This window comes from Mytilus californianus, unplaced genomic scaffold (assembly GCF_021869535.1).
Source record: "Mytilus californianus isolate M0D057914Y unplaced genomic scaffold, xbMytCali1.0.p SCAF_11, whole genome shotgun sequence".
In the NCBI taxonomy this organism is placed as follows: Eukaryota; Metazoa; Mollusca; class Bivalvia; order Mytilida; family Mytilidae; genus Mytilus; species Mytilus californianus.
The window spans coordinates 36,374,324-36,446,412 of record NW_026262593.1 but is presented as its reverse complement, the minus strand read 5'-3'; the positions used below and the strand labels follow the sequence as shown (position 1 = coordinate 36,446,412).

Genomic DNA, 72,089 nt, shown 5'->3' with positions numbered 1-72,089 from the left:
AACCAATTAGAAATTTTGGTTATTATATAGGACCATGCAAATTAAAATGAAAGATAATTTTCTCTTTTTATTGTGAAATTAAATGTTAATTTTACATAACGGTGGCGAAACAGAAGTCATTTTTACAGAGGATGACCTTGAGGTCACTCCGATGTATTGCTATCGCCTAAATTTCCATTATGCAAATTAGTTTTGGGATTTCAACCGATCTATAAAAATTATAGATCCGCGGTCATTACAAGGGAAAAAAGTGCATTTTTATACCTGCGATTCCGTTCTCCGTTCGTACGATGTTTCATCAAAAAATGGAATCATTTCAGTTGTTGATTTAGTACTGAAAATTTGACTGAATTATCTCCTTATTAAATATGGTTTTATATGTTTAATAGGTGTTTAAGAAAGAGGTCAGGTGCTCATGTTCATTCATAAAATTATCGTTCATTCATGAATTTATCGTAAAATCAAAATCACTACACAGGTCACACAGGTTGTATACGTAGTGTCAAAAGATTACCTGTATAGTATCTAAAAATAGACAAACTTAACTGACTCACCTTACTGTAGTGTGTGATAACATTTTGTGAGGGAATTCGATGTTTGCTATACCACTGTTCATTTCAACGCACTTTATGACGATACCACTTTTATATCAATATGAATGAAATTTTTTGCAGTGTTTTAAGAAATAATTTTCCTTTAAAATCGCGTATCATTTGTGGCCTATTAAATGTTTTACAAGGACGAATTTTCTGTATAAAGTCAATAATTGTGTGAACTTTTGAAGCCCAAACTTTTTATAGCCTTAAATACGCTAATGAAAGATCCGAAAACTATACCCATACAGAACGCCATGTTTTTGAAATTGTAGCAAAACTTTTGGTTGACAAATTTTAATTCGTTATTGCATAAATATTAACTTGAAATATCTGTCATTTTCTCCCTACCCAGTTTACCTCTATTACTCATTATGATGTGGACTTGACATTGTTATTGAATCTTATGCAATTTGATTGGATTAAGTTATTATTAGATTACCTTCAAACTGTTCATGCTTTTTCGTACGAGTATATTGATAAATTAGAGCGTGCATGAATGTGTACAGAAAATTAAATGACCTGCAAACTGGACACTGGACCAGTCCATATTACGTTTTATCAATGAATAGATTTTTTTTTTATTTCCCAAATTACAGGGCCCATAAAGGGCATAAAATCAGATACAATTGATTTACATAATTGGTAACAACAACAATAATAGCGGCATATAAATAGATATTTAGTATATAAGCATTGGTCAGAATCAGATGAACGAAACTTAAGGTATGAAAGGTAACAATTGCCACTTTTTATCTTTTCACATAATTTTCCACATACACATTAGATAAATTATTTTTGATAGCCTATTGCGGAGAAAAAAGAGAAAGTTTACTGTATCAACGTTCTATTCCATTAAATACGCCATTTTTCGAAGATAAATGCAGAAAAACATTTATGAACGGCTACGCCAGGTAAAATTGTTGTTTATCCTGAAAAAAAATACAATTTTCAGTTTCATTAGAATATTATAATAATAATAAATCCCAAATTTATGTAGTCATTAGATAAAGTCCGTATATGTCCGATCTACCTATTTTTGGACATCAAAAGACAATACGATCGTTTTAAGGTCAATTTCGTCTACCTCACACAATCTTGTTAGGCACTATAATGAAATGGACCTGAAATTTATTTCACATGTTTCCTGAAAATTGATAAATATCAAAGCAACATAGAGCTGTTTGTTCTAGTTCGTATAATGACAATTTAATGTCATGTTTGTTTGTGATGACCCCCCTTTTCGGGATTGCATCAGAATTATAGTTATCTCGTATCGCATGAGGATGACACATGTCAACTGAGCAATTATGTTTGGGACTTAGTTTTAAGAAATGATGTCAAAGTAACATTATGAAAATATTTTTAGTAAGCTGAAATATATATTTATTTTTTACATGTTTATGTCTTGTAAGATATTTTATTTCTGTCCCGTTTTTCAACATTAGCGTCTGGAAAGTTGAAAAGTTTTAACTGAATGGTTAATTTAAATTAATTATGAAAATGGTTAAAATTAAATCAATAAAGGAAATTATTGCCCAGTTACAAACACTACCAGGGGATAATCCATAATGATTTTTTTTTCAGTTATATGTTTCAGCACATGTATAATTAACCCCAACTTTAGCCTGGTAAACTTGTTGTCTCCTTGTAAAATATAAAACATATTTAAAATGATTTCCTGCTAAAGTCTTATATTGATATAAAGTTAAAACCGTCTACGTCTTGCTTCTCACTAGTCAACACTCCTGTCCTGTCAGGTTTAATTCTTATATATATGGATGAAAAATAAAAGTCCACAAAACATTAACATGGCAGCAATTGCTTTTACAGCCTTTAAGACTTTGATTTTTTTTACAGAAGAGTGTCCACCATGCACTTGCATTACACTATAATAATAGTAGAATAGTATGATATACAAATAGATGAAAATTATATATACATGCAACCGTAATATTAATATAATATATAACAACAAACCAGTGTATTCTCTGGAACTATTATTATATTAGTATAATAGTCTAAGGTATACTGATTTGTATCACTACAATATAATAGTTATTACGGTGAGGTTGAATTTCCTGTCATTTATTCATCACCCAAGCACGAACTTGTATAAGAAAAAAAATCTCTGTAAATTAATATCAGTTTCAGGTATAGAGATGTGATCTGTTTCTGTGACATGTGCTTTTGACCATCCACAAGAACCTGCGGTCATCCGATGTTCAGTACTTCAGTACTTTGATTATTGATATATTATTGTCTAGTGAGTGGTGAAGGACACTTAATTTTTTATTCTACTCCATTGGAGATGTGCCTAAACTTGCAGAATCTATAATACAGATACAGATACAAATTAGCAATCTCGATCTGAATTACTATTGATTTTATGATTGGTCAATCTTTTTTCCAACATAAAGGGATACTTTATTTCAATTCTTAAAAAGAAAGGAAGATATCTTATTTAGTTAATAAGATATCTTATTTAGTTTAAAAGATATCTTATCAAGTTTATAAGATATCTTTATAAGAAACTATATAAAAGATATCCTATATAGTTTATAAGATATCTTATAAACTTAATAAGATATCTTTTAAACTAAATAAGATATCTTATTAACTAAATAAGATATCTTATATGTTAAATAAGATATCTTTATAACCAGTTTAATAAGATATCTTATCTAATTATCAAGATATCTCAATTCATTTATAAGATATCTTTTTTAATTATAAAGATATCTGATTTAACTTAATAAGATATCTTGAAAGTGAATAAATATAAAAACGGCTTGCCATAAAAAGAATGCATTTTTATAGATTCAGAATGGGTTTGTACAGTTGGACTGTGCGAGGGCTTTATAGCCAGTCAAGGTCGTTTAAAAAACCCTATAAGTTAGTTGAAAGACGGGTTAACGTAATACTAGTAACTAGCTAACATTGTAAGTTTAGTATAAAAAAAGATTAAAGACTTAGGACGACTAAAGTGCCCTTGGAAAGTTTGTTTGGAATAACAAAAAAAAAAAAAAAAAATTATAATAGGAGGGTATATTAGTCATGTTGTTCAGATCAAAAGTACTTATTTTTTGTACTACTAAACTTCCGGGAACCAGTTCACTCTAATAAATTATTTTGTAGTACAAGTCAGGATAAGATATAGTTTTGACATCAAATGACTTCCACTTTTTTTTAACTTGACAACATAGCTATAAATGCTTGAAATTGCAGAATTTGACATAGAAAGTAATGGGGCTATAAAAATTGAGAATGGAAATGGGGAATGTGTCAAAGAGACAACAACTCGACCATAGAGCAGACAACAGCCGAAGGCCACCAATGGGTCTTCAATGCAGCGAGAAATATGAATTAGTAGTTTTATTCCTTATCAGTGTTTATCATTTACCCAAAGGTTAGGACCAGGTGACCCTTAGAAGTTTTTTTTTTTCTTTTTCTTGCTGATTAATTTTTAAAATGTATAGGGGCCTATCTATATTTTAAAATGTGTAAGGGTTCCTTGGGATTGCTGTTGTCATTGTAATCGTCATTTCAACTTCCTAAACAACTAAATCCATTTATGAATAAAACATGGAAAAATAAAGACATGGGTGACCACGGTGAAATGTCTTGTCTGCATACGTATGCTTGGATTTATTTTGAAAGTGTCTGTACTATTACGGTTTTATTACAAGTATCACTTAAACTTAACAGTATTAAAGAAAATGAGGTCAAGGTCAGATAAACCATGCAAGACAGACATGTACACATATGGCAGAATTTGTTGCATCCATTACTGCGCATGTGCCAGTTATCACAGCTATATTTTAGTTATATTTATAAAGGAATGTATAGTACAAAATTTGTAGAATTGAAATTTAAACAATTTATATTGAAGTTTAACTTTTTGCCGTGATATATTTGAAAAATTTGAATTGATATTTTTCAAAATTAAATTAACTGAGATTTTACGGTCGGTCATTTTAAGTTAAAAATTAGTCCTGACATTTATGCAGAACCCATTAGTTATTTTTATACCCCACCAATGGGGCATTATGTTTTTCTGTCTGTGCGTCCGTTGGTCCGTTCGTGCGTCCGTCCGTCTGTCCCGCTTCAGGTTAAGTTTTTGGTCAAGGTAGATTTTGATAAAGTTAAAGTCCAATCAACTTGAAACTTAGTATACATGTTTCCTATGATATGATCTTTCTAATTTTAATGCCAAATTAGAGTTTTGACCCCAATTTCACGGTCCACTGAACACAAAAAATGATAGTGCGAGTGGGATATCCGTGTACTATGGACACATTCTTGTTGTTAGATTCATTTTTGCAGGATTTTATAATTTTTTTTAAACAATTTCTCAACGAAATATTTTGGCTGTCGTGATATCACAGGCATGTTCAGACTTTAAATATTTAGCATAATTGTTTTCATAAAATTGTCATTTGATTTAGTGTTGTCATTTTGTAGTTGAAAACATCAAATTTTTTCACCTAATATAACTGGATTTTCTTATCCAAAGATATAAAGGCACAGTGCATCCAACTATGTAAACCAATAGTTACTGTCGAGTCGTTTGCAATTATAAACATATCAAAGCAACCTTGGAAATATAATCTGTGTTTTGTTTTATAAATGATGCGAATTACTTTATTGACACATTTTTAAAATTGAATTCATTTAATTTTTTTGACTTTTAAGAAAACATTTACAATGAAACGAACACAACTATTCTGTATAACAAACATTAAGCATCATGAAGTCGAATAGAGAGAATGCCAGATCTCTAAACGTTGCCACAAAAATGTCATACTAATAAAATTTGAATTACTTGAAAATTCGGAAATATCCCAATGTGATCACTGTTACCTATGTTCTGCTAAGCTGCTTGTAAGAATTACACCGCACGGTGAAAATTAACACGACTGTCCTGAATCAAATATTGACATCTGGTATAAATCTAAAATCATAAATGATCTCCTGATATCTTAAAGACAAGAGTGCACACGCTGAAATGTCTCGCCTTCTTTACTAACCATTGATTTTATGTTGATAGTCCTAAATATAAAGCTTTACTACAAGTAACACATAAACTTAACATGATCCAAGAAAATGAGGTCAAGGTCAGATAAACCAAACGAGAAATACATGCACACCTTACAATCATTCAATTAACCAAACATAGTTGACCTATTGCTTATACTTTCTAAAAAACAGTCTTAACCAAGAAAACTTAACATAAACCAATGAACCATGAAAATGAGGTCAAGGTCAGATGAACCTTGCCAGACAGACATGTACACCTTACAATCAATTTATGCATTAAATATAGTTGACCTATTGCTTATAGTATCTAAGAAACAAACTTAACCATGAAAACCAATGAACCATGAAAATGAGGTCAAGGTCAGATGATACTTGCCAGACGGACATATACACCTTACAATCCTTCCATACAACAAATATAGTTGATTTATTCCTTATAGTTGAAGAAAAACAGACCAAAACACAAAAACTTAACACTGATAAATGAATCGTGAAAATGAGGTCAAGGTCAAATAAAACCTACGAGACTGACATGTACATCATAAAATATTTCCATACACCAAATATAGTTGACCTATTGCATATAGTATTAGAAAAAAAGACCAAACTCAAAAACTTAACTTTGACCACTGAACCATGAAAATAAGGTCAAGGTCAGATGACACCTACTAGTTGGACGTGTACACCTTACAATCATTCCATATACCAAATATAGTAGACCTACTGCTTATAGTATCTGATATATGGACTTGACCACGAAAACTTAACCTTGTTCACCGATCCATAAAATGAGGTCGAGGTCAAATGAAAATTGTCTGACGGGCATGAGGACCTTGCAAGGTAAGCACATACTTAATATAGTTATCCTATTACTCATAATAAGAAAGAAATTAACATTACAAAAAAAGTTGACTTTTTTTTTCAAGTAGTCACTGAACCATGAAAATGAGGTCAAGGACAATGGACATATGACAGACGGAAACTTCGTAAAATAAGGCATCTATATACAAAGTATGAAGCATCCAGGTCTTCTAGCTTCTAAAATATAAAGCTTTTAAGAAGTTAGCTTACGCCGCCGCCGCCGCCGCCGCCGGATCACTATCCCTATGTCGAGCTTTCTGCGACAAAAGTCGCAGGCTCGACAAAAACGAATTAAAATGGTAATTAACAATCGATTAGAAAACAGTGTGCATTGGAGACCTTAAATCTATATAATATTCATACTGGAAACATAAATGATAGCAACGAACAAGATTAAAAACACGCATGTGAGGGTAACTTAGATGTAATCCAAATATATGTAGTAGCTAAAAGTTTCATACAAGAAATTTTATTAATAAAATAACACTTATACTGTTTGATATATTAAAAGCTGTGTAGGACATAAAGTGAAGGATATAGAGTTATATCCCTATATTTCAGTAAGAGTTGTCTCGCTTAAATGACACAAATTCTGCCATATGACTTTACATTCATTCCATCCACCAAATATGGTGTTCATATTGCTTATAGTACCTTGAAAACAGACCAAACCACGTAAACTTAAACGTAAACATTGACCAATGAATCATGAAAATGAGACCAGGCAATATAAATTCTGCCAGATAGACATATATACCATACTATCATTCCAAACACCAAATATAGTTTACCTATTGCTTTATGTATCTGGTAATCTGACAAAACTATGCAAACATGAAAATTCACCAATGAACATGAAAATGGGGTCAAGGACAGATGAAATCCGCCATTCGGACATATACACCTAACAATCACTCCATACACAAAATATAGAGTCCCTATTGGTTATAATATCTGAAAAACGTTAGTTTTACATTTTCATTTTGGGGCCTTTTATTGCTGTCAATGCGGTATGGGTTTTGCTCATGGTTGAATGACGTACTCTGACTCATAGTTGTTAACTTCTATGTCATTCAGTGGTCTCTGGTGGAGAGTTGTCTCATTTGCAATCATACCACATCTAATTATTTTTATATTAAATGAATATGTAAGTTACCCTTTAGCTTAGAACAAAGCTTCTTTATGTAGAAACAAGATTTGAGTTGATAAATCAATAATAATAATAATAATAATAATAATAAATTCTTTATTTAAAGAGGGTAAACACAGTTAGTTACAATTACTAATCTTCCCTGAGGCCCTCATATACAATACATGTAAAAAATAACAATAAAAGAAAAAAAGCAAACATACAACATATTAACACAATCGTATAGTCATGATAGTTCAATATACATGTACCATAATTAGAACATATAAAACAGTTACAGATTGCATGTAGTGAATAGATATTATATACAAATCAAAATCATACATTCTAAAAAAAAGAGTAATAGTTGCAATCATTTCAAGACTGAATATTGGGACTGTCTCAAGTATTGTTTTATAATTTGTTTAAAAGAAAAAGTGTTTTGCACTTTACGCATTTCATATGGTAGTCCGTTCCATAAAACTGATCCAGAATAAGCAAAAGATTTTTTAAACAGTTCAGTTTTTGGCTTAGGAACTATCAAATTACCTTGAGTGACACCCCTTAAAGCATAAGGATTATTAACAGATATAAGTTGAAACTTTTGAAGTAGGTACTGTGGTGCTTCTTTCCGCATACATTTATGTAGCAGTAAATATTTGTGGTATTTGATTCTGTTTTCAACTGTCATCCATCCAAGTTCTTTAAATGAGGGGGCTGATGGGGATAAAGGGTCTGCATCAAGAATTAATCTTGCTGCTCTTTTTTGAAGTTTTAATATTCTTACCATCCCTTCATTTTTACATTCTCCCCAAACAATACAGCAGTAATCGATGAGCGGCAGAATATACCCATTATAGTATGCTTTCCTGGCATTAATATCTAAAAATTTCTTTAATTTAGAAAGAAGGTATATTCTTGATGAAATGCTAGCACAAATTTGATCAATTTGATTTGTCCAGCTAAGTGTGCTGTCAATTTTAACACCTAATAATTTTTCACATGATGAATTTTGTAGAGTTTCTGAATTTATTAGTAAATTTGGTTGAAAAGATTGAGTTGATAACTTCTGACTTGTTCCAGTAACCAAACATTTTGTTTTTTTGGTATTGATGAACATATTATTAATTTTGCACCATTCTTCAACTCTGCATAAATCTTCTTGTACATCATCATGTAAATTTTCTATGTTTTTCCCGGATTTATGGAGAGTAGTATCATCAGCATACAAGTCTGTTTTGCAATTTTTAATGCAAAGGGGAAGGTCATTTATAAATAAGACAAATAATAGAGGACCTAGTATAGATCCTTGGGGGACACCAAATTCTACATCTTTTTTATCAGAATTAACATTGCAAATGTTTACTTGCTGTGTTCTATTACTTAGGTATGACCTAAAAAAAAACCTACTGCAGACTCACTGAATCCGTAAATAGCAAGCTTTAAGCAAAGAATGTCATGATCTACAAGATCAAATGCTTTTTTGAAGTCCAACAGTATTGCTAAGTTTAAATTACCATCATTCATTTCTTGCAGCCATTTGTCAATGATATCAATAAGTGCAGTTTGACAAGAATGATGTGGCCTGAAACCTGATTGTGTAGGATGTAAAAGTTTAAATTTAGACAAGTACTTGTACATGTTATTTGAGACATGCCTTTCTAATACTTTTGATAGAGATGGAAGAACAGATATTGGTCTGTAATTTGTTGCTAAAACCTTGTCACCATCTTTGTAAACTGGTGTTACCTTAGCATTTTTCAGTAATGAAGGATATATACCAGTATCTATCATTCTGTTGAATATATATGCGAGAGGAGAGGCAATATATGGGGCACTTATTTTAAGGATTTTGGGTCCAATATTATCAGTTCCTGATGATTTATTTACATCAAGTTTGGTTAACTCATCAAATAGCTCATTTATCTTTATTGGTGGTATGGTAAATTTCTCATTGTTTTGTTGATTTAATTGATTATTAATGAATGTGCTAAGCTTATTGAAATCTGCCTTGTCAACAGATGTAATATCTCTTTGCTCTCTTAGTTTTTCAGCACAGGAAGTAAAAAAGTTATTAAAAGTATCTGCTATAGATTTTTTATTATTTGTTGTTGTATTGTTCTCATCTGTAGCTAACTCATGTGGGGATTTTTTTACCTTAGGGTTCAGGCTATGAAGGCATTTCAATAAAGATTTTGAGTCATTAGAGTCTTTTACCATGTTTTTATAATAATTCTTTTTTGAATTCTCTATTATTTGTTTAGTTTTATTTCTCCAAAATCTATATTCACTCCACAATCCAAGTGCATTATATTTATCCCTCATGTTCCTAGCATACATAATTTCACTATTATACCAATCAGGTTGCCTATCCTTTTTAACTCTCTTTTCAACAACAGGAGCATGTTTATCTAAAACTTTGTTCAACATATCATAAAATAATTGGAGACAGACAGAAGGATTGTCTTCAAATTCAATTTTATAAAAATGTGTACTTTGTAAGTCTAATAGAAATTCATTTTGGTCAAATTTTTTGAAATTCCTGTATGTGATTGTACTGTGTGTATTCTTTTTGTCTTTATTAACTTCTTGCCTTGTTAAACAAATAGGATAATGGTCACTAATTGCATATTTACAGACATGTGATTCCTGTACCTTATCTAGATTACTGACATAGATATGATCAATCAATGTACTAGTATCCTTTGTAACCCTTGTAGCATCTACAATCAATTGTTGAAGATTGAATGATTCTAAAACACTCAGCCATTTTTGAGGAGGTTTGCTTGGTGCTTTAAAGTTCATATTAAAATCACCCAATAATATTATATCTGAATTAATGGTCACTGCCATTCCTAGTTCTTTTTCAAAATCATCAATCCAGTCTATTGTTGACTTTGGCGGTCTGTACACAAAACATAGTAAAAATGATTTTTTATAATCTGGTTTTACTTCAAACCACATTGTTTCAATACCTCCTATTTCAATGTTGATTTGTCTTGAAAATTTTATTTTTTCAGAAAAATAAACAATCAAACCACCCCCACCCTGGGAAGTTCTGTCTTTTCTTTCAGATAAGAAACCAGGTATTTGTAATTCATTATCTGTAGTGTTTTAGTTAAAAATGTTTCACACATGCCCACTACATCAGGTGGGTTTTTTGAAAACATAAGTGTGTGTTTGATTTCATCATATTTACTTTCAATCCTATTAACATTATGAGAACAAATCCTGATACCTTTAGATTTACTAAAACCATATGTATCAAAAATATTATCACCAGGATCTATTTGCTTCCTTGTCAATGCATGGTTTTCCAATTTGATTAGATAATACATACAAATAGCTATTACTAAAGTAAATACATAGATATAAGATAATTTCACATCAATTAGACAATTGGCCTCAGGAAGTGGATACAATAAATCACATGCTATGATATCATTAGAATCATTATCAGACATAACACAGTTTGTATCCAGCTGCTTATCACCAAGTAATGTATCCTGTCCGCATGTTTGAGATAAAGTGTCAGCATTATTTGAAGTAATTAATGCATCATTAATAATATTAAGTTTTGCAATAGACACTTTCTTGGTTGTGTCAAATGAATAATTAGCATTCTCTTTTTCTTCAATGATAACATAATTAACACTCCCATTTTTGTTTCTTTTAGAAATTCCATACTCTTGTGAAATAGAAAATGTGGACTTACATATACAAGATAATAAATTGCATTCAGAGCATAATGTTGAAAGTGCATTAAATCTGTTTGAAACAGTGGTTAAATTGGCATTCTCTTCTTTGCCATTTTTTCATGCTAAACAAAATTTCAGTTTGTGGCCATACATATAACATTTATGACATTTGATTTTCATTTCAAATCTACACGAGGATGTTTTATGGTTAAGTTCACCACAGTTAGCACAGGCATAAGAATGATAATTTAGTATTCCAACTATATTATTAATTGTTTTAATGTATCTGGATGTTCCTCTGGAGTTAAAATGAATACCATCATGAGTATAGAAACCTTTATTCTGGTTGAAACTGTCACTCATATACATCTCATACTGTCGTATAAAAACCAACCCAAATTGTTGACACAGTTTTTCTAGGACTAAGTTTGCACTGTACACATTTACATCATTTCTTGGGGGGAGTCCTGAGACTATGATGTTACAATCCTTATTGCTACATGAACGAGCTGCCCAGATAAGACTTTCATAGTCCTCTTCCACTTCTTTTAGAGATTTTCCAGCACTTATATCATTTCCACCAACTTATCACTCGGTTTTGATTGTTCAAAATTTTGTGTTTTGGTAGATTTTAGGTGTTGAATTTGGTTTTCAGGCTGGTTGGTAGTTTGGCATGGTTCCTTATGAAGTTTCAATTTTGAGAGCCTAGGAGCTGGAATTGGTGCTGTTTGTGTTGACATATCACATGTGATGACAAATTTTGTTGTTTGACACTGATCAATAGATATAGCTAAACTTTCAGTTTGTATGGACACATCACTGCATTTATTCACCAAATTTGATTCTAGATCATTAATGATCTGAATTAAGTCCTCCCTGCTTTTCCCATCATATTTGGAACTATCAATCGATTTGGAAAGATCAGTTATTGAGTCTAATGAGAAGTTAAGGTTCTGAGCTTGATCATTATTCTCTTCGGACATTTGTGAGTTCTCTTGGGAAAATTCAATGGAACTGTTAAAAATTTCTTCTATAAATTCAACTGGTGTGGATGATCTTGGTTGGGATGAAATGATTTCGTTTTCAAGGGATTCACAGGTTGCCACAAAAGTGTCAATCCAAGTATAAACATTGCGACCATGAACATTAATTGTACCAGTACTTATATATAATGTCACTGTTACTGAGTTACTTACAGTTTTGTATATATTTCCATACTGAAAATAACTTTTTATAGAGTTAAGATCACTATCCAAGATTCTCTGTACATCTTGTAACATATGTTGTGCAACATGAATAGTTACACTATTCTTCTTTGGTGATATTTGTAAAAAGTCTGGCACATTTTCAGCTGATAAATCCAATGAAATACTTTCATTTTCTGAATTTTCTTCACTTGATTCATTATTTGCATTAAATAGTATAGTTGCATTGAAAGAATTAAACAATGATTTCACAGCAGTAAAACTGTTTAGTAAAGACATGATTACACATAACCCATTTATCAGGAGCACTCAGAAACACATCCTCTCTCTTCAGAGTCTTATCAGTCAAAATGGAGATCGAGCACTGCAGAATCATAGTATATGTTCAGAAATAAATAGATAATAGACAAGGGATATGTTGTGCTCAATGGTGGATTTAGGGGGGGGGGCGAAGGAGGGCGTACGCTCCACTTTGATATTTTCAAAATTTATCATTTTGTACCATAAAATCGTCCACTACATTTTTCGCCTCGCTCCGCTCGTCAGTGTTTCTTTCACTTTTTCGGAAATACGCCCCCTTTGAAAAATCCTGGATCCGCCCCTGTTGCTGACACACCACTGTTCCAGGTTAAATAGGGTTTGGTGCAACACATTTACAATGAGACGTTTTAACGCTAATACAACCGACCGCATACCAAATACCACTGGCTTATAATTGATGGTTCACCTTCAACTGACCTAATCACAAAATGTAACATGTATACTATGGCTAAGTTACAAAGTCAATGAACTATCGTTGAAGAGGTAGTTTCAAATAATCTACATGGAAATGAGATGTTCCAATGCTTTTACAAATGTTTTCCAAATATTGATCTACCAATGATTCCCCTTAAACTGACCTTATCGCAAGCTTTAACAAATTGGTAGCGTTGCAGCCGATCCCACCGAAAACAACATGCCTAAGTCTTCCCTTCTCTACTTTGTCAAGGCAAGACAAAAACTAAAATAAATCCGGAATTTTTTTTTCAGATTTGTGCCTTTTAAACAAGGGGGTATGTTTTCAACTGTTTACCTATCAAAATCGTAAATAAGCTGATAAAATCAATCTTGATATGTATGTATACTATATATCTTTGAAGTTTCTTCTACCTGATTTTTTGTATCAGCTGCAATGATATAAGAGGAGTTTACTCGTTGAAAATTAAATCACATTGTCCGTCTTGATAAAAGTTAAACCGGAAGTTTTTTGATTACCAAATAATTCGATGATATCAAAGCTCAAACCAATGAAAAAACTCTAAGCGGACACACCCTCAACTAAAAAATATGCTCACAAAATCATCTGACCACGACCAGGTTTACTCTGAATTACATAATTATTTATCTATTAAACGATCAGTATACTATAATTCCCGAACAAAGATAGGTTTACATTTTTTTCATCAAGACTATAATTAATAAGTGGTATCTCATTATTATCAGTTCACAATATAAAAGAACTGAATAATTTATGTAAATGTTTGTTCAAGATAGAAAATAAAAAATCCATTATACGTAGTTTTATCTTTATTTCTTATATGATTATTGCCATTCTACGCCATATGTGTATATTGTTTAATGATTGTTAATAATTTCACACCGATGCACTGAATATCAATTGAAATAATTGATTGATTGTTGGTTGCTTTACGTTCAGTAGCAAATATTTCATGAATTTTCAGGACAATCAATTGTAATATTGTATATTCTATAAGCTGTATTGCTTGAAATTATAATTATTAAAATACAAACTTGTACAGAAAAATGTACTTATACCAATGAATGATATCTGGTAATCTTACGATATAGAAATAAGGAGATGTGAGTAAATATAACTTCTGATTCATTTGTCAAGATCAATAAGATATGCTGAAACTAACCTATAAAAGGCTCCGACATGAAAAAATGTTAAAAAAAACCGAGATAACCAATGGCCTGATTTATGATATACATGTAGCAATAAACGAAAAGTAATAGGCTCCTTGTTTGGGACAGGTACATGTAAATGTGGCGGGGTAAAACAGTTTAGTGAGCGCTAGACCCCATTCATAACCGGGACAGAGGTGTATAACCACAACATAAGAACAAACCGCAAAAGTCAGTTGGAAAGAGCTTGACTCATCAATTATATTAACACGAAGCACAACTCTAACATATAGAAAAAAAACACAACGTACCGACCTGGCAGTACTCGCAGTTACTAGAAGCTATAGTTCCTAGCCAATTTTGACTAATAAATAAATCATGTTTTCCTAGAATCAAATGTCAATCGGATCACAAATGTTGACAACTGTTTACTAATATATATTCAGTTATGTTAAATTCATTGAAAACATAATCAATGTTAGTCAATATCAAGACAATCTTCAAAGATCTAAGTTAAATTGGTAACCTTTAAGAACGAGTTTTTTTCTATGGACAAGAAGTTTTAATGAACAATTTCTTAATTTACGAGCTCATATAAAAAAGTTAGGATGCAATATCTCATTTGAGAACAAATGTCTACAGGTACAGTTCGCCAATTTTTTTATCATTATTTTATCATTATGGTGATGCTTAAACTTAATATTTATTAGCAATATGTTTGCCGATTCGTCTTTTTTTTCTTTTTTTGTAGCAAGGGTGCTGTTTGTCTTCCCTTGATTATGGTTTTATATTTCACCTTAGTATGATCTTACTTTTAGGCACTGAGTGACAGTCTAATCATTTTTAGTACATTGTAGTGAACGTTTTTTTTTATAAATAAATTGTTTGCTTCTAACTTTCTTCAAAAAATGTTTCAGAAGGGAAATGGAATTTGTTTTTCGTTTCTGTTGAAAATTTGTAAGAAAATATAAACATCATTGATTGAAACACATGTCTTTTTTGGAAAAAAATATAGATTATGTATAGAAAATATTTTCAAAAGCGGTAATCAAACTGTTGTAATGTACAAATTCTATAAACATTGCTATTCAATCAATGAAGTAACCTTTTCTCATTTTAATGTACAAAAAAGAATTAATTATAACTTAGTCTAATAGTCTCTTAAATTATGAAACAGTGTATTGCTTTAATCTCTTGAATCTTAAGTTTTCGTGTCGTTTTCGAGTAATATCGGTCCTTTATTATCTTTTGGATTCAATATTCACCTATTGTTGTGACTACTATAACACAGCGTTAATGTAGTCTCAGACTATACATTTTCGTGGAAAAAAGCATAAATCACATACGTTCCTTATTGTTGTTAAAACATTAAGAAGATTTAGCTTTATCTGTGGTGTCCTTTTTAAAACTTCAGTTGATAAATATCATCATACAATTTAAGAATAGTGCTAGGATTCTTTTAATTACTCTTGAGAAAATAAAGGAACATAATCAATCATAGATCTTATCGTAGACACAACCTCAGATTTTTCTGGAATTTAGGTTTTTTTCGTCGGAGAGGAATTGATTCCGATTGGAGTACTTACTATGCAAATATGCTCACAAAACATAACTGATAAGTTGTCAATAAAAAAAATACACATCAAGGAATAACTGTATTATATTTTTATATTTGCTGACGTCAATCGTTAATTTTACTTTCGCAAATTGATTTTTTACCATTAGCGTTTCAATAAAAACATGTTTATTAGTTGCTAATAAACATGTATTTTAGGAAACACACATGTTTATTAGCAACTAAAGTTGTCCTCCTTTTGTCTTTGCTTGATAGTTGGCCTATGGGCACTCATTCAAATCTTCTTAAATATATATTATATACCTTTGCCTTCTTGAAATATTTGTTTATTTTTTCTTTCATGTTTAGACATGAAAAAAATATTTGTTGAGGGTGATAAACACAAATACAAAGATATCAATTTGAATCCGTACCTTACTTACACCGTCCTCGAAGACAAATGATTTGAAATAACTTTGAAGCCTCGTTTTAGCGCCTATAGAGATTTGTATTTATTTAGAAAAAGGTTTCGTGGTTTAAATGACAGAGCCCTGAAATATGACGTTGTTCTAAGGAGACTTTAGTATCTAATGCAATGAAGAAAGATCCAGTTCTTCAAACTTCATTTTAGAAAGTAAAATAAACCCAGCCCGTAGTTGTACAGGTTTTCCTCAAAAGTAAGTTTCCCAATTGAATTCTCAAAACTTATTGCCTTTAACAAGTGTAGCCTTACATGGGAGGATAACAAAATAATATTTCATTGGAGATTATCATTGATACAACTGTTCGGCCTTTGAGGATAGACTCTATAGAGACAATGCGTACTTATTGTCACGTGTTGTCCATTGTCTTCAATCTCCGGCGCAGAGATCATATCCGTTCCGTTCGATACTACGTAACATTACAGGGAAAATAGTACTATTACATTTTCCCAGCATAAGGTTGGCCTTTTGTGTACCCAAGGCAGGTGAAGGAAGTCAACTTATATGAGCGCTGTGGATGGATGTAAGGTACACTATATTTTTTTTATTTATCTATGAATAACTGCAGTGTGTATATTTACAATATAAATTTTGAAACCCATTGAAATATTTTCTAGAGAATTAATCGAAAAGACTTCCAAAATTTCATAAATTTGGTGTAAAATGACGGTGGGCATGGATAACATAAACAAGCTCTGTTGGAAGTTGGTCATGATACTATTTGGCTTCAATTTTTAAAACAGAATAATAAAGTACTAACACCACACATAACTGTTTTGTCCAGGTTTGTATTATAAAAAGTGGTAAATTTAGAAAATGTTAGTATTGTCGCCTATGGCAGAATAAATAGTACCGTTTTCTACACTCAATGTGTAGTATTGCGGATCATGTACGGAACGGATATGAACTCTGCGCCGGAGATTGCATTGTCTGCAGAAATACAGTAATCGTTTAAAATCGATATGAATGGTGCAAAGTTGTCTCATTGGCAATCATACCACATCTCCTTATTTTTATAATGAAAGTAATATTCATTTACAAAGTTTTAAATAACAATATCAGCATGAAACAATAACTTATTACCTTCATTTACGTAATCATCTAAAAAAAAAAAGAATACCTAAATTCCTGAAAAATCTGAAGTTGTGTCTACGATAAGATCTGTGATTGATTACGTTTCAAATCATTAACCTTCACCTGAAAATAATGACTAAAGTGTTTTATGTTTCACTCATGTTATAGCAGTTTTGCTTTCATCCAATTGACTGGAAAATATCTCCATCGATAAAAAATCCATACATAAATGACTTTACAAGTAGTGATATACGCAGTTAATTTCTGTGGGATTCCTTTTAGCTACGTTTAAGCGAAGGACCACTAGACACTTTGCTCATCATTAGGCCTTATATAGTATTCCTTGCAATGAAACCAATTAAACTCGAAGCAAAACATTGATATAACTATTCTTCATGTTTTGATTTTCGAAATTGTATCCGATAATACCACCAACAAACCAATATGGTAGCCGTTACAAATGAAGAAGAAGAAAAAAGTCGAAAAAAGGCAAAGTAGTAGTGTTTTTTTTTTTTGGATATCCTTAAATAATTTCAGGGGGAAAGAAGCAAAATAGTAGTTTAAATTGGCTACCCATATATAACTATTGGACATTTAGTATATATAAGATTGTTTGAAAATAAGATGTAGTTTTGTTTTGTTATATTTGACCTAAATTTGATCTAATCACGACCTTTTCATTAAATCAAATATTCATGGAACACATTTTCCGTTGCAATCTCCGGCACAGATATCATATTCGTTCCGTACGTGCTTTGCACGATATAATTTCCTGAGCCATAGAGATAATGGTAGGCCACAGACCACAATTAATTCCTCTATTAGTTCTTTATAACTTTTTGTCTCATTAAAAAAATTGCCCCGAATCTTTTTGTCTAATCTTTTGTGTGTGTAATGTATAGTACTAGTCCAAAAACATACCCAAAATTCAGAAAAATCGCTCCCCAAGATCTTACAAATTTAGCCATACACATCCATACCCCTATGGACAAGTCAAGAGATGTTCCGAAAACTGTAAATATTACCTTTTTGCACTTAGCCTAATCACTCTTTCCATATCAAAATCAGTTAAAATACAACATCCAAAAATTTATTTCACCTCTCTTCTTTCATTTCCATCCCATAAAAACTAAGAAATGAATGAGAAAGGCAAAGAAAAAAAATAAAGAAAAAATACACTTTAATTAAAGGGAACTATATTCGTGGACAACGAAAAGTAGGGTCATTAATTGTGGTCTTGGGCCTATTAGACCCTTATTCTTCAATAAAATGCCCCAAAAAATATCATGCATTAAGCTTATTCTATATCGAACCAGCATACCAAATTTCAAATCAATCCGACAAGTTTAATGGCAGTCCGGATAGTTTTAATAACACTACCCTAATGTTAATAATTCTAGGAATTTTCTGGCATGAAATTTTTAAAACATGTAACTTCTAGGAAAAGTTAAAGTTTCATAACTTTCTTGTTAAACATGATATCTTGAAAAAGTAAAATGTCTATAGTAGCTAAATGGTTAAATTTTTAGAATCTGAAAGAAAATTTATCAAAAATTATGTTTTTTCAATTGAAATAATTTTTTTACAAAAATTCTTGTACTTTTAGTTAAATTAACAACACTGAAAAGAAATAAAATTCCTTTAAAAATACTTCAATAGAAATCTCACTTTCAAAATTATCTTAAAAATTAGCTTATCTTATCTGTAATAAGTAAAATATAACTCAAACACTAATTAGACAAAATTCACAGGTATTTGGCCTGTTCACCTGAGGTACCAAAATGCATATGTATCATCAGGTCATATTACATCTAATGAAAATTTCAAACTAGTGTAATTTCTTTATTCCTTGAAATATCACCCTGAAATAAACTTTTTAGTGAAGCTTTCCTTTTTGTTTATTTTTATCATGAAAGAAATTTTAATGTTATAAAAGATTTCTGAAAGAAAAAAAATATTTAAAAGATATATCACATTTCAACAACAAAAGTTATTTAAAAAATTAATAAAACAATTCCCATATGCCTTTTTGTTAAATTGATTACTCAAATATTATAAAGTAACATATTTTCATAGATTTTGATCAAACAATCTTAATCTGGACCCCTGATAATAGAATAATTGGCTCAACTGGATACTGCTAAGAAAACACTGAATGTGGTCTCTGGAACACCCCACCACAGATTGCCTCAAAGGAAAAAATGTACATCAAAGCAGATATTGTACACCACTTGATTATAAATATAAGGATGTCCAAAGTTTATTCCATTAGTCCAAGTTGCGATATTACTGATACAGTTTAACTTTTCAAAATGTTCACTAAGGGTAGTACCCCATATTCCAAAGGCAAGAAAAGGTCAAAGAAAGACAACTCTAACTCACCAAGAAATCCTAGTTGGTTCCAAGCTGGCACAAATGTTATAAGTGGAGGCCTGACGTCGATACAAATGCCTGATTCAGCTAGTGCAAGTACTTCCTATGTGCGGCAAACTTTACAATCTCCTGACTGCAAAGAGGCGACTGGTCACATCTGTACTCTTCGACCACAAGCTAATGCTGACCTGGAAAGAGAAGAAAATAAAGCATTACATTCTGGTATGAGGTGGATAGACAGTCAACTGACACTCAGCTTGTACAACACTACTTATAATAAACACCAAGTGGACTCACCATCCTGTCCTAAGTTTAATGTTGACTATCATGAACAGAAAAAGTTGGGAACTTGCTGGCAGTATACCCTGAAATGCATAACCTGTGGTTTTATTGGAGACAAAATAAAGATGTACAAAGAAATAGCTAATGGCAAACCAGGACCCAACCCAGGACAACCAAATGTAGCCCTTGCATCTGCTTTGCAGGACTGCCCAATTGGAAATACAACAGTACAGCAACTACTTGCAGGAATGGACACACCACCACCATGTAGAAGCAGTATGCAACGCACATCCAGCAGAGTATCAGCTGAAATGGTCAAGCTGAACAAAACAGACATGGCACAGAAACTGGAACTAGTAAAAGAAGTGAACAGGAGGCGAGGTGTCCCAGAAAATGAAATTAACATAACTGTGGATGCTCGATACAACAGCAACACAATAGTTAGTAAAAAGAAGCCTGGTCAGAATGCGACTCAAGTTTTTGCACTGGGAATAGAAACAATGACCGATAGAAAGTTTATTGTAGCTGCTGTTGTACAGAATAAGATGTGTTGGGAAGGGGCTTGGCTTAGAGGGAAAGGCTTTCCAATAGAATGTCCTGACCATGAAGAATGTACAGCAAATTTATACAGAGCTGCTGCCCTGTCAGAGTACGAGCTGGGAAAAGAGATTGGAAACCAGCTAGGACTTCAAAAATGTCTGGTACGGTATGTGACCACAGATGGAGATGGACGTTCAGCTAAAGGTATTGAAGACGCCCTTACAGCGCTCGAACCAATGTGGAAAGTTGAAAGACTGGCAGATCATGTACATTTGGGACAGTCTCAATTCAGGGCCTCTTTGCGAGCTCAATACAGTCCAGGAATGTTCCATGGAAAAACAAAAGAGGAAAATAAACAACTGAGGACAGTGTTTAGCAAAGATATAAAGTGCAGATGTTCCATGATAGTAAAGAAACTGATGGAGAAATATGACAAAAACATTAATGAAATAAGCAAAGACTTACCAAAAGTGCTCGATGCAACTCTTCGCTGCTATGATGGTGACTGCACCCAGTGTCATGAATATTCCATTGTCTGTAAAGGTGATGCTGCAATTAACTGGTGGAGTCGTTCGTCTTACTTGTCCACATACCAGATCACTGCCCTGCAAATGGATAAAACAGACAAATTTTTACTTCAAGAAATCCTGAAAATGAAATTAACTACAGCAGCTATTGAAAGTATGAAACTTTATGACAATACCAACAAAAATGAAGGAGTTCATAGAGCACTGAGTGTTAATTTGCCCAAAAATGTAATATACTCCAAAAATATGGAAGGACGACTTGCTTCAGGAGTACATAGAAATAACAACATGCCGGGAACCTCGACACAACTTAAATGTACGAATCTAGGAGTAGACCTTTCAGAACGAAGTAAACTTCACCTGAAAAAATGGACACTGACTTTCAATACAACCAAGATTACATACTAAGACCAACAGTTCAAGCAAGGAGATTAAAGCAGAATGCAGAAAAGCTTGCAGAGCACGAGACATGGAGAGAAATGAACAAAAAGCATGACTATTACTGCAAAGGTCAACTAGATCCACAGCCTGCCTTACAGTTCCAGGACCATGACAGCTACTGCAAACCAAAGCTTCCAAGACCAGTTACTGACTGAGATGACAGATCAACCAGCAAACCAAATCATAAAAGGTCCACACAAATATTAAAAAAAGAATCTGAAGTTGTTGTACATTAGCTTTCAAATTTCTTTTCTTTTTTTCTCCCATTCATTCTGATAAAATTATATTTTAGCCTGCCCCAGAAAAAAAATATAAGTAAAATAAAAATAAAAAAGTACCCGATAATTATTTTACCCAAATTATTGTTATCCATTTTCAACTCCACCCTGCAGGGAGGGAGGGGATCTGGGTGGCCCAAGCAGGAACCGGTTGAAACGCATGACTGTCGGCTGTTGTTGAAACCATGAGGTTCCAACGACAGATGTTCGACAGTAATGCATTTCGAATTGTGGCACAGGTGCGAAACATCATCAGTTTTATCTATCAATTAAAATATTCTGATGATGCACCATGTAGGCAAGTCTGTGCACATGCATTTGTCTCCACCCTCTGGCATCTGGAAATTTACAATTAATAACTCCATATTTGCCATTAGGTGTACATAAACCTGTCCAAATGTGACACTGCCCATTATAGCCAGGTGCAGAGCTATCTATTAATTTTTGATTATATTTGTGATAAAAGGCATCCATTTTGAAGATGTGATTGTTTGTAAGACAATAGAGTAGTAACATATTCTAAAATATAAAAAGGGTCCAACATTATTGACAGAAAGGGCTGAAACTGGGGTCAAAGGGCTTTCAGTACATCAAAATGGCCAAAAATGGCCAAAAATGCCTAAAATTGCATATTATAACAGGTTTAAAGATTTATATTGAATAAAATTACAATAAACCATTACTATTTATCATTTGAAGTGACTTTCTGCCAATAAAGTTGGTCCTTTCTTTATTTTCAAGATTTTGGGTATCAGCCTCTTAGGCCACAGACCACAATTAATTCCTCTATTAGTTCTTTATAACTTTTTGTCTCATTAAAAAAATTGCCCCGAATCTTTTTGTCTAATCTTTTGTGTGTGTAATGTATAGTACTAGTCCAAAAACATATCCAAAATTCAGAAAAATCGCTCCCCAAGATCTTACAAATTTAGCCAATACACATCCATACCCCTATGGACAAGTCAAGAGATGTTCCGAAAACTGTAAATATTACCTTTTTGCACTTAGCCTAATCACTCTTTCCATATCAAAATCAGTTAAAATACAACATCCAAAAATTTATTTCACCTCTCTTCTTTCATTTCCATCCCATAAAAACTAAGAAATGAATGAGAAAGGCAAAGAAAAAAAATAAAGAAAAAATACATTTTAATTAAAGGGAACTATATTCGTGGACAACGAAAAGTAGGGTCATTAATTGTGGTCTTGGGCCGGTAGCCTTTTTAGAATTTTTAACAATGACCCAGAACATACATACACAGTTAACTGAAGTGCATTCATTATAACATTCAGAAATGAATGTGAATATGTATGATGACCGTTCCCTTTTTTACTATCTTAGTAGACCTAAGACCACTAATGCTTTTAGGCCTTTGATCATGCGGTGAATATGAAATTTAAAAAAAGCTCTAAAATTTAATTTTACCTTTATGTACAGTTATTTCATATTTTTTTACAACTGATTCATCCCTAAGCTTGGGGAAATATGGTCAGTAGATGCTGTATTATAAGTTTATTATGTATTACTCCTTAAGCAGTTACAGATCACCGTACTCACCGTGTACGAATGAAAGGAGATATGGAAATATGACAATGAGACAGCAACACAAAAGACACACAAAACTAAACATACATTTAAAGGTCTATTCTTTATATAAGACCATTGAGACAAATTAAAATTTTAAATCCTCTGATGTAGTTTGAGAGTACAAAGAACATATGATACAATATCTGTACTTTGCCATCTGTAGTTTAAATCTGCCTGTTTTCAATAATAAAATTTGTAATCTTTTAAAGCATTACAAAAAACTTGTCAAACTTCAAAATTTATTCGTTTTGTTTTCATTATCTTCTCACATATAAAGGTTTAGTACACGTATTTGATTGTGTAATCAGTTATTACATATAACATGTCATTAGTCTTGCAGTAGACATGCTTTTGGCTTTAATATGTTTGGACGTGAACTATTTTGTTGTAAATGGAAGTTGGTATTCTTCCTAGTAATACAGAGGTGATTTGGTGTGTGTAATCGTGTTATGAAGATACTAGTCAACAAGAAAAAGGATGCCATTTTCGGTCCTTTTTTGGTCAAAATGCTCTTCAACTGTTTCGAGTTTTATACATCCTTGGCTTTCAAATATTCGGCCTTGAGCGTTTCAGATGAAGGTAAATCCAGAAAAGCGCTTCGGACGCATACAATTTATAACGTGTTGTTTTCATTTTTTTTCTGCACTCGGTCGATACCTCTGCGGGTGGACTATCAGTCCACGAGGGTATCATCAGCTCAGTAGTTAAAACTTCGCTACTGACATGATTTATAACAAATCTTTCTAAAATTGCCTTTTTACAAATTTTTAAATTATAAAGAAACTAAGGTTTCAACTCCCTCAAGCAAAGGTGACCATAGATGGATTTGTATGGAACGCCACAGCTGTCTTATGTGGTACTCTAATATTACGTTATGTTTGTTTATTGTTACTTGATGATATTTTGTCTTTACATAATATGGTTTTGATATTACGTAATGATGTTTTGATATAACTCAATATGGAATAGTCATTACTTAATGATATTTCGATATTATTTGATATGGGTTCGTATTGACTTGATATAGTTTTGTCATTACTTAATATGGTTTTGTCATTACTCAATGTGTTTTCACCATTATTTAATGTGGTTGTGTCATTAGTCAATGTAGTTTTAACATTACTTGATGTGTATGTGACTTAACGTAATGTAGTCGTTTCATTACATGATGTGGTTTTGTTAATTCTTTATCTGGCTTTAAAATTACGTAATGATGTTTCAAAATTGACGATTTTACACTACAAGATGTGTTTGTTTCAGTCTTTGATGCGGTCCTGTCATTCTTTGATGTGGTTATCCCATTACTTGATGAGGTAAAACCACGTGACCATTTCGGAAAAAAATATGTTCCATTTTTAGACCGATTTCCATATGTCGTTTGTGTAATGCGCTTTGGATGAGTACCGCTATCCATTAAGTAAAAGTTCAAATTAAAGTACAAGTTGTTGTTCAGACTTATGAAAAAGGGGAACGACAGACAAAAATAAGAAAAAAGTACTCAAAAATTAACAGAAATTCTGACATAAGGGGTATATCCCCAAACCACTTGGTTCATTAGTTCTCAATTGGAAGTAGTATTATAATAAATTCGTTGTAGATTCTAAGAAACCTGTGTCTCGCCTGATAATTCTGTTGTCAGTGTAAAAGCTGTACATTAATCGGTACATTTCTCGGTAATAAAATTTATTTTAAAATGTTTTTCTTTAGATGCTTTTATCTTGATCTTGATCTTGAAGAATAACTCCTATGGAGGTTTACAAATTTATCATGTCATAACAGTTTGATTCAGTAATATTCAATGCAAAAAAACCTTATATAGAAATAAAAAAAATTGTGGTAACTATGATTGCCAATGAGACAACTCTCAACCTCATACCAAGTTTCGAGTTGAACTTCGAGTTTTAGTCACATCTAAAGTAAGAGTTCCGAGTTTCAATTCGACTTCAACTTTGAACTTAAGTCTCATTTAGATTAAGATTTGAAGTTGAAATTCGAGTTATCTAATATGAGTTCTTTTTAATTTTATTATCGCGGATCAAGGGCTTTTGCTCGAGCTTCCAAAAAGAGGGCGCATGGTTAGGTATGCGTACAAAAGATAAACAATGTTAGAGCATACAAAACACAACATAGAAATTGAAATAAAGTTAGATGTGGTGTGATTGCCAAATGAGAAAATTATCCAACAGAGTTTAAATGCAAGGGATGTGACACAATAATAAAATAAAATTTATTTATGTAAGCACTCATAGGCAACCGTACAGCCTTAAACACACTGTATAGTCGGATACAAAAGACCACCCCGTGAAAATGTAAAGCAATTCAAACGAGAAAACTAACGTATGTATTTGCATTCAGGTATCACAAATCAAATTTATTCGTTCATTGTGTGTTAATTTGCGTTTTTTGATTGAGTTAAGCCTTCCAATTGATATTTTATAGTGTGTCTTTCTATGATGTAATGTTATACTATTGTTTCAGAAAAGGGGGAAGGTTTGGTACCATCAAAACGTTTAATCCCGCTGCAAATGTTTGCACCTGTCCTAAGTCAGGAATCTGAAGTACAGTAGTTGTCGTCTGTTTATGTAGTTCATACGTGTTTCTCGTTTCTCGTTTTTATATAGATTAGACCGTTGGTTTTCCGGTTAAAATGGTTTTACACTAGTAATTTTTGGGGCCCTTTGTAGCTTGCTGTTCGGTGTGAGCCAAGGCTCCGTGTTGAAGGCCGTACCTTGACCTTTAATGGTTTACTTTTATAAATTGTTACTTGGATAGAGAGATGTCTCATTGGCACTCATACCACATCTTCCTATATCTATTAACGGTCTAATTTATAACTAAACAATCTACGAAAAACAAATACGACACACATGAAACAACGACAACCATTGACCTACAGGCTCCTAACTTGGGGCAGGCATACGGTATAAAGAAAGTGCGGAGTTTAACATGTATGTAAGCGCTAAACCCTAACCTAACCTCGGACTGTAGTGGTACTGTAACAGCACAACATAAGAAGAAAGGTAAAGACAGTTTTGATTGGCTCAACTCAATAGTAATATAAATCCATCGGGTGATCTCCGGTGCTTTTGGAAGGGTATGCAAATTCTGCTCAACTTGTGGCACCCGTCGTGCTATTCGTGAAAGTACAAACCCAGTGATTTGGTTTTATTTGGTAGTTTACATTCGAGGAAAAGATGACGGTATACTGGTTACGACAACTGGAATATATCCGTCGTCACCTGTGACACATATATTCCAAAAAGTTTTTTTCAATTAGTGCGTGGTATATCAGATAATGCAATTAATAATAAAAAGTTTGATATTCATATATGTTCAAATGATCATACACGCTAAAAAAAAATCGGAGAATTCTTATTTTATAGAATTGACGCTTTGTCGCTTCGTCCGCCCCCCCCCCCCCCCCCCCCCCCCCCCCCCTCCCCATTTCTCTTTAACTTTAGTGCGAGTTGTTTAAAGTGTCTCATTTGTTGATAATATAGTACAAGTCTTTTGATTTGTGTCGAACAGGCGACATTAATGTAGCGACAGTGAGATACTACAATCCTATATGCCTTCGTCGGTATTGGCGTCGGCGTCTTCATCATTTAGATCGTTAGGTTTCTCGTTTAAATTGTTTTTACAATTTTCATTTCGGGACCTTTTTAAGCTTACTATGTCGTACGGGTTTTGCTCATTGTCGAAGACCATACAGTCACATATAGCTATTAACTTCTACGTCATTTGGTATGTGGTTGAGAGTTGTCTCATTGGCAATCATACCCCATTTTTTTTATTTCTATATAACTTAATTAAAAGGGTTTTTTTGCATTAAACATTACCGTATTAAATCATTTTGACATGATAAATGTGTAAACCTCCATGAATTGTTCTAAAACTTGTATAGGAGTTATTCTTCAAGATCAAGATAAAACAGGGTTCCTTGGAATCTTTTACGAACTTATTACTAGTAATACTGCTTCCATTTGATTTGGGGATATCCCCCTTATGTCCGAATTACTGTAAATGTTTTAGTACTTTGTTCCTAATTTTGTCTCTCGTTCCTCTTTTTCATACCAAATAACTCTGAACAACAACTTACACTTTAATTTGAACTTTTACTTGATGGATAGTGGTACTCATCCAAAGCGCATTACACAAACGACATATGGAAATCGGTCTAAAAATAGAACATATTTTTTTCCGAAATGGTCACGTGGTTTTATCTCATCAACTAATGGGATAACCACATCAAAGAATGACAGGACCACATCAAAGACTGTAACAAACACATCATGTAGTTTAAAATAGTCAAATTTTGAAACATCATTACGTAATTTTAAAGCCAGATAAAGAATTAACAAAACCACATCATGTAATGAAACAACTACATTACGTTAAGTCACATACTTATCAAGTAATGTTAAAACTACATTGTCTAATGACACAACCACATTAAATAATGCTGAAACCATATTGAGTAATGACAAAACCATATTATGTAATGACAAGACAATAACAAGTCAATACGAAACCATATCATGTAATATCGAAATATCATTGCGTAATGACTATTCCATATTGAGTTATATCAAAACATCATTACGTAATGTCAAAACCATATTATGTAAAGACAAACTATCATCAAGTAATAATAAACAAACATAACGTTATATCAGAGTTCCACATAAGACAGCTGTGGCGTTTCATAGATTTGGATATTTTTAGGTCTTTTTTTTTGTCATATAGCTCTTCAACTGTTTTGGTTCTTATACATGATTGGCATTCAAATACTCGGCTTTGAGCGTTCCTGATGAAGGTAAATCAAGAAAAGCGTTTCGGACGTATGACATTTATAACGTGTTGTTTTCATTTTTTTTATATGTATTTTTAATTCAAATATCATTTCGCATAAAACTGTATTTTAAAACCTAGCATTTTTAAAAACAAACGTTGAATAACTGAAAATCACCAAAATGACCAGACTGGTCAATCATACTTTTTTGATAAATCTTAACGACTGAAAAAGGATTTTAAAAAATTGTGTAAATTCTATTAGTACTGATTATCAACACTTATTTTGATGTCTTAAATATTAGGAAACGTTTTAATTGGTAGTCTTGTATGCTTCTGTAAGTCAGATTGTCGTTCATTATAATTTGATTAAATAGTTTTGGTTTATTGGCGCTAATTTTGCTAAGTAAGTAACTCATGGTGACGCCTTTTATAAGCCATGATTTGCACTTTAACAAGCAAGCTCATATATACTTTAAAAATGAACAGATTGATGGACTTCAGTATGAAACTTATGTTTTGATTGTTTTCATTTCTTATATTTTCATGAAAAATGATTAAAAATATGTTGTTTTATAACATAAAAATCTCCGATTGAAAACGACGTGCAGAATTTTAGTTTGTATTGAACACATTTGTTCAAATTATTTTTGTCAAACAAACAGCTAACAAATAAGTAATAAAAAATTTAAAGATTTAAATGGAAAAGTTCCAATTTCATAATTAAAAAATCATTAAACATGGAGAAACAAACCATTTCAATTAAGTTAAACGATATAAACAGGAAACAAATGGCACAAAATTAATATTCCATTAGGATTTATTATGTTTTGGTAAAGTCTTTACGAGAACGCAATAACTGAGTGATTTCATTTTAATTCATATTAAACAATTGCCAGTGAACCATGAACTTCAAATGACCGCATACAACATTGTTTTGACACTGCAAACATTGAAACACTTTATATATCTTTCTCTTTATAGATACGTTTATGTTGCTTTAATCAAACAGATGAGAGTAGATAACGCCCCAATATTAAACAGATAACAATTAAATAGCGCATTGATATCAGCTAAAGATTTTTCCATATAGATTTGTCTTCGAGTTTTGAATAAATAAAGGCAACAGTAGTATACCGCTGTTCGAAATTCATAAATCGATTGAGAAAAAACAAATCCGGGTTACAAACTAAAACTGAGGGGAACACATCAAATATAAGAGGAGAACAAAGACACAACAGAAACACTTAAATGTAACACACACAGAAACGAACTATAAGATAACAATAGCCATTTTCCTGACTTGGTACAGGACATTTTAAGAAAAAATAGTGGATTAAACCTGGTTTTAAAGCTAGTTAAACCTCTCACTTGTATGACAGTCGCATCAAATTCCTTTAAATTGAACGTTTCTCTATCTTATGTACCTTATGGTTATTTTCTATATATCTACAGCTCATAAAATGGTTAAAATCAAATCGACACTCTAAGGTCGTTGTCTCCCCTGTGTTTTGAATATTTGGTTTTGAACAGAACCCAAAACTTGTCATTGATTTGGACATTATTTGTATTGAAGTGCTACTGATCAGTCTGAATAAAACGAAACTCGGGTATTGCGTACTTAATTAGAAGTTTACTATCATATATGACTGGATCAGTACCTCTGTGAATGTTTTATGTCAAGTTTTCTCAATACTAGTATTTAATTTGGCTTTCTAACTGCTTTGATTTGTGTGACACTGATGCGTCTGTCTTATGTAGAAGAACATGCGTCTGGCCTTATACATTGTAGGCCAGGTATCTTTGACGAGGTTTTACAACCACTGGATAGATGTCACTGGAAGTTAACGTTTAACACCTATGGCATCACCAGCCCAGTATTTAGCACCTCTGTGTGGACATAGAATACCAATATTACGGTCAATTTTTGTAAATATTTCTGATTTCAAGTTTTAAATATTTTGAAAGACTTATGCTTTTCTTCCTCCAGGCATAAATGGTATTCATCCAAAACAAAGGGTCAATCGGCTATTGTCAAGGACGTAACTACTCCGAAAAATAAGTGTCCCTATAATCCTCTTCAAAAGATATCATGAAAATAATCTGTGTTTAGTCTTCAACTCCTCTTTGTACTACAAATATTCAGAAAAGTTTATTTAAATTCGACTTTCTGAAACATAAGATTGCAATGACCACTTGCAACATTTCTTCACTTCTAAATTGAATAGTGAAAACTGTAAAACCTGTGGTATAATCATTAATGATACCTGTTTTCAAAGTAACTTTGCCACCAATGTGACGAAACATGTAGTACATGAATCCGAACGGTAATGCCACTAATATTGTATACGAAATTGAATGTACTCTTTGTGGAATTATATTTTTCGGTGAAACACGGCAAAGATTTAACGAAAGAAATATTGATCACCGGTCAACTGATAATGGTCCCGATTACAATATGTTTCTTTATAAACACATTAATTAGCCAGGCAATTTATTGTATCTATAAAAGTCAATATCATTGATAAACTATATCATTCAACACATGACCCCATATGGAGTACATAATATCGCTTAGATAGAGAGGATTTCTGGATTCGAGAATTGGGAACAGCGGTTTTTACGGATGTACCGACAAAATTGATGGTGTGGTTATTTTGTCTTATCCAAGGTGTAGTATAACAAACTAACTAGAATTATTTTACGCCTCTGTTCAACGCAATAGAAGTCATGGTCAACTGTTTCCGTACCATTATCAAAGCTCAATTCACTGCTTTTAGAGGCCCCCAAAAAACTTCCGTTTTTGTTTAAAATTCTGTTAATAACTGATTGGTTGCAACAATTGTGGACATTGCTAACCACAGGATATTCCTACTTTTAGAAATAAGGAAAAACGTTCTTTTTAATGTTGTTTTCACTAATAATGGTTTTGATCCTATCAATATTAGCAATATATATTATACCAGAAAATCTGTGCAGAAAACATTTCCTGATAACGTCAAAGATGAAACTACATTTGTCATTGCATATGCCTTCACTAAACCAATTTTATCCACCATTTCAACCACAGGAGGGTATAATGTAAAATCCAAACCTCTCTTTTGCTAAAATCCAAACCTCTCTTTTGCTATTGTTTATCGTCTCCATACACATACAGTTCCGCTGGTCATGTTATTACCAAAGACCTTGGCATTGTTAACAATGAACAACTCAAAGAGTTGTAAGCAAAAGACCAGAAATATCGAATTCTCCGCTTATCAACTGGAAGAAGAATTTTAGGTTGCATATGGATGCAGTTGAGGACTATGTCAGAAAATTGATAAAGCGCGATCCAGATGAACCAAAATTGGACACTTTATTTAAATAAATCAAAACTGTTCGGTCAGAAGCGCATTCGTCGGGTCGTCAAGATGTTCGATTAAACATCTTGCTGAAGTTCTTACCACTATTCTTTATACAGTGAGAGATGGTCTTCTGAAACATTGTGATGAGGCAATTTCAACAAGCGTGTCGATCAGATGTGGTTTCTTTAATATTCTTAACATCTAATGTAAAATCTTCAATCACATTCTATACAATGTCGCAGTAATATCAAAACTTTAGATTTATCTACGTTTTACACTACTATTCCCCATGCACAAATGAATGGTCGAATAGAACGCCTTATTAAACAGAGTTTTTTCTATAGAAATGAAACATCGTAGATAAAAATTTCTTGTTTCAGGTTGTGAAGAACCGCATTGATTTACAAGATATCATCAAAATGCTAGACTTTTTGATCGACAACATATTTGTTGAGTTTATCGGATTGATATTTCAACAGACAATCGATATTCCAATTGGTACTAATAGTGCACCTTTATTGGACGACTTGTTGTTAGTCATATAAAGAAGATTTCATTCTGAACTTTCTCAAAGACAGAAAGAAACATTTTTTTTCAAAATTCTATATAATTCCACTATGAGATATATTGGTGATGTCCTGTCACTCGAAAACACACAATTTCAGTGAGTGTTTGCATATCATGAATCCAAGTTAGATTTAGATTAAGGATACTGCCAAAACTAGAGTGTCTGCTTCATACCATAATCTTTTCTCGACGACTTTAAACTAGAATCTTTGACAGATGTGTGGATTTCAACTTTCCGATTGTAAACTTCCCATTACTTAGTAATATACCCGCTGTCCCATCTCATGGCGTTTACATATCTCAATTAATACGTTACACTCGTGCATGTTCATACTATAAGGACTTCATTAGAAGGGATGTGCTCCTTACACAAAAGCTGCACCCACAGAGTAATGAGGACGAACAACTGAAATTGACACTGCATTTTTTATAGTCACTACCACGAAGCGGTTGATTGATATGCTATGTCTGTGTCTTAACTCATTCGCGACTTGTATTGCAGTCTTAGATCTTTAGATACCAGAATAGCCCTCTAATCTGTAATTTTATCGAGTGTGTCCTTTTTCCGATTGTTACATTTTAAAAGTGTGGATTCGCATGGCAGTTGATGCATGCAAAGTATGAGAATTTACCCAGTCGACGCTCCCGGTCCAACTCCATTTAGAGTTCATACAAATTCCTTAGTTTTTGTTTGTTACCTTGATTTGTCTTCTTAATTGATTTATAAGAATTTAACATCGGTTACCTACTAAGCTTATCCATATTTGGTAAACCGTTTCTGTTTACAATGCTCTTCAACTTCGTATTTGATTTAACTTGGCAACTGATCCAATTCGAGCGCTAGTGATGAGTGTGATGTTGATTAAAGCGTCTGGCATCACAAATTGTAGGCCTCGTATCTTTAATGAGCTTTTATAACCTCTGTATAAATGTCACTGCTGATGGACGTTTCACCACCCTATCAAAGGCATCACCAACCATCTAGTCATCACTTCTGTGTCGACATGAAACATCAATAATGCTGTTTATTCCTGTAAATATTCTGTTTACAAGATTTAAACTATTCGAAACACTAAGGTTGTCTACCCGCAGGCATAGATGGCCTCAGTCATATTTGGCACAACTAATAGAGTTGTTTTGGGTTTTCAATGCTTTTTAACTTCGAATTTTATTTGGCCTATTAGCTGATTTGATTTAAACGCTACTGATGAGCTTGATAGAGATTAAACTTGCGTCTTCAGTAACAAATCGTAAGCCTGGTCTCTCTGATGGATTGTTATACCCAGCCAAGTAATCGACACTTATGTTCTAATTTATTAGTCTACTTTTGTCATTGCTTTAAGAAGGGAAGTTAAATTTGATAAATTGTCAGAGTACACATTCATCGTCTGATTTTGATCGTTTAGCAGTGGTTTATTTATTGTTAATATGCTTTGATACATATTAAATACAATCAACACATCATCAAATCATTTCTTCTGGTACATGCTTTTGGCAAACTCGTCCGAAGTTACCGATTGATTGAATACCTCTTTTAATATTGTTAAATCGAACTCGAGTGATGAGAGGTTAATTAAAATTTAAAGGATTGAAATTCTTTTCTTATGTTTCTTTAATATAAAATGTTCTAAATCTTATGCATTTTCACTAACTTCTGCCAATTAATAACAAATCAATTGTCAATAATTATGTAACTCACATTTGATTAACTTTACGTATTTATCAGAATTTGGCAATAAATTCATTAGAGAAATAACGATTATGATTTGGTTCACACGCCGGGTATATTAAAGTTCTGTGATCGATGTTTGTTGACAATTGGCGTGATTACATGCTAACTATTCACAGATATTAGACAGGCGTAATCAGATTGATTGATGGACGATATAAAATGAGTTCAAACCTAATCATATATTTCTTGGAACTACAAACAGCTTTCTGACAAACAAGCGAGGTAAGATTTAAAATACTGTAACAACAAAATAAATAAGACCATTTTTTAAAGAATTTAATTTTTTCCGAAAAGGAAAATAATATTTCGCATAGATATGTATTTTTTTATCATCCTGTTTCGAAAAAAATCAAGAAGTGTTCATGAAACGCAAACACTATAAAATATAAGAAATCATTCAACTTCATAAGACTTGCAAATGCCATTGTAGAGTATATTGTATTGTATGATTGCGAGATTTTGATGTAGTTGTATGAATATATAATTAATTAGTTTAAAAAGAAAATGATAGTCAAATCTTCAAATCCTCAAATTTCATAGAATCAATATTTCAGGATACAGTGTAAGGGTATGTGTGTGTTTGTTAATAAAGATGGTGCTAATAATAAATGTAAAAAAGGTTTTACCATTCTAAGATGTTCAATTATGCTGTCAGGGAATATTTCACTTAAGAAAAAGTTATGAAAATATTTAGTAAATGATTTCAGATACCACAGGTGCGAAAAAGAGATGCGAAAGATGATCAAAGGGACATTCAAACTCATAAGTCGAAAATAAACTGACAACGCCATGGCTTAAAAAAAAGACCAACAGACAAACAATAGTACACAAAACACAACATAGAAAACTAAAGACTGAGCAACACGAACCCCACCAAAAACTGGAGGTGATCTCAGGTGCTCCGGAAGGGTAAGCAGATCCTGCTCCACATGTGGCACTCGTCGTGTTGCTCATGTTAGTACAAACCCAGTAATAAGTCTAATTCGGAAGGTCACATTCGGGATAAGGGGAGCGAAGATGTAATTTATGAGATGAACATATAGCAGACGAATTTTACTGTCTATTTATATGTTAGCCTCTTCAATTGGTAAACATTGGAGACTAAAATATTCCAAATTATTATACGAAGTATCCAGGTAACAAAAATTAGCAGACCTGTTATCTAATTGTATGTTCTTGTTATCATATTTCATGTTTATTATTGTATATTTACCTTCTGCTACACATACATATGTTTGAACGTTTATGTATCACAAAATCTTGTGCTAAAAATATTGAAATTCCTTATACTAGTAATTAACTATTAATAATATTCCAAATTTGCATTTCCTTCTTTTGATGATTAAGTTTGGATAGGTATTTTAGAATTATGTAATATTTACTCGAACATTTAACAAATAATGCTTTCGTAATTTTTTTTGTAATAACCACTTTTGATATCAACTGATAATGGAATATATGAGAAAGACAATATTCTATTTGCACTTTGAGTAAAGTTTTCTATTTAGTTAAGGTAATAGTATTTTCCTATGTGTGATACTTACGCGAAGAAAATTTTTAAAGTGTATAAAAATGCTATATATAATTGAATTTGACAATGTTGTTTTATTGGTTAGTTTAGCCAGTGCAGATACAATGTCAATACGTGCAAGTTCAATTCATCGAATAAAGCAAGCATAATTTGTTATTAAACCTTAACATGAAATTAATATATTTCAACGTATAATTTTAATTCCTTTCGTGTTTTTATAGTGATATTTAATTAACGTCTTTACAGTAAGAGATTGCATTCGTTCATTATGCAATACCAATGTATCTAGTGCATATGATAAGAGTTCTATCTTTAGAAATCTGTATACTTAAATTTGAATTATACTTTTAATTTATCGATATAAAAATCAACAATATTTATTAATATATTGATGGAATGAAGTAATCCCATTCATCATTCTTTACATATATATAAATCTAAGATTATGTATTTTTTTTATTGAATCTTGTTCGTTGTTTATTCGTATTTCGATCCAAATCTGATTGATAACTCGGTCTTCATTATTATTCTTTTGATTTAAGAAATCGGACACTTTCCAAATGTGTCACCTCGGTAATATTGCAAAGACACCGTCTCTTTTCATCAGACCCTGATCATATCTTATATTTGAAAAAAGAAGAAAGAGGGAGATACCAAACTATAAGTCTAATTGAAACAGAGATCACTATGACCCCCAAAAGATACAAAAAGACAAACAAGTCCACACAACAGAGGCAGAAGACTAAAGATTAAAACGGCACTGCATTTCCTGTTCCACTAATGACTTCCGACGCGTTACATAATGTACCTTAAACTGCATAGAATAGTCATATTATCATTTGGTATCGCGTCGTATAATACAATAATGGTGAGTGTCGCTTGGCCAACGATAAGACTTCACTGTTTGACAATATTTTACTTTAGTGATTTAATTCATTTCCATAAGATAAGGGAGAATTAATGACAGCGGAACTGTTTAATGAAGTGAATGAACTTTACTGGCTAGTGTGTCTGATTTATATTTTTATACTTTCCAATGAGATAATTAGAAAAACAAGGAATGTAACCTCCAGTGGTGCTAACTAATATATGCAGCGGCAGAACACATTAATTTATAGAACTTTTGTTTATGGAAGACCAAACCTTGTTCTAGTAAATCCGTGTATTCTGCAGAATAAGCAAATAGTTTGCATTTCATTATTGTCATTTTAGTAAATATAAAAATAGGAACTTCCCACTTTTTTCAGTTTCTCAGTTGCTTGTAGATGCATTCACATTTTTTGTTTATTATGTTATACACTTTTACAACGGATTGAAAAATAATTACAATCTGTCTGACTTGAATATAGTTTTGGATGTTTTATGAAGCCAAAGTGTTTAGGACAACTCTGCATGTAACATTTACCAAATGCATAAACTATCAGCACCAGTACATACTCTAACTCTTAACTTCACCGAATGTGAAAGTTTGAATGTTAATACGGTTTCTATAACAAAGGAAAGACAAGACTGGCACCGATAAAAACAGATAACTAAAGATAAAACAACATAAATTCCTTTCAAAAAATCTAGAGAAGTGCTCCAAAAGTGGAGGAAGTACCCGCCGGCAAGTAAAATTAAATTGGTGGTCATTCCAATTCGATGATGTCATACATGAGGAAAAGAGGACCAAATTTTTGCCAGAGTGGAACATACAAGTGATCATCAATACTTGTGTTAAGTTGTATCGCCATTGTATATTTCTTTTGCATCAGTACTAGTAGACGTTTTTGAAATATTTGAATCGAGACTGCAATTTTGTATGCAGAAAGGCTAAGAATTCTGGTTTTACATAGAGACTTTACATTGATCATTCTAATTTGATTAGCAATTCAAAAGAAAGATAACAAGTTCTTTAATGCTTCTATTTCGTAAATCATCAGGTAGACGTGCATATCTTTCAATTCTTCTAAGTTATCAAAGAAAAATAAAAATAAGAAGACACAAACAAACATAACACAATACATTAACCAATTCCAAATAAATGTTTGAATTATCGTTTGAAAAGCATGGTGAGGTGCAAAAACGGTGTTATCAATCAAATTAAAAAGAGAACCAAAAATTGCATGTTAAGTTTTGTGATAATACTTTCCGCTGACCATAGAAGATATGCCTAAAATATCGAATATTTGACTTTAACATTAAATAAAAATATACTATATAATTCTAATTCATTTCGTGTCTTCATTAGGATATCTTATTAATATCTTTAATGTTTGGTATGTCAAGCGTTGAACATGAAATCGGATCAACTGGCATCTTTTAAATATACACTTTCAAAAGAGAGGCGGAAGATACCAAAGGGTTATTAAAAGTCATCAGTCGAAAACAAACTGACAATGCAATGGCAAAAAAACAAAAAACAACGAAAAGACAAACAACAGTAGACAAAACACAACATAAAAAACTAAAGACTGAGAAACTTAATCTTAAACAAGCAAAATAGTTCAGTCTAGTGAAACATTGAAATGTTTGAGTCAGTGAAGAATTAAAATAAGCCGTGTTATCACTTAAGTATGTTGTCTGTTTGTCAATATTTTTGAAAGAATTAAGCGTTTTACGACCACTGACCAATATATCAAAAGAGGTGAACCTTTCATTTAAAATACTGCTTCCGCCACTTCCAATTGAATAAGCAAAACTATGCTATAATATGTATTATACTTATAAGGCAATCTCAATGGTTCGACAGACGTGAAACAATGAGTTAGAATAAATATTCAAATCAAAGATCTAAATAATATGCACCAACGCACAAGACCAGAGAGAGATTTTAATGAAAAAGTATAAATTCATGACTGAAAATATAAGAAATGTGCCTATCTCTTCTCGCTACATATGTTTCATCTATGGGGTAATTTATTTCTTTTAATTCTAACTTGCGTCATTTACGATTTCTTGTGTTTCCTAACATACTTTAAGTTTTATCATTTCAGAGGTGCCGTAAATTTAGTACCGTTAATGTTTTTAAAAGAATTTGGCTATAATACTTAACTGTAAGATGAAGTTTGAGATTATTTCATTCAGGTCTAAATATTTAGGTATTGTTAACTCATTTCTCTGACGTCAGTCTATTGTTCTAACTGCAGATTATTTTTTAAGAATCCATTGGCCACTGTGTTCGTTAACTCAAGATAACGTATATATAATATCACTTTTAACTTACAATATTTAACCTCTCAAAAAGGAGTATCATATAAAGGGTTCGATCTTGCGCGTATTTTCATCGTGAATTATTAGTTTTTAGTCTATGCATCATACCACTAGATCACAAGTGCTGCCATATATCATTATTCAAATATACTCTTAAAGCGCTTACTTGTCAATACATGCCAACAAACGGGATTTCTGTCTCATTGATAATTAGCGTTTGCAAATATAAACTTGGTATGCTCATGTTCTTTTCAATTGTTAGTTGATTTGTTTTATTTTGGGTGCATTTTTTTTTTACGGTAGGATAATAATTTTCGACATTTGGACGTTCTTGAGGATAATCATATAGCAATTTCAAAATACAGAATGACAAAGATACAAGAGAAAAAACGAATCAAACATTTTCTTTAAAATCATAAAAAAGAGTTTATTCCGGATGTCAGGTTTGAACATTGTTCAATTTTCAACATCGTTGTGATGAACTGAACCTTTATACGATTGTGGCTATTACTCAATAGTTGTAGCCACTATAAAAGAAACATCGATATGCGCATCAGAATTGTCACTTTAAGTTTCATAATACTGGTATTATCATATCAATCACATTTTCTTTTTTATTATTATTAATAGTCGAAATAAACATCACGTCAATATTGAACGGAATTTAATTCAAATAAAGTGTGATATAAAAGCTATGACCGTGATACTACTTTTTTGACAGTACAAAACTAAAACAAAAATATTACCATTATATGAAATCAAAATATATTATACCTCTGAGATTAAAACAATATTTTGCTCTAGAAAAAAGAAAAACGAAAAAGAAATTTTCATTCCGGGTACAAGGTTGGAACTTCGTACTGTTAATATCAACGTAATGACATTCGTTACCAACGACTAAACGATCACGAATATGAGCAACTTGATTGAAAAGTTAAGAATTAACATAGTTATACATCCATAACTAAAGCATAATTCATCCTTCACGTTCAAATAACTATTGTTAGTTGTATAATAGCTAATAATTGCCTTAATCTTGGTTAAACGAAATATTTAACAGCTACGTTTGAATTTTACTTTCTAAAGAATTGAAGAATCAACCTGTAACAGATGTTAAACAAAATTATGTTATATTTAACTTTTATAAACGTGTCGGATGCCAAAATATAGATTAATGTGTGAACCGTGTGGATATGATAATTCCCAATTAAAGATTTAAAAAGACAAAATATGAAATTATCTTCATGAATTTCCGATGATTTATCGTCAAAACGTAAAACAGACAGTCGATTTACCAGAAATGGGTTAAGCTAGAGAATTTATAAGAAATAGTGGATTTGGAAACGATAATCAACTTGCGACTAAAGTCGCTCGTTGATATCGTTTACGAACCCACTACTTCTTATTAATTCTCTAATTTGTATATACATACCAATACCATATGAATGTTTCTTCTGGTCGATTTAAGATAAAGTGCACACAACACACACTTATCCGAATAATCGTATAGACGAATAAATATTTAATTCAAAAGTATGAGAACTTTTAACACTAAAACATGAATGCGTTTTTTATGCTGTTGAATTTGTTTGAAGAATTTATATGAATGCTCATCTTTATTCTCTGTAAATATAGGGTACTTTCCTATTGATCACCCTTTTGTCCTTTCTCTATGGCTAATAGTTCAAAAATCTTTTTACTCCTGAAAATATGTGCTCCTTGGTGCCGCTTCTTCGTCGAAAGTGTGTGAATGTTCTGTAACGCGGACAAAAGATCAATAATGTTTTGTACACTTGTCACTCTAGCGGCAAGAAGAATAATTACCTATGGTTTAAAAAGGCAATTAAAGGAAGGACTCAACTTAAAGAGAAAGAAAATAGATAATACAATGTAATTGCAACATAAGTATATGGGTTTTTTTTTCAAATACATTCAACTCTCCTATTTTACATGCTTCGTATACAATTTACAATTTACTGCTTATATTTGGATAATTAACTACATTTTTGATAGTCAAATATTATTTATATCAATCCTTAACCAAACATTCATAGCAACGGATAGAAACAGTTTTCATTTTAAAATTAAAATAAATTTTTGCTGTATATGGCTAACTCAAAACATTAAGGAGGTGTTTAATTAAGTAAATGCACTAAAAGGAAGATGTAACTTTTTCGCACAGAAGGGGTTTTAACAAGATTTGACTGTTGTAGTTATGTTCATTTTGGTTTTACTGCTCTCAGGTGAGGAGGGTAGGACCTTTATCGGGACTCCGGGATCGGGTGTTTTTAAGCTCGGGATTTCGGGATTGATCCTTTCGGGATTCGGGAATTCTTTTTTCGAATTTCGGGATGTCGGGATTTAAATTTTTTTAAATTCGGGACCTCGGGATTCCATGTTTATAAGCCCGGGATTTCGGGATCAGGACCCATCCTACCCCCCCCCCCCCCCCTCAGGTGGATTTGTAATTTTTCAAATAAATACGGCTTCGACTTAAATTGATAATGCATATTTGATTGTTACATGTATGTCTGAATTTTTTCCATTAAATGAACATTGAAAATTGTTGCATCATGTATTGATTTACTGGAGGGATTATTTGCTTTTTTCATTCATGCCTAAAACGTAACTATAGTTATATGATTATTTGGGAATACAAGATTACTGCTGATTCCATCATTACACATCAACCTGAATCACATTAGTTATTGCCCATAAAGGATTATTATGCAGATGTACAAATCCTTGTTAAAATCGAAAGACCGAACGTAATGCAAAAATGAAAGAGCGATTAATATTCAAGTAATTGATCGAATGGGTAATGACGGGAACATTTCAAAAGTTGCTTTTGTAGAGTAAAGGGTCAATTCAACTACCTATTGTGGTGCCAAATATTTTTATTTCAAAAAGTAAACGCATTACAACTAGTGCTATTGGAGCGAAGTTGATTTATGCCAAGTAATCATTAACAAACAGTGACCCACTTATGTTTCATGCTAAATGACTATAATACATTCTCGTTCAATATAGAGTAATGTAACTTAGAAATGGTTTCTCTATTTCATTTTACATGGATTAAAATTTGAATAACAATTATGCAAATCTGTTGTGGTACAATACGTCAGAAAGCTATTCCATGTCCCGGTTATCAATATACCCGCTTATTTCCTTTATGCAATCTAAACATACATTTTTTCTTTGTCCAAAATTTAAAGGGATAGACTTTAACATAAACAATTATTCGCCTGACAACTTTAACCAAAATAAAAGATGAAAATTATTTCTGTTGTTTTAATGAGCTTCGTCAAATACTATTTTTTTTTAATTTCTGTACTTTGATATATAAAATAATGAAACATTTGCATGCTTAAAAGTTAGGCTGGTGTGAATGGAAAAAATCAACTATTTTTAGTCTGTTTACTTTGTAAAGCGGTTTTAATGTGCAGTCATTTTCTGTAAATTTATTGTTCATAAAATGATGAAAACATACGAAATACTAAACAATAACTACGCCCGTGTATAAAGGTTTTAGCCAGAATTTGCAATACCTTTTTATAAGATAATTTTTATATTCCCATGCCCTTAATTTTGTAATTGACTTGGCCTTTCAAGCATTTTGATTCACTGACAATCTTATGTAGAAGAAACGCGTCTTAAGCGTTCTAAATGATAATTGGATTATTTGGTCAATCTAATTTATAACCAATAGGTCCATGTCACTTCCTGATAAATTTATGTTCCCTATTATATCATTTGCCCAATAGTCGGCACTCTTGCTCTAATACGCTATATAGTTAATGCGATCATGTTTTGTTTATTTAGAGTTCCTAAAGTGTCATGGAACTTTTTGTTTTCATTGCTCTTCAACTACGTAATTGATTTAGCCCTTCAAGTGTTTTGATTTAAGTGCCACATATGAGTCTAGTGTAAACGGAAGGTGTGTCTTTCGTACTAAATTATGTCTGTTATCTGTGATGAGTTCTCTTCAATGAAAATGATATATTGGACATAAGATATAATGGTTTACAAACATGGCTTTGTAGCTTCCTCAGAGCTGTGAATGTTATTAAGATATATTTAAAATAAAATCATAATTTTCACTTCAACAAAAATATCTATGTTGGTGTTTTACTTTTCAACTTTGCACCATTTCAAAAACTTTTACGTATTTTTTTAATTATACAATGTTATCATTAATTCAATGTTTTTGTTAGTTTTAAGAACTTTTAAAAGAACGTTCCTGGTGATTGTAAATCCAGAAAAGCGCCTTAGACCCACAATACTAATAAGGGGGTTAAAAAAAGTCGGTGACGACATTGACCATATCTGTAATTTCTTAAAATATAAGATAAGGATACGACATCATAAATGAATTTGTTTTTAAATGGTGGAGAAGATATAAAGGGGGACAATCAGAAACCATAAGTTGAATAAAAACAGACAAAACCATGACTACGAGATAACAAACATACAAAACATTATACAGAAAACTAATGATTGACCCAATCAAAAACCGGGTTGATCACATGTGCCGAGGAAGGGTAAATATCTAAACTTGCATAGACCAAATATTGATTCAACAGTCCTATTTTTTTATACACGCTCTGAAGGATTAAGATTATTAGTTAACCACTGTCCGTCCGTCTGTTTATAACACATTTTTGTCGTAGTTTTTTAGCGATACAAGTCATTTCTTCATGACTCCAAGCTTCATATTGGTTCTGGTATGTAATTCATTTGATCAGTTTGCAGAAAACTGACAGCAATTGTGCCTAAACTTCTGCTTTCCAGAATTATAATGTGTGATTTAATTATGCATACTAAATAGGAAACAATCCTGGAATATTTCTTCTTCATAAAATGTTTTTTTGTACTGATTCAGTGTCATGGATTGGTACCCCATATTCCTACATTCAAGGTGCATCTATATACCATTCTTTTATTATAAAACCAAATGTTTTTGAATATTTAGTTAAAATGGTATTTTCAAAAATAAACAGTTGACGTAAAGGTTACGTAAAGGTTACGTAAAAACATGAACGGTACCAATGTTACTGAACCAGAAAAACGGTATTATCATATTAATGTTCCAAATGTGAAGTCATCGTTTCGGTCATAACTTCTGACGACATACGATTTGTCTACGGGTTTTAGTTTGTTTCATGCAACACGACTGATGCCATTATATGAGTCCTTACGAAGGTAAACTCAATGACCAAGCTCATTCGATGGTTTGAAGTGAGGCTCGTTTCGCTTGATCTTTAGTTTTCTGTGTAGTGTTTATATATCATTTTGTATGTTTCCCATTTCCATTCTCAATTTTATTCCTTCTATTTTTGTTGTAGTAATGTTTGTCAATCGTTGTATCATAATTCTGCTTTATGTTTTTCTTACATTGACAATATGTTTTTCTTACATTGACAATATGTTCATGCATTTTAATAGATGCAAAAAATCATCAAACATACCAAGCTTTCAATTTGATAAGCCACAAGCGCGTTTCGCAAACAAAAGCCAACGATATTGTTTGGCAAATTTAACGGAATTGGTCTGTGTCAGATTTTGCTACTAGTTCGTTGAAACATATAAGAAATAGTCGGCATCGGAGGCATAATCAAAGAAATTAAAATTTTTAAACAAATAAAGAAAGTTAAATAAATTTAGTAAGCCTGACAAATAATCTAGAAACTCTTCAAATCATTAAATGTTTATGTCAATACCTGTTCTTATAAAAGTTGTGTAAATGATCGCAAAGTTGGATTAATAATTCTTCTCAAATATATTGGTAAAAACTCAGTTTCAGCCATTTTTCTAATATTTTCCCCGTAATTGTCACAATTTTATTGGCATGTTCAGGTGAAAAGACTGCTTTACATTAATGTAACCTGGTACCTGCATGAACCTTTAGAACAATATTGGCATTTCAAGTACGCTCATTGCAAAAATAAACATTAGTATAGAGAACACAAGCTATATTTTCTTTGTCATCGAACTATGCAAATATTTACAGTTTGTTACTGTTTTATGTTGCAAAATACGATAATTTAGAAGTAATTACTGTCACAAAAAGTCTATTTATTTACTCATATGTGTAGTACAGTCATATTGTTGTGTTTTCTAAAATATACAGAGTAAAGTATACGCAATTAAGGCATATTTTATTCTAAACAAAAATTTCAATGAAAAAGCACGAATAACGGATTTGAATTCATGCTCGCATATTCATGTCGATATTCATCTAGGCATTTTTTTTTCACTTTGTCTGACACTTTCAGACAACAAGTGGCTGCTACACAATGTCGTCGACCACATTTAATTTGTTTTATTGCCTTGAGCATGTTTTTACAGGCTCCTTTTATAATTATTTTATATTTTCCACAAGTTTTCACGTTTAATTTTGCAAAAATGTGCATATCTTACCAGATGAAAAAAGTACACTTCAGAAGACACATCACACATGAAACATTTTCTTCAAGGAAATAACAAAACAAAAGAAAAAGTATCATACCCAACTATATCAGTCCTATTCAGGACCGATAACTCTGTCGATAAATATTGTCGGGTATACAATGTTGTTGAAATCAGAGCAATTGTATTATATGTCTCTGTTGAAATGTATACAATAACACATTTTTTTACACAAGTTTAACTTTATATCGATTTATTGAATGCCTGGATTTTGCTTAAAATATTGAATTAAAAAAAAAAATAATAAAATCATATTCAATGAAATCTCGTTTAATTTTTTACGAAATAATACAAAATCCATTTAAATTAAAATTTGAATCAAAATATTTCTTTAAAATAATTATAGAAACATAAATATTAATTTGATTATCTTTTAGAGCAAAAATTATTTTTTTAAAGATTTTTTTTTTATAATATTCATATTTTTTTAAAGTTTATTAGGATACATACTTCTTCTGGTCTGACACGGGGAAGAGAAAATATTGATTTGTACAGTTATGAAAACTTTTGTATATCACAAAATTTAAACTCTGGTAATACATGTATACACAGGATGTTTAATGTCACCTGGTTGCTTTTGGTTTGCACGTCTACCTGACAATATATTGTTATGTAACATTACATCCAAAGTCAGAGTTCACCTGTTCGTCAAGTGATGGGATTTTGAAGGTATGGAATATTTATTTATAATAATTGTTGGGATTTTTTTCTCTCTTGGGACGTAAATATTTTTTTGTTCTAAAAGGAATGTATAAATATATTTCTAAAGAAAGATAAATTATACAGAAAACAGGAAAAAAACCTTTTAAAAAAAGAAGAGAAAGAAATTTATTATAAATTTTATTGTTAACTTAACTATTTTCTGGTAACAGTTTATCCTGGATATCTGTCAAAATAAAATGTTCCCGTGTCACACTTAAAATAATATTTTTTTATTCAATAAATTTTGAAATCAATCATATCGAAATATCACCAAAGAAAATAACAGAAACATCAGAGATTCTACATGAAAATTAAATTAAATTAAGGAAAGTCTTACTATACAAATCCTCGATTTGATGCAACATTTCCATATACATCATCCGCCATTTTGAAAAATACCGAAATATTCACTTTTTTAAATCGATTTTTGACCGAAATTGCCCAGAAATTAAACTGTTTTAAATAGTATTTTTCGCCAGATATATGTTTGAATATACTTAATCGATTTGCAAAGTTTTATTTTTATTAACGGAATTTCTTTATTTGTTATACAAGTAGTAATGGGTATCGGTACATTTAGCATTGAGTCAACGGAGAAATAACGAGAAAAAGTACATGTTTTTACGATTCTCCAGTGACAGAATTTAATCAAAAATTAAACTGTTAGGACCAACATTGTTTGATAGAAATATGTTTGAATATCAAGGATTGATTTGCAAAAGTTAGAAAAAGGGTCAGGTTCATGAGAAAACTAAACTTTATTGAAGCACTTATGCATTTTATATGGGGCAATATAATACAAAATGGCGGCTAGTATACGTCACAAATGTCACGTGATGTCTGATTTAGTTGGATATGGTTTTTGTCATGAATTTTTTGTTTGAAGATTCCCATGAGAAAATCAAATATCAGGTCTAAAACAGCAGAACTTTAACGTTGGGTTTAGTAAGTGGATATGGATAAATTTCATTTTCTTCTTTTAACTATATCCGCATTATAATCAAAGAAAATTTCGTAAGAGGATCTGCAGGCCATTTCTTAAATATATACTGTGGCTATTCATTGGGTCTTTATCAAGTTAAGTCATGGATCATATCTGCAAAACAGTGAGAGAGTTAATCTCCATCAAAATGTTAACCATTTGACTTGACTGATTATAGGGATAAAAGAGTTCGTTGTTCTTTAGATTGCAATAACAAGTAATGGGATTGAGGCGGCAACAAAAGTTGTTCCTTTTTTTTAAACCGAACAAAACAAAACTACGTAATCCATCTGGCAATAAAAATATAGTCATATCATACTGACAGTAATCATTTATTGTCGGTGACACTTCTGGTGGGACTTTTCGTCTGTGTGGGTATCACCATCTATGTAGTCAGCATCCTATGATGACATGAAATATAATTGATACTGTCGTTGCTGTAAATTGATCGTTTATAAAACCTTAAATGCATACGAAACATTAAGGTTTTTTTTATACTTTCTTACATAGTAGCATTAGCAAGAAAAGACACAACGTATTTGTGTTTTTACTTTCAATTGTTGTTTGTTGTTATTCGAATAACTGAAAATCTTGGGAACACGAAACGAGCGTCTTGCGTACAAAAGTATAAGCCTGGTATGTTTGATAAGTTTTTACAACTCCTACATTGAAGCCACTGCTAATGACCGATTCGTCCCTTCGCAGTAGTCATTATCCCTGTGCTGACATATATATCAATGATACAGATGTTTTTTTCTGGTGAATTTCTTTTCTCAATACTTATATTTCAATCGAAACTTATATGATTTTCTTATATAAGACAAAGATACAAAATTTGGCATAACCTTGTCTATTATAATTTTGAGTTTTCAATTCTCTTCAAATCCACTTTGATTTGGCTCTGTAACTGTTTTGATTCGAACGCCACTCATATGGGTCAAAAAGATGAAACACATTTAATAGTAAGCCTTGTAAACTAATTTGTTCGCATACATTTACATGATTACTGATAATGCATTTTTGTACTTAATAATTATTAGTAATTATTTCAAAAAGAATATTTGTGTTTAAAACAATTCACAGAAGTATCCACAGATGACAAACCCATACCATGCATTTGTAGTTATATAAATGTCTAAGAAATATAATTGAGCTTCGGGTAAATAAACATCATCGCACACTGAATTGGCTAAGAAAGACACTAACACTTATGTTGTCTATGTTCAACTATTTTTCTACAATAAAAAATGTTTCCATAAAATATATAAAACAGTGTTTGAATCTCTTGTTTAACCAATTATCATGAAATGTTGGTCACAGATTTTTATGAGAAGAGCTGCGATACGGGCACATAATAAAAATATAAATAGGTTTATGTTTAATCAATGATTGACAGCAAGAATACTTAGTGGTGAAAGTTGCACTTTGTTGTATTATGCGTTATGTTTATTTGGTTCGGCACAAATAGTACATTTTCATAGTTTTTATATGTTGAAAACATATCTAACACAAATAAAAAAAAAAAAAAAAAATAATTTAAGTAAAGAAAATCAATAATAAACAATAAAATTCATTCCGAAAAGATATCAATAAGAACTAAAAGATTTCGATTCAATAAAGTATTCTTTCAAAAATTAAAAGTTATTGATAAACCAGTAAACCTGTTTTGTACAGTAAAGGATGAGGCATGATCATAGTATCATTTTGTCCCTGAGATAGCGCTTGAGTAAACTTATTCAACCCTAAAAAAGTATGCGTATTTGATTGGTAAATGAATATGTTACAGTTATCTGGATACTTTTGTGAAGAAAGGTCACTTTGACGTTGACATATTTAACCTAAAATGGTCCCTTCACTCATAGTTTTTGGACAAAATAGATATACGCCAAGGCTTTACAAAAAAGATATTTTGCATAAAAGGGCTTTTTTATGAAATAAATCTTGAACATATGGTAACACACATCTTTTTAGGGTAAAGCCTTTGCATATCTAAATATCAATGACAAGATTTTAAAATGCAACGTTTTGCAGTTCTCAACTAAATTTTGAAGGTTTGAAGTATTGGGACAAATTTCACAAATATAAATACTAATATCTAATATCTGACAGACCAATGTTTCATGGACATTTGAATGATGTTATTTTGGTAGATTGATAATACTTGTTGATGTCAGAATTCAAGGGCCAAAAAAGTGGCCTTATCATACCTTTTCCTTTAAGATAAAATATGAAACAGACAAGTGTGTTCTTCAAACTAATTTTAAAATAGAAAGATATAACATATGTGAAATGAATATAAAAAAATTCAGAGAGAAAATATAATGCGTTACTAATGTAATATCAATAAGGTTGGAGATGAAACCATTTTTTCCCTTATCATTCAAAATAAATAGTCTTTATGGAAGCTTCCAAAAGAAATTGGCACTATCCAATTCAAGATTTACAGATCACCTAAGAGTAAGACATTGCATCAACTTATCATTTAAAATTAAACAACTTCTTGTTCCATCACAAGTGGTTTACACTGAGCGTGGATATCATACCTGCATAAGATTTTGAGTTAATGACTTTCTATATGATGATAATAATTTTATTATTTTATTAATTGTGGTATTTACAAATTAACAAAATCTAAGTTTTTTTACGAAAATATTTAGATGGTCCCTATTCGTGACGTTAAAACTGCATTTATTGTGACGTCATGTGTAAAAAAATTCTCTTTTTTAATTTGGCATTACCTCAACTTTAAAAAACATATAACTTGAAATTCTACATTACATGTTCAAATTAAGATAAATAGTTAGACCAAATAAGACCCTTATCGTATTATGTCCTTTATTACGTCTTCTAAATCTATTCTTTTTAATCTGACTTTAAATGTTACTTGACAAGTGTCTTCGCAATATGTTACTGATATCGTGTTAACAATGCTTTGACAAAGTTGAAACAATAATACTTTTGTTCTTCACAGAGAATATTGAAATCAGCTATTGAAAATTCTTCTGCATATATGAAAGACAGTGCAGTTTTAAATATCTTACAACATTCATTTTACTTTTGAAAGAATGTAGCTTGTCTCGGTATGAATATTTCTTTCGTAATACGACGGATGTATAATTTCCGCAGTTTGAAAAGGATCAGGGTGATAAGACAACTTGTTTTCAAGATTAGTTTTTGTTTTAAATAACTATAAAAGAAAAAGTAGATTTTTTTTTCAAAATAGAATTCAATAAATGAGTGCAAGTAAACGAAATAACTATTGGTTAAGGATGTTAAGACGTAGGACAAAAGCACTGTATTTATTAACTTTCTTTTGCAGAAACACATATTCTTTAATATTACAATATATCGGATTTAACAATTAATTGGCCAGTAAACAATTAATCCAGAGGGTATCATCAGCTCAGTAGTCAGTGCTTCGGTACTTACATGATTAACATACCTTTCTCAAATTATCCGTTGATATATTTAGAAATTATTATAAACCTAAGGTACCAACACCCTCAGATAAAGTTGACTTTAGATTGATTTGGCTATTATTTTATTTCCCTTAGATAATAAAGCTCTTGGCCAAACCTTTCGGAATTTGGGTCGTCAATGCTCTTCAACTTCTTAATTTATTTTGGCCTTTTTAACTTTTTTTTATTCGAGCGTAACTGATGAGTCTTTAGTAGACGAAACGCGCGTTTGGCGTACAAAATTGTAATCCTGGTATCTAAGATGATAGATATAAAAAGATGTGACATGAGTGCCAATGAGACAACATCTAAGTCAAAATTTATAAAAGTAAACCATTATAGGTCAAAGTACGGTCTTCAACACGGAGCCTTGGCTCACACCGAACAGTAAGCTATGAAGGGCCCCAAAAATTACTAGTGTAAAACCATTCAAACGGGGAAACCAACGGTCTAGTCTATATAAAAAACGAGAAACGAGAAACACTTATGAACCACATCAACAAACGACAACTACTGAACATCAGATTCCTGACTAAGGATAGGTGCAAACAAATGCAGCAGGTTTAAACGTTTTAATGGTACCAAACCTTCACCCTTTGATGAGTTTATTTCCTCCTTAGGTATAAATATGATATCCCTAGTTCAACTTTAGAGACCTATTTTGTCTTGTTATTAAACTTACTTCTATATACAGTGATAATTTGTTTTTATAAACGTCCTGTTACATGTCTTAACCAATGGAAATGTGAACTTGGCAGCGTATAATTAGTGTGAATCTGATAACTATATTGATACGTATTTTCATATCTAAGTTTGTATCGATTTTAACGGCTTATTCAAAGATTTGCATGTTATGATCGTCTAATTACAGTTTATAGGAATGAATAGTCTAACTGACATTTTATTAAGTAACAAATTTTCTTTGACTGAATGCATTCATTAGTTAAATTTTCAATTTAAGATTTATCGAATATCGTATTTTGAGTCGTTAGTTTTGTTATTAACGTTAATAATAGTTCAGTCAAATATACCTAAAAAGAAATTACAAATTACAAAAAACATGTATTTTCTATGTACATCGTGTAGTCTACATAGAAAACTAAAAGATGAGTACGACGAGCCAGTAAAACATCCCCCCCCCCCCCCCAAAGCAACAAAAAAGCAATAAACAAAACTGGTGACTTCTTCAGGTGCACCATAAAGGTAAGCATTATCAACCTTTATCAAAGAAACCATGATTCGAAACGCAAGCCCTTGAATTTGCTTACATGTCTTCTTCTTGAAGAATCCTCTTACTAATTTATAAATAACACGGAATACAAAGTTAAAATTTCCATTTAACTATAGTGTATTTTTGTACTTTAATGCAGTTGAAATATTTCATGAATTCATTATATGAAAAGTATTGCAAAGGTGTGCTTGCAAAATAAGCTATGTTAAACATTTATATCTTCCCCCTTTGTGTAAGGGCGGTATGAAGATTTACTCACCAAAGAAAATTTACATTTCCCGAGTGCATTGATTTATTCCACCCACTGCCATTATTTTTTTTGTACTTCCTGGACATAAATAGTACCGATAAAAATTAAATAATTTATTCTATGACATGCTTTTGTGTTGCTTTCACGCCTGAAAAAATTTAGAACACGAAATTGAAATCCTATCTCTATTTAATAACGTTTTATTCAAGTTACTAGTACGGATATTCGATAATATACAAACGTATATATATATGTTGTGTACAAGTTATCATTTTGTACAAAAAAAATTGTACTAATTATGATTTGTATTTTGACTTTGTACAAATTGTAATTTGTACAAAAAGTGCTTGTACAAATTACAATTTGTACAAAATTTGACTAAAATTCACTTATAACTTGTACAATAATTTATCGTGTGGATTTTGTGATAAAAAAGTATTGATGCACACTATAGAAACTTTTCAATGCAATTTTTCAAGTCATATTGATTCATGTATATTGCCTTGAGGTTATAAATTGAACTCCTGTTCACTGGTCTTTATATCTTTATTCTTATAAAGCCAATGCATTACATCGATAAAGAGATAAACTGGTCTTTCAAATGGTCATTTGCAAAATTAAAAGTTAAAGTGTTTACTAAAATGGCTAGTATTGTTGATCAACAGGATAAATTCTATCAAGAAGTTCAGCAATTGTGTCTGAAGGTTTGCGCTTTGTGGATCAACTAGTACAACTATTAAAGTTGTATCAGAGGAAGTCGAAAACGGGCATTGTCTGGCCAACAAATTCAAGCGGATGTCCTAACAAGAAATACAAAACAGAAACTGAGCAAGTTATCTGTTGGAGACAATGTCCCAATTCCACAGTATGACTCAGCACCGAACAATCCGAGGAATATACAAGCTGTTGTTGTTGAAGTAGGAACTGTTGGCTATTGTGTAGGGACAATAGCTGGTAATATATCAGGAGTCTTAAGCAGAAACCAACTAGAATCAATTAATGACACTTTTTTTGTCTGTTACACAATTTCGTGATTTACAACTTTCCTTGAGGGAAGCTGTCAAAAAAAATCAAAAACTGGTGGACAGGGTTATCTCTCTTGCAAATTAAGGCGAATGTAACAATTCGAATTGTAAATGCAAAAAGCAGAATGTATTGTGTAATTCGAGGTGTCATGGTTCGCACTTCTGCTCCAACAAATAAGAGCATTGAATATTATGTATAGTATTGTAAATGGAGTTATCAGTGGTTTTTCATATTGATTCATAATTAAAATTAAAATTATTTTTTATCACTTTGATTTAAAACTTATTCTATGTAAAATATTGTACAAGTTATAAGTGAAATTAAGCCTTATTTTGTACAAATTATAATGTGTACAGGCATTTTTTGTACAAATTACAATTTGTACAAAGTTAAAATACAAATTATAATTTGTACAATTTTTTTGTACAAATTATAATTTGTACAAAATGATAACTTGTACACACCATATATAAGAAGAAAGGAAATATGAAATAATCTCAAGTGAGTAATATTTATTATAATCAGATTGGTTTCCACATACAATTCTATCAATTGTATTTTAAAATGACTATGATTTTTTTTTTATTTACTTTAAACAATATAACAGTCTTAATTGCTTACATCCACTTCATTTAAACTTTTGTTGATAGTTGTCTCATTGGCAATTATACCACATCTCCTTATTTTTATATTAACTTCCATTATGGTAGTTTTATTTTAAAACTTACAATGCAACTTGTTTTCTTTTTTTTTAGTTCTGAAAAAAAAATTTCAGGTACCTTTTTACCTTTAAGTTCACGTACCACTTTCCTTACCATTCCATTCCATTCTTTTTGAAGTCAATTTTTATTGAAAAAAAAAGATATTTTTAAGGTGCAAAATAATTTTACCTTTAAATATTAAACTCTTCATAGATACCAGGCTTATAGTTTTGTACGCTAGACACGTGTTTCGTCTACAAAAGACTCATCAGTGACGCTCGAATCTAAAAGGTTGAAAAGGCCAAATATAATACGAAGTTGAATAGCAGCGGGGACCCAAAATTCCGAAAGGTTTTGCGAAATACAGCTAAGGTTGTCTATATTCCTGGGGAAGGTAATCTTTCGTATTACGAAAAAATACAAGTTTTTAAAACAGTTAATTTATAATTATTATCATATCAATGATAATTCGTGTCAACACAGAAGTGCTGTCTACTGAGATGGTGGAACCCTCAGGGAGGCATCGACCCAGTGTTTGTAAAAAAAATCATCATAGATACCAGACTTAAAATTTGTACAGTAGACGTCTACAGAAGAGTCATCAGGAAAGCTCGAATCTAAAGAATTAAAAAGGCCAAGTAAAAAAACGAAGTTAAAGAGCATTGAGGACCCAAATTTCCGAACAGTTTTGCCGAATACAGCTAAAGTAATCTATTCATGGGGTCGAAATTCCTTAACATTTCAAAAAAAATGATTTTTATAAACAGTTAACTTATAATTTTGACCATATCAATGATAATTCATAACAACACAGGAGTGCTGACTACTTGGCTGGCGATACTATCGGAGATGAAACCTCAACCAGCAGTGGCATCGACCTAGTGGTTGTATATAAACTAGGGATGTCAACTCGGTGAACAATTGATAATCGAGTACTCGTTGGTTTTATCGAGCCATACTCGAGTACTCGCTTGGTAATATATCTACAACACGGAAACACAAAAATACGTATTTTACTTTCTGTGGTTTGTTGTTCAACGGACGAAAACCATCTACATAAGTATCTATTTCAAGGAATTACACACCATAATTAATAGCTCATTACCTACAAGTACTAATTAAGTAAAAAATAATAATCTAATCAATATAATTTAATGAACACATATTTAAAAAATTATAACAAGGAACAACCATATCAAACAATAGTATTTTGTAATCGTTAAGAAAACACATTTAATATTTAGAAAGGCGTAAGGATTAGAAGTTTAACACCACTTTTATTGGGGACAGTCGGTTTTGCAACTTTGTAACTAACAGTCTTGCAGACAAAAATATTTGCTCTGACGGTACCGATGTGACGGAATGGCTAAGACATGTTTAGTTTAATGTGTTAGCCTAGGTATAGCCTAGAAGCCAGAAGAAAAATAGCGTGTATAACGCTCTTTCATAAAGCCATCCATGAAAAGGTTGCTGTACCTATGCCATCACACATTTTAAAACCAAGAAGAACTTCGAGTCTCCATCAACCGAATACTAAAAGATACGTACTAATCAGGCCAAACAAAGATATTTACAAGTATAGCTTTTTTCCTCGGTCCATTAGAGACTGGAATAAACTACCAGACGAACTACTAGAGATTGAGAGCAGTGAGGAATTCAAACCAAACTCACCAAGCTTCTCTGTAGTGGCTAACCAACACAAACAAAAGATAGATGGTATTTTTAACCAGCACCTGTATATAAATTTTGAGCACAATTTGGAACTATTGTTTATTAAATGTTATATATACAAATTTTTTGTCATGTTGGAAGACGTCAAACTAAACTTTATACTTAAGTGATGGGTCAAAGAACCTTTTTCGAGTGACGACATAGCTTTGCAGCTATGTCGTAGATGTAGATGTGTAGATGTAGCCCACCTATTTTCGGACGCATTTTAAATGAAAATTTAGCACATGCGTTTGAAACAAAATGTATTTTATTAACTAGACTAAGTATGATTAATCAGTGATGCCTATTTAATTGTCCGCAAGAAGTTCTCTAGAAGATCAATTTTATATAGAGTAGACAGCAATATTCTAACAGGACCCCGATTAGTCGAGTATCGTTTTGATATTCGATACTCGGTACTACCGATCGATACTCGAATACTCGAGTACTCGTTGACATCCCTAATATAAAATCATCATAGATACAAGACTTAAACCTTAGTAAGCCAGACACGCGTTTCGTCCATAAAAGACTCATAAATGACGCTCGAAAAAAAAAAAGTTAAAAAGGCAACTAAAAGTACGGAGTAAATAACCTTTTCCCTAATCATTAAATTTTGTTCTAAAACAACACCCACTCACTAAAACAACATCTATGTAATTTTTTGTTGGCATTGTATGAATATTTTATAACATGTAGGAATTCCCAGGAGACACCATCTTTGGATTATATTGGTGTTTCGCGTTGATATTGGTGTGACATTGATATTCCCTGTTTATATAATTGGTTTAATTTAATTTTTTATCATTGAAGAATATCTTATTGTCTTCATTCTTCTTCTGAATGACGTAACCATATAAAAGAATAGTTATTCAATTGATTTTAGTCGACGTACAAATATTTTTGTCAGTAATTCATTTTCTTGTCTGAGAAGTCATTTCTTACATACATATTGCATTAGTTCGATAAAGATTACAGTAATGCATAAAACTGCATATACCATTACAAGTATAAAGGAAGGTGGAATTTTATTGTTAGCACATATAGCTTATCTTAAAACAGTTGTTTTATGCTAGATTATGAAATCTATGCATTATGCAGCTTATGCAATCGATATAGAACTTTTCAGGATGCGGATCGACTCAAAGAGATTTTCATTATTTATAAAACATGATCAAATGGCATTTCTGAATAGTGATCTGGTACAGAAATAAAAAAAAAATGTTAGACTTTTTTGTTAAGTATATTAAGGTAACAGGTACGTAAATGGGTGATCTCACGGAACTTTATGAAAGTTTGAGACAACTGGAGCATTAGGAGCTGCACATTAACATTGAAAATTAAAATATATGGCTTTTATACTTTCTGAGTTATAGCAAATTAAATATCCGGAAAATAGTAGCACAACTGTATAGAATACACGTAAATATCGTAAAAAAACGTTCAGAAATTTGGACTTAAATTAATACTTTTCGAAATCCTGTCATACGTTTTTCTCTGATAGTGACATGTTATTGCTATTGAAATTTCCGTTTAATGATATAAAATGTAAGTGGGGTCGCCGAATGGCGTTGTTGGTAGTATGAATAGTTGTATCTTCTGTAAATAGTTATCAAAAGTACCAGGCTTATAATTTGATACGCCAGACGCGCGTTTCGTCTACATATGACTCATCAGTGACGCTCAGATCAAAATAGTTAGAAAGCCAAACAAGTATAAAGTTAAAGAGCATTGAGGACCAAATTCCAAAAAGTAAAGCGTGGAAAAAATGCCGAAATGGCAAAAGTATTGGTGACCTTATGACTCGAAATCTTATTTTTCAACGTTTTAGATATTACAGACACTTGAATAATTTATACAGCTAAACAAATTCCGTACATGACCAATGTTTTTCCATATTAATAAAACGTAAATACAAGTTGCAATTTATATCAATTTTGAAGGAAATTTGTAGAAAACTTCTTATGTCCGGAATAAAAGAAACAATTTCATTAAACAATTTGAATTTTACATATATCTGATAAAGATTACAACTTATCCCTGCATAGCATCAGGAGAAAATAAGTGAAATAAGGAAGTAATAGTTAATTTCTTAACCTAGTATATTGTTACTTGTTTTTTCTCCAATCATTTCTTTTTGAACTGCAGTTTGTTTCAGATTAAATGTATAGAAAAGCTATATACTGTGCGATCATGATAGCATGCTTAATATCCTGTTTTTCATAACTGATAGCTGTGCAAGGTGATTGGAAATATTCATATATGAAGAATTATTTGCCCAACAAAATCTATTTTAATTGACAATTTTCTTGTTAAATATCTGCCAGCTATTCATATCAGAGTCTATCGTTTAATGTGTAAAGCGCTTTTTACAGTTTACTTGGAGTTGGATTGAGATATGGCATTATTGTCAATTAGAAAATAATCCATAAAACATCAAAGATTAAAAAAGGCAAACAAATACAGGGATTGTTCGGTCTTCAACAATGACCAAATACTGCATAATGAGCTATTTGAGGCCAGGGAGCTAACTACAATTTTATAAATTATCACAAATTGCTAATTTTCCCTTTTTCATTTTAATGTAGTCTTTCCTTTATTAGACACATAATTTCCAATACTTCTTTCCACAAATATAATATCTGTATCAAGAACAGAAGATAGGAACCGCATGTGGCTTTAATCAGCATGCGTATATTTTCAAGTGACTTGAGTCAAACAAAAATTACTCATTTGAAATAATTTGTCTATGCTGATTTAAAACTATAATAAATCGTGAGGTGACTTTGTGTCGTTTCAGGTATTATATGAAGTGACCAATTTAGGCTTTAAATTCCCATTTTTTTATGTGACGGAAGTCTCATCCGCGTTTTGCTCATGATTCTTTGTTACCTATGATATGGAGGTGACAAAAGCTTGTCTTGCATAATATGTAACAAAATTAGTCATAATTTTTTTTTGTTTTGTTTCAGACAATAATGGAACAAAATATGTAACAAAATTAGTCTTAACATTTTTTCGTTTTGTTTCAGACAATAATGGAAACAAAGATGTATGCAGTTTTGGCTATTTTTATAGTTCCAGGTTTGTTATCATTTTTTTTACTGCTTTGAAATTGTTTCTTAATTGATATATTTGATATAAAGAATAACAGTAGGGAACCGATCTTCAAATATCGTAAATTCATTTCAAATATGGATATCAAGTGAAAATACTACATTAATCGTATTCACTCAAAAAGGATAGAGTCTGAGTCTGCGACAGGATACGCGGCTCTTGGTATGCGTGCGTCACCTGTAGCTTGCGAATCAGTAAGATAGAGAACGAAAGATACCAAGATATTTAAAACACAATTTCACGATAGGAAACTCGTGTTTATTAAGTCCGTATAATGTTTATATGAACGCGCGTAACATCTCTGTTGAGATATGCAAACGATGTAGATAACTGTTGAGAAATGGGGAGTTCACAATGGGGAACTGGAATCGTATATCATAGATCGTCAATCTCTGAATTTCAAGAAAAAGGGTCCGGAAATAAAGCGGACGTTATAGCCCCAGTATTGTCAGGTTTACTGGGATAACATGAGATTTAAGTACTCTCTGAACTGTGGGATATTGGTCGACAGGACCATCAATATGTTTGAACGTGAAATTAGAGAGAGAACTATTGGAATACCGACTGTTTGTTGAAATATAAATACACCAAAATCTATGAAATGTTGTTTACAGTAAAAAAAATAAATTGTATATCGTTTTTAATAGACTGAATTTCGAGTAAAACAAATGACAAATCAATAAATGCTAAGGATTATCATTTAATTTTAATCTGTTCCTGCTGCGATTTAATATTACGCAATAAATGTATTAACGACAAAAGCCTTTTGCGTGGACACATCAATTTTAAATCTAAAAATGGTCTAGAAACATTTGATTTTCAACAAAGGTAGATATTTTTTTCACAAATACCTTTTATAATTTTGATATATGATACAATATATTTGTACATTCCAGTTGATAGTAACATGGAATTGTTTTCAAACTAATAAAATTGAGAATGGAAATGGGGAATGTGTCAAAGAGACAACAACCCGACCATAAAACAGACAACAGCAGAAGGTCACCAACAGGTCTTCAATGCAGCGAGAAATTCCCGCACCCGGAGGCGTCCTTCAGCTGGCCCCTAAACAAATATATATACTAGTTCAGTGATAATGAACGCCATACTAAACTCCAAATTGTACACAAGAAACTAAAATTAAAAATAATACAAGACTAAGAAAGGCTAGAGGCTCCTGACTTGGGACAGGCGCAAAAATGCGGCGGGGTTAAACATGTTTATGAGATCTCAACCCTCCCCCTATACCTCTAGCCAATGTAGAAAAGTAAACGCATAACAATACGCACATTAAAATTCAGTTCAAGAGAAGTCCGAGTCTGATGTCAGAAGATGTAACCAAAGAAAATAAACAAAATGACAATAATACATAAATAACAACAGACTACTAGCAGCTCCACCAGGGCCGGTTTTATCATTGACTTTTGTTCCTTTTGTTTTATGCTCTCGGCTTTCCAAACTTTTAGTCTCGAATATACCTGATTAAGGTCAAACCACCTACAAAATGTAGTCCGAAAGAAAATTATATCACATTATTTTAGTCATCTATGGGATAATTTCTAAAGGATAAAAAAGATTATGAGATTTACATTAAGTTAATAAATAAAATATTTGTACAGAATTGCCGTGCTGTAATGGAGAATGGGGATTTCAGCATCCCGTTGTTTACACTGTTTACAATGAAAAGAAAACTTGGAACGACGCTAAAGCTATCTGTTATGCTAATAACAACACTATGTTGTCTATGTCAAATGACAATGTATGGCAGTTCTGGATATCAATGTTGTAAGTATATACAACTTATATTTAAATAAATAGTCACATCTATAATGGTGTCCATAATATCATATTAAGCTCGTGTACTATTAGTTACTAATACGATATATATGGGGTCAGTAAATTCCATATGGAATTTACTGACCCCATGTATATCGTTTTAGGTCACTAGCACACTGTCTAACGAATTTATATCACCGACTATCTTAACATGTGGCAATTAGACAAGTGGCCTATCAAAGTGATCAAGTCTTCAGTCTTAAGAACACACTTCCATTGGTCTATACAAAAACAAATACCAACAATAACAACTTGTTAGCTTTTAAAGTGTTTTCTGCATTTATTTCAATCGTTCGTCATCAATTTCTTCGTCTGAGGAAACCTTTCAGATTTTTCCTCAACCCCGTGTTGTTTTTACAAAGGGACGTAACACCACTACTAACCGTGTATTGAAATAAACCACGCCTAATGACCCCGTATGAAATATGCACGTTCTCCACGCGTTTGCTTTTAACCAATAATGTTCCTAGAAATGTATATGAGGTAGGATAAAAAAAAACAGTTATGTAAAAAATAACATTATGGCATCAACTTCTATCGGATGTTAACCATGTGTAATGAAGGTAAAACGATTACGACTACTTGGGAACATTTTTAATTTGATCAGCTATATGTACTGATTCCTTTAGGTAAAGTTTGAGATGGTCCGGCTGTTTTATAATATCAATACGGTTATTTCAAAATGTTGCTGTTTTTTCTGACCTTTTTAACTTTCGGCTTTATGTTTTTCATAATGAGGCTAAATCCTAAAGGAATGACCAAGCTTTCTGTCATTTTCATTATGATATTGCCGTTCAAGCTAATGATAATTTTATTAGCACGTGCCGTGCGGACTTAGATCGGTATCCTGTGTTCCCTTTCTCAAAAAAAAAAACACAACGCGTTGTCGGTTCTGCCTGCAGCTTGTGAAATATCCGTCACCTATGATACAATCTACCCATCGAATACTGTTGTCACAATTTAACGGATGGCTGCATTATTTTCGATAAATTATATAAATATACTTAAACTTAGGCTGTAACTTCTTCATAAATTGTTGCCTTGTTGTTCACTTATATGCTCACGTTTTTGTTTTCTGTTTTTCGAGGCTTTCAAATGTTTTCTCAACTTGTATGTACGTATCATGCATACAGGAATCGGTATCACAAGTTTCCTTTCTTGAGTTAATAGCTTGAAGCCTATTATATATATAAAAATCAACGGCTGTACATAACGTTTTGATAGCAATTCAAATTAAAAGCATCTTATTGACATGGGCTAAAATGTTCAAACAGATGACAATATCAAATCTCCTATTTTATATTGGCTTTTTGTATCTTTTGTTCGGACTCAATTTTAATAGAATTTAGGAATCCGAACCATTAAAATAGTATTGTACATCTGAAATGAAAATCAGGCAAATTAAACTCAAGAAATATGATTTTTGCCCCTTAACATAATAGTATCATCTATATTTTCCTCTTAGGTTTCAATTCTAAAAATTGATTTTCCATATCTGTGTGTTACATAATAGATGATCTTAATGCTACGGTAGCCAAGTTTGTTTTATATTAAAGATTTCAATATTTATTTGCAATCATTCCCTGCTACAAAAAATAAACACGAAACCAGCATTGTTTGTTGCACCTTAATAGAAAATCCATTAATTTGAGTTAGTTAAATAAAAATTAGTGCAGGCTTATATTTTTTCATTAAATTTACGGTGATTAAACACTCATTTAATTTTATGTAGTAATTCATTTGTACATTAAGCATTTACAATAAGAGAAAAATAAAATAAAATTGACAAAATATTTGTTAATTGAAATATCTTTTGCAATATGATAACTAAATAATTCGAAATAGCTATTATAATCATATCTATAATGAAAACAATTTCAAATATGCAAAGTAAATATTGATTTTTCGTAAATTTCCTCTTTTTTTCTCCCTGACTTTAACTAGTGACATCACAACAAAACATTGAATCAATATTATTAATGAAGTAATATTATATTATTTTTTTCTTTCTTTCCTCTTTTCATACAGAGTACATAATTATCGAAGAGCAGTAAATAGTTTTAACTAATATTCTTCATACTATTATAGCCAAAATCGAGCGCCGTAAATCTAATGTTAGTATAATAAGTTCAAACCAATTGCCAGAATCCGAATGCGCATTGGCTGCTCATAAATTATGTAGAAAATGTATCCTCAAATATAATAAAAGGAGATTTGGGGCAAATGTCAATGAGGCAAATACTCATGGTCACAAACAACTAAAAGGTAAAAAAATCGTCAACAATAGACAGTTGTCTATTCAACATATACAGCTCTCAATCGCCCAAGTATAAAAAAGTGTTTAAATTGAACAGCCCTTTAGTCACCCTAAAACACAAAACATTTCGACCAGAAAACTTTTTCTTTCTGGTAAAACTAAATTTGATTGTGTAATGATAAAAAAAAAAAGGAGATGTGGTATAATTGCCAATAAGACATCTCTCCAATATGTATACAATGTCAAATGGATGATTGTGGATGATATTGAGTTAGCAAGTTGAGGAATTGAATCTGTGTAATGTTCAATCCACTTGTGACGGCGACAGAAGAATTTCAGTCATTGTTTTGTTTATTAGGTGCTTTTTGAGCTACTGCAATATCGAAATCGAGAAAATATTATCAAATATTGTATCAACGGTGATCTATGTTATCAGTAATAAAAACAGAGCATCAAATTTCCTGTGAAACTGACTACGTAAAGTGCAGTATGAATCAGGTGTGGATAACACCAAAAAATCAAAGATCTGTTATATCTTTATATAATCTAAGTTATAGTATGATATAATAAATTGACTTCTCCACAAGTATTCGTCAGTCTAAACTAAATTAAAGGCAAATCGAAACATTTATTGCAACTTTTTTTCCCCCATATATTATGGCAGCCCAAGTCACAAATATCTTATTTTAATGGATAAATAACACTGCAAAATCATAATAGTTTCTCAGTAACTCACATCATTAAGATATTTTTTTTTTATTTGTAACAGTCGGCGCAAACAGTTAGAATTCCAAGATTATAGTTATTGGTGCAGACCTGTTCTTTTATCCATATGAGTACTACAATGGTTTTTTTTTTTTAACGAACTTGACTTCCCATGTTGGTTTCATACAATTGAAAGTAGATAGATTTGTGCTTTTACTTCACGTTTTGCCATATCAGTAGTGTCCTATATGAATTGAATTTTTAAAAGATTGATGACAATGATCATCATATCTACGCCATTTAACTTTTTAATTATGAGTACCAAATATACATGTAGGTCTGTTATCTGTTTTTGAAACGTTTTTTAGAAATTATTTTAGCTATTGAACCAAGTGTTCGTTACGTCAAGTTAAAGTTATTTCTTTTAACGTTTACGGACGCCGTCATGATTTTATTGGGCGTTATATATTACCAGTTTCAATAATGACTACAGATTTGCTCCATTTGTCACAATTTGGGGCTCCTTTACAACATTATTGAAGTCACCGAATGCAACCAATTATTTTGTCCTTGTCATGAGCAACACGACAGATGTCGCAAGTGCAGCATTATCTTTTTATCTTACCTTTCTAGAGCACCCAAACTAAGCTTGGATATGTGAATATGACTCACCAAACTAAATTACTAGGAGTAACGCGACGGGTGTCACGATTGGATCCGGGTTTTGTTGCGGTTTGTTCTGTTCTTTAGTTTTCTGTGTCGTGTTTTGTGGACTGTTGTTTGTCTTTTCGTCCTTCTTATATTTGTCTTTGGTGTTATCTCTTTTATTTGACTTGTGATTTTATTGCTTCTTTGAATTCACCCTCTATTTTATGCTTTTACGTTTTTTTAATTTTAAGTTTCTGTATAGTGCTTAATGAACAATTGATTATCTTTTCGTTTTTTGTGGTTATATTTTGTTTTTTTTTTAGTGTTGTCTGCCTTTCTTTGATCTGTGGTTTTTTACTGCTCTCTTCTTATTTCTTTTACTATCAATAATGGTAGATTGACAATGGGCGGGATGCCGCCAACAACAACGCATGTAACTTCTTACGTTTTTGTTTATTCATCTCATACGACTTGCTAGAGGTTTCTCGGCCTTTACACTACATAGTTGATTTTGCTCCAAATAAAGGAAGCGAAGTCATTTGAAAACATGTTCCAAATGGTGAAGTTGAAATCATCCCTTCGTAAATTTTACGGACGCCATCACGAGTTGGTTGACCGTTATGGAATAACCGTTTCACAGATGATATCGGAAGTGTTCCTTATGTCGTAACTACAATACCCTTCCCTTTTCACGAATGTGACTTACCGAATTAGACTATTTACCGGATTTGTAATAACATAAGCAACACGACGGGTGCCACATGTGGAGCAAGATCTGCTTACCCTTCCGGAGCACCTGAGATCACCCCCAGTTTTTGGTGGGGTTCGTGTTGCTAAGTCTTTAGTTTTCTATGTTGTGTCATCTGTACTATTATTTGTCTGTTTGTCTGTTTGTCTTTTTATTTTTGGCCATGGCGTTGTCAGTTTGTTTTCGATCTATGAGTTTGACTGTCTCTCTGGTATCTTTCGTCCCTCTCTTCCAACAAATATATCATACTTAACAAGATAGCTTTTATGTTCAAGCTCTAACGTTTCTTTTATTGAATTTCCTAGAGACTTGACAACCACTGTAGCACACAGAAACAATCCGAGATTCTGGTTCGGGCTTCATTCAACTAACCCTGCAAATCTCTCCGAACTGTATTGGGGTGACTGTCGTGTTGCTGATTGGTTAGAATGGACAATCTACAGACCTGCATATATTCCTGAAAATTACCAGTGTTTGGGATTTGATATCGACTTCCATCCATTAACAACAGTTACATACATACTGTGGCTGACAATAGAATGCCAGGAACAAAATAGATTCATTTGTGTTTGGGGTAAATACTTGTATTGTTTTAGGTTAAAAGAAGAATATTTAAAATAAGTTCAAGTACCCGAGTCGCTAACATAATTAAATTAAATATGTATGGAATTTTAGAAAGGTATTAATCCAAGATAGAACTAACATAATACGACACGTCACGGGGTATTTGTTGCAGCTTTACATTCATAGGCCGTAAAGCGGCATCAACATCTTCATCGATATGCATGAAGATATCTAATAAAATGAATAAAACGAGTTGGGGAAAATAAATGTCAACAATGGCTGACAATAGTGGAATATCTCTGATACAGATGACTACGGAATTGTTCCACTTTTCGCGGCCACAGTCGACCCGCTTGATCTTTAAAGAATCTCAGACGTATTTCCTGAAAGCTGAAATACTAAACATGTTAAATGAATGTTTATAACACATAAAACTGTTGCGAAGTGGGCATGCATAGTTTCATAAAGTATGGGGTGATAACCAGTTGCTTCTATAGATATTTAGTATTTCCAAAATAACATAAGATAGTTACCTGATTATCCTACTATATAACATTGTCATGTGCTGCCAAACAATGGATTCATAAAATAATTCAGTTTTTACAGACTACATACAAATACAAGGATCACTTTGTCAACCTATTCTGATATTTGTAGAAAAAAACTTTAATACAATTGATTTTAATTATGCATGGTTGTGAAAGTATATATGTACCGACCATATCATACTAAAGTTAACTCTTCTTCATTAAAATAGTTTTTAAAAAAACAACATTATACAACATATTTTGTTGTGTATACCTTTTTGACTTTTTTTTCAATTTAGACTTCCTTTTTTACTTTATATATATTTCCAGAAGATGAATGTATTTATCAGACCTGTGAAGAATTCCTCATTTTCATGCCTGCCTCTGAATGCACTACAGCGTGTACAGTTTTATTTACCATCGGAGAAGTAACTAATTTCGTGACATGTAGAGCTCGTGCCATAAATTTCGGAAATCATTCAATTTGCCACGTGTATATGGCTCCAGGTTTTGTAACCGTTGCACAGTCTTTTTCAATATGTTATAAGCCTGCAGTAGATGCACCTCTTGAACGATGTCATAATGTGTCCGGTATGTGAAATACTAAAAATTGATCAGTAAACTAACATTTTGCTATATTCTAGAGCACAGATTGTAAACATTGAGTCTTAATTTGAATGTTGTTTGTAAATGCCTGCATTTTAACAAATTAAGGCATAAGTATTGTTCATTGATGAAAAAGTTGAACGGTAGCTCTAAAATTGTATGCCGGATATATGAGGGCTGTCCGGAAAATAAAAACGTTAATTAAAGATACACAATATTTTGACTCTTTATTACCCAGAGAAATCCAAAAAAAATGATAAAATCTATTCTATGTTATTAACTCTACTCTGAATAATACATGTTATAAATATGAACGCTGTAAGTTATGAATTGGATTTGCAATCAACATCTTAAATTGTCAATTTATTTTTATCTTTTCCTTTATCTTAGTAGAAATCCAACTTATCCACGAACTTTTAGGAAAAAGCGACTAAGAAACAACCAGGGTCAAAAAGAAAACTTTAAAGCAACAATAACACCAAACTACACTGCAACGATGTCAAATCATGAAATAAATTGCTAGAAAACATTTAGGCTATAATTTACAGACAATGTTCGACGATCTCATGAGTTATATGTAATATTCACTAACTTGCTTGATATACAATTTGTATTAAATTGATTTGCAGCAGAACATAGAATTAATTTCGTGGAAAGTAATGGTTCTTCAAAATGTAATATGAATATAATAGAATATATGCATGTCTGAATGAAATTAACTAAAGAAGGCATTGGGCAGAAATATATATTCTAAATGATAAATAATATTTTTCAGATACGCTCGATTTGGGACTGTTCAATGATTCAAGTACCACGCCCAACAGTACATGTAAGTCATCAGACCAGTCTACAACTCTTTCTGGTAAGACAGCACATTAAGTGCATTACAATCAATAAATTGGAATTACGCATGCGGTAAAATATCAATACAAAACTTGTTCGAAGGTAATTAGATTTTCAAGCATATGAATGAATGAATGAATCTTTATTGCAAAAGCATAGACATGCTGTGGAAAAAATTAACAACATATATTACATAATATAAAACATGGATAGACAGCAGAGAACAATAGTATAATACAATGACATATAAAGTTATGAGACTATATTAGATCGAATATTCCATGCAGCTTTTTACATAATTACATAATTTGACAGTAAGAGACTTCCTAGACGCTTGTAGTATATACAATAGTTTATGATTATTAGGCCAAGAACAATAATACTTTGGTAAAAATTGTGTTCGTACAGATATATAAGCTGGACAAACAAGAACAAAATTGTATTCATCTTCAATAACACACATTTTACAGCATTCACATAAACGATTTTCTTTCGAATTATTATTATAACGACCAACTTCAATATTTAACTTTAATGTTTAACTACGTAACTTTGTTAACAGACAAACATTATAGCTTAAAGAAAGATAATTTTTCAATACAAAAAGTTAATTCAAATCTTCAATAAAAAGACAGTTTACTACATTCTTGAACAGTTGTTGACCAATTCTGCAAGTATTGATCTTTAATGTGAGTTTTAATATTATCTATACAGATTGTACTAGCATCTCGATATAACCATATATAATTTAACCCAAGATCATATAAAATATCACGTATATTTGAAGCCCAGTTAACATAACCATTGATAGCATCGTCATACAAGAGTTTATACACATCGTATACAACTTTTGGTTTATTTGTAAAAATATGTAACCAATATTTCAATATTTTTTGTTATCTAACAATAAAAAGAGGTAAATGGCCAAGTTCGCCATATAAAAAACATGTTGGTACATTTCTACCAAATTTTAACACAAATCTACAAAAACGGTTATGGATAAGTTCGATATCTTTAGCACGATGGAAACCCCATATTTCTGATGCATAGCCTAAGACGGATCCGACCATACTGTCGAAAAGAAACATCTGTTCTTGTGGAGTGACAAAGAAGTGCTTGAGAGAGTTCATTAGAGATGACATGGCTCTAGAGCCTTGTTGTGCTAAACGGTTTTGAGTATTTTAAAACTTTCCGTTGTAGTGTAATAATATACCAAGGTACACATATGAATTAACAACTTGCAGTTCTTTGTTATCATAGAAAAAATGAGTGTCTACTGGTCTAAATCCATTTCTAAATACCACTTATTTGGTTTTATCAGCGTGTACTTCAATATTCCATTTATTGCAGTAAAGTAAAAGTTTATCAAATAAATGTTGCAGAACAGTCGGTGTTTTTTCAAAATAAAACGGTGTCGTCAGCAAAAAGTCTTAGATAGATAAGAATTCCATTCAAAGATACGACATCTTCTTCTTCATCAGTGGAGATATCTTGAATAATGTCATTTATAAAAAATAAGAAAAGTAAGGGAGATAAGTTTCGCCTTGTTTTACACTAAGATGGTTATCAAACGCCTCTGATAGTACTCCACCAGACCGCACACGTAAACGCACAGATGAATAAATAGAATTTACCATTGATACGAATTTACTGCTAACTCCAGATTTGACAAGTTTGTATATCAAAATTCTTCTGTCAACCTTATCAAACGCCCTTCGGAAGTCTACGAAACCACAGTATAATTTTAATTTATGCTGAAGAGTATGTGAAATAATTCTATGCAGAGTATACATAGCGTCAACAGTCGAACTTCTTGGCTGGAATCCAAATTGGTTGTCTACTATATGATTTTCGTCCTGTGACCACGATAACAAACGGTCGGTTAGAATACTAGTGAACAACTTCGAAAGGATACTTACTAATATTATAGGTCTATAATTAATCGGAATGTAAGATTAACACTTTTAGGAACAGGGATAACTAAGCATTCAGTCCAATTTTCTGGATATATTTCGATAGCAAAGATCGAGCTGAACAAAGTTTTTAAAATAGGTGCGAAAAATAAATGACATGACGAAAACATCTTACCTACAATTTCATCGTTACCTGCACTTTTTCCGGATTTTAGTCTCTTTAGTGCTTTAATAGTTTCGTCTAAGTCTATATTTACACCATCAAAATAAGTGTAATTTAAAAGATCTAACACTGCATCAGATAGCTCGGGTGGGTTCATACCAAGAACATTTTCAAAATAATTAAACATTTCGTCGTTGTTCACTACACACTTTGATTTGTTTTTTGGCTTTTAGGTTGACCAAAATGTCTTTGGATTTGTTTTTGCAATACTACAAAGCTCCAGACCTTTTTTCCTCTTATAATTGTACTGCGCTTTTCGCTTCACTTTATTGTAAGAATTTCTAGCAGTCACGTATTCACTCCTGTTTGCATCCGTTTGGTGACGTATAAAAAAGTTTCTCGTGACATGAAATCTTTTTCGGGCGTTTTTGCAATTGTCATCGAACCATTCATTATTCGGACGATTTTGGCGTTTTATGTGTTTATGAATAGAAACTGATTGTCCAAACACTTTGAAAGCGCTATCGTAAATAATATGAGTTATCTGCCTTACGGCGTTATGTATGTCGACATCTGAAGTAATATTATTCACAACTGACAATAATTTTTCTCTATAAGGTTGTAACATTTGTGCATATTCATCATTTTTATTAGTTTACCATTTAATGTAATTGCGTGTTGTAGTATTTGTTCTCTTTGGACATATAGTGGAAAAAGTTAAGTTCAAAAAATAAAAGGCATATGATCTGAAAACTCATTCATTTCTAGAACTTCAAAGTCACTAATAATACCATAATTGTTCGGAGACACAAGACGATAATCGTTAACACTCGTCCCTTTACTATAGTACTATCATAAATCTTATGATTTGGATTCATTACATTTCACAAGCATAATTATATTTATAGAAACATTTTCTACAGACGTTCTGACAATCCTGGGGTAATTTTTTGAAGTAAAAACGTCCAATAAGTGAATTTTACCTGGTTTTTATTTCTCGAAAACCACGTTCCAGTGATGCAGCAAGCACTAGATACCATTCTTTAGCTCCTAAAGTGTACTGGGATATAGTTTGACTTGTGTTGCTAAATTATTTTTTGTTTTGTTTTAAGTGCTTGGTAAATTTGTATCCGACCTTTCGTCTCTTGATTGGCCTTGACGTTGTCTTTCTGCCTCATATACTAGTAATTTTGATAGCGCACTTGATATATTATAATTTTAATGACCATCCAAAACTTTAATATTACAAATCTGAAACTAGCAATTTTGGTGCAAAAGAGATGACATTGTTACTTATCAATCGTATATCATAACACATCTATTTTCACTTTTTGTGCAATTTTAGGCATGTTCTTGACAACAACGGAAGGTATTTGTGAATGTCCATGCCTACAGTCAGAGGAAACTACAGGCCCACCTCTAACGATTGACCAGCGAATTGAAATCCTGAAAAAAGATTTGACAATCGACAAGACCAAGACATCAAAAAATAAAAGAAAATTAATATCCGTCAGTGATGAACGCCCTTCCGCAAAAGGTTTGGGAGTGTTTGGCTTGGCTATATTGGTTTTAGTTCCTGTGTGTATCCTTTTGATAGACTTGACTTCAATAAGTCGACATGTCAATTATTTCTGCGAAAGAAAAATGCCGCGTACAGAAAAATTTAAAATACCAAACTCCTCAGAAGAAAGATTAAACAAATCATTCAAGAAAACGTCAAACAGACGGATCAGTACAGCATTCATTAACAACAAAACATCAAAAGGAAGTATGCAATTTACAAATATTTATACAAATGACGAAAGAAAGAGGGAAAATAGACCACCTTCAGCATATCCTATAAATATGCAATCTAGTCGATCATCATCAGTAATGTGTATAAGACCAAAGACGCCTGTAAATCCTAAAGTTCAAGTTGTGTATAAAGACATCCTAGATGTTAAATATCAATCATCCATGATAGCATCCAGAATTATTGCCAGTGAAATAAAATCTGGAAAGCGAAGATTATCACATCATAATGCTGCCTTTATAGGAAGAGATATAGGCGAGAAAGTTAAAAAGAAATCTGCAAAAGATATAAAACTAGACGGGTTGCCATGGATACACATGCTATAAAGTATTGCATTTCGTAGTTCAAGAAAAACACATTTGCTTTCATATAACAATGATTCCTTGGTCTGTAAAGTTTATTTGTAAATTTTCAACTATCATCATAATCAGGGAACGAAATCATTGCCATAATGCATAAATGATTTCATTACAAAGGTACATTGATCTCATTTTGCAGTAACGAGACTTGATATGTTCTAATTTTGTTGTCAAAAATACTATATAACTGTATCAGATACAATCGGATTAGCATAGAAGTACGACTTTAAAATATTAGTGTTCAGTTCCGATCATACATACACATAGTTAGTTGTTAAGTGCTTGTTTTAAAAAATGTGCATTGATATATTAAAGGTCTATCATGCAAACTTTTAAAGACACTAGCTTTTGTACATGTTGTAAGAAAATCAAATATGTTTTATGATGCCATCCGTTTAATACATTTTATGTAATATGGCTTTAACATGTTAGGCTTTTTTTTCTATAATCTAATAACGGTAAACAATTTACTTCTGTTACAAATGCTGTTAGTTGTACATCTACCGTGTCTCATAAAAAATATATGAAGGTAAAAACGAATCTAGAGAATAGATTACTAATGACGAATGTCAATTCAAAATGTAAACAAACAATTTGAGAAATGCGGAGCTTGTGTGTTTTAGGGTGTCTTTAATGACACCAGTCGTGTTCATGATGAACTACACAAAGATGTAGGTTATATATAATTAGGCAGTATTCCTAAGATACAAAAAAAAACCAAAAACATGGGGACGTTAAGGTTTGTCAATCTCCCT

At 31.8% G+C, this 72,089-nt stretch overlaps 1 protein-coding gene across 2 annotated transcripts; it reads left to right on the top strand.

Annotated features, from left to right (window-relative positions):
* Positions 1–34,103: 34,103 nt before the first annotated feature.
* On the top strand, positions 34,104–71,681 carry LOC127720002 (uncharacterized). 2 transcript variants are annotated; one of them, XM_052226392.1, is made up of 7 exons: positions 34,104–34,227; positions 58,289–58,340; positions 59,993–60,158; positions 64,873–65,141; positions 65,989–66,249; positions 67,040–67,093; positions 70,529–71,681. In XM_052226392.1, the coding sequence occupies exons 2-7, from the start codon at positions 58,295–58,297 to the stop codon at positions 71,299–71,301; spliced, it is 1,569 nt and encodes a 522-aa protein (XP_052082352.1). In that variant the 5' UTR covers positions 34,104–34,227; positions 58,289–58,294; the 3' UTR covers positions 71,302–71,681. The 2 variants fall into 2 exon arrangements, with proteins under 2 accessions (XP_052082352.1, XP_052082350.1); XM_052226390.1 differs by having other exon boundaries at positions 67,040–67,126.
* The last annotated feature ends 408 nt before the right edge of the window (positions 71,682–72,089 follow it).

Excerpts from the sequence above, each read along its gene's own strand:
- LOC127720002 (XM_052226390.1), top strand. The coding sequence starts at position 58,295 with ATGGAAACAAAGATGTATGCAGTTTTGGCTATTTTTATAGTTCCAG. Across the intron at positions 58,341-59,992 it reads GGCTATTTTTATAGTTCCAG|AATTGCCGTGCTGTAATGGA; the intron begins GTTTGTTATCAT and ends ATATTTGTACAG. Across the intron at positions 66,250-67,039 it reads ACGATGTCATAATGTGTCCG|ATACGCTCGATTTGGGACTG; the intron begins GTATGTGAAATA and ends AATATTTTTCAG.